General features: G+C 42.3%; 1 protein-coding gene and 1 non-coding gene across 2 annotated transcripts; both read right to left on the bottom strand.

The window, feature by feature from the left end:
- Positions 1-22614: 22614 nt before the first annotated feature.
- Positions 22615-61372, bottom strand: LOC124795182 (glucose dehydrogenase [FAD, quinone]-like). The gene is made up of 8 exons (XM_047259082.1): positions 61230-61372; positions 53264-53651; positions 46901-47090; positions 43566-43788; positions 38178-38649; positions 29501-29844; positions 26303-26723; positions 22615-22760 (listed from the first exon to the last, which is right to left on the bottom strand). Exons 2-8 carry the CDS (start codon positions 53642-53644, stop codon positions 22707-22709), a joined length of 2085 nt encoding a protein of 694 aa, XP_047115038.1. The 5' UTR covers positions 53645-53651; positions 61230-61372; the 3' UTR covers positions 22615-22706.
- On the bottom strand, positions 25763-25837 carry Trnas-cga. Its single transcript has one exon. It is a non-coding gene; the product is annotated as a tRNA-Ser (tRNA).
- Positions 61373-72089: the final 10717 nt, after the last annotated feature.

Here is a 72089-nt window from a genome sequence, read left to right as displayed (position 1 = left end):
TAATTGAGCATGTCTCGAAACCTACCAGAAATTACAGTCCCGGTATTCCGTGTATGATTGTGCCTCAGAACCTTCCAGAAATTACAAATGATTAATCCAGAAGAAGGGAACTGCTGATCTGGCTCGGTGTCAAATACTTATTAGTGGTGTAAAATTTGAAAATTTCCTGGCGAATCAACTGTTCAAAAAGATTTCGGGCTTGCAGCCGGTCGTCGTAAACTTCATTGCACGATATTTCGGCTGGACAACTGGAGATACGTCGATGATACTTTCATAGTGTGGCCCCACGGAGAAGAAAAGTTAATGGAGTTTCTTCATCATCTTAACTCCATCCATGAGAATATTCGATTTACTATAGAACTAGAGAAAAATGGCTGCCTTCTATTCCTGGATGTTTTAGTTAAACGGAAGAGAGACTGCTTTGTAGGACATTCTGTTTATCGTAAGCCCACTCACACTGACTTTTAATTGCATTCTTCAAGTTGCCATCACCCATCCCAGACCATTTGTGTACTTAAAACCCTTGTGCACAGGGCACATACGATGTCGGATGCAGAGAATCTGCCAAAGGAACTTGAACATTTAAGAACGGTGTTCAGAGACAATGGATAATCGACCCGGAAAATTAACAGGGCCTTCTCAACTAGAGCCAGGAACCGGGAAGTGGACAAAGAGGAGAACGCGCCAGCAAAGTCCCTAGCTTTTCTTCCCTTCGTTGGAAATATCTCCTTCAAGATTGTGAGGATTCTTAATAATTTTCATGCGAAAGTGGTTTTTCGTCCGCCTTCTAAGATTTCGGATTTGCTGGGATCGGTGAAGATTGATTTGTTACTGAGGAAGGCGGGAATTTACAAAATACCGTGTCAATGTGGTATGGCCTGTATAGGAGAGACAACGCGTACAGTCGAAGAGCGTTGTACAGAACATCAACGTTGCTCTCGCCTACTGCAACCCAGTAGGTCTGCAGGTGCGGAACATTGTATTTCCAACGGACATTCAATGGAGTACGCCAAAACTTTGATTTTGGCCACAGCAACAACTTTTTGGGACTCCATTCTCAAAGAATCCGTTGAAACACGCATTGCGGGAAATTTAATGAACCGTGACAGTGGTTACCAATTGAATAACGCATGGAATCCCGTCATCTCCGAAATTTGCTCGAGACGAAGACGCCAGAAGACTTCGACAGCTGCCGCCAGCGATAATACCGACGGCAGCTGAGTACTGCAGTTCCACCAGCGAGGGCGCTGTCGCTGGACAGTGTGGCCCTTCTGTCTCCGCGACTATAACGCATGCGCGACAGTACTATGAAAACACTGTATAAGACGGAGCGGAGAATGTCTTCGTCAGTCCTTGTACGGCTCACCTGAATATGGCTGGCAGATGTCCAGCCGAAATATGGCGCAATGAAGTTTACGACGACCGGCTACAAGCCCGAAATCTTTTTGAACACCTATTAGTAGTTTCACCAAGGCGATCAACGGGCGGACTCCATGCTGTGCTCGGAAGGGTAGGGGGAATAGCCACAGTTTGTTACTTTTCCCACTTCCACTCCTTCAAATATAACTAGCAGTCTCTACCTCGATTAACCAGCACCTCAAGGCCATAATAAGACATTCTGAAAAAAATTATGTAAAGTATTTGAATATTTAGTGTCCCTGCCACCGGTGTGGAAGGGCACGATTTCGGTTCCTGATACTTCAGATTTTTTTCTCGGGTAGGGAGGTCTGTAACGGGATCCAGTCAGCTCGTGGGATCGAATGAGGAGCTGCTTGAACAAAGGGCGTGCATCATCAGGATTGATCTACTGGTAGAAATGGCTGGAGAAATTGGTGAGATGCTGGTAACGTCTCTCACAACCAGAGATCGCTCTTCGTACTGCCATGTAGCCAGTAGTCAGCCAGTTGGAACAGGCCTAAGGCCTAATCGATAAGCGGTATTCACGTTATTATCATTTTATCATATCAGAACATTACCATAAATTGCAAGAAACTACAGTTCCGAAAAATACACAATTTGAAACGAATTCGTTTAAAAATTGGTGATTTACGTGTCTCACCAAGTTGGTTTAATAATTGTAACACCACCAAAGTCTCATAATTTTAACAACGTCATAATATGTTAATCTGATGGAAGTACATTTTCCTGGAGACACATAAGAATCAACTTTATCTTCGGTAAGGATAGAAGCTGAAGTAATGAATTAAAATTTGTACCAATGCCAGGACTTAAATCTAGCTCTCCCACTTCTTAGGGAAATGTGCTAACCATTTATTTTCTTATTTTAAATCTCACTGGTTCGTTATTGCGCTTTGCATTCGTTCGAGGCGGACGTCCCATGATAACCATTCAAGTTCATCGTTGATCCGTTCACTCAATTTTTTTTTTTTTTATTACAGATGGGAACTAACCCTCACTGGTTCATTGCATTCGTTCGAGGCGCACGTCCCATGATAACCATTCAAGTTCATCGTTGATCCGTTCACTCAATTTTTTTTATTACAGGGGGAACCAACCCTCACTGGTTCATTGCATTCGTTCAAGGCACACGTCCCATGATAACCGTTCAAGATGGGAACTAACCCTCACTGGTTCATTGCATTCGTTCAAGGTGCACGTCCCATGATAACCGTTCAAGATGGGAACTAACCCTGACTGGTTCTTTGCATTCGTTCAAGGCGCACGTCCCACGATAACCATTCAAGATGGGAAATAACCCTCACTGGTTCATTGCATTCGTTCGAGGAGGACGTCCCATGATAACCATTCAAGTTCATCGTTGATCCATTCACTCAATTTTTTTTATTACAGAGGGGAACTAACCCTCACTGGTTCGTTGCATTTGTTAGAGGCGGACGTTCCATGATAACCATTCAAGTTCATCGTTGATCCATTCACTCAGTTTTTTTTATTACCGATGGGAACTAACCCTCACTGGTTCATTGCATTCGTTTGAGGCGCACGTCCCATGATAACCATTCAAGTTCATCGTTGATCCGTTCACTCAATTTTTTTTTATTACAGGGGGGAACCAACCCTCACTGGTTCATTGCATTCGTTCAAGGCGCACTCCCATGATAACCGTTCAAGATAGGAACTAACCCTCACTGGTTCATTGCATTCATTCAAGGCGCACGTCCCATGATAACCGTTCAAGATGGGAACTAACCCTCACTGGTTCATTGCATTCGTTCAAGGCGCACGTCCCATGATAACCGTTCAAGATGGGAAATAACCCTCCCTGGTTCATTGAATTCGTTCGAGGCGGACGTCCCATGATAACCATTCAAGTTCATCGTTGATCCATTCACTCAATTTTTTTTTTATTACAGAGGGGAACTAAGCCTCACTGGTTTGTTGCATTTGTTCGAGGCGGACGTTCCATGATAACCATTCAAGTTCATCGTTGATCCATTCACTCAGTTTTTTTTATTAGAGATGGGAACTAACCCTCACTGGTTCATTGCATTCGTTCGAGGCGCATGTCCCATGATAACCATTCAAGTTCATCATTGATCCGTTCACTCAATTTTTTTTTATTACAGAGGGGAACCAACCCTCACTGGTTCATTGCATTTGTTCAAGGCGCATGACCCATGATAACCGTTCAAGATGGGAACCAACACTCACTGGTTCATTGCATTCGTTCAAGGCACACGTTCCATGATAACCATTCAAGTTCATCGTTGATCCATTCCCTCAGTTTTTTTTTATTACAGATGGGAACTAACCTTCACTGGTTCATTGCATTCGTTCGAGGCGCATGTCCCATGATAACCATTCAAGTTCATCGTTGATCCGTTCACTCAATTTTTTTTTATTACAGAGGGGAACCAACCCTCACTGGTTCATTGCATTCGTTCAAGGCGCACGTCCCATGATAACCGTTCAAGATGGGAACTAACCCTCACTGGTTCGTTGCATTTGTTCGAGGCGGACATTCCATGACAACCATTCAAGTTCATTGTTGATCCATTCACTCAGTTTTTTTTTATTACAGATGGGAACTAACCCTCACTGGTTCATTGCATTCGTTCGAGGTGCACGTCCCATGATAACCATTCAAGTTCATCGTTGATCCGTTGACTCAATTTTTTTTTATTACAGGGGGGAACCAACCCTCACTGGTTCATTGCATTCATTCAAGGCACACGTCCCATGATAACCGTTCAAGATGGGAACTAACCCTCACTGGTTCATTTGCATTCGTTCAAGGCACACGTCCCATGATATCCGTTCAAGATGGGAACTAACCCTCACTGGTTCATTGCATTCGTTTGAGGTGGACGTCCCATGATAACCATTCAAGTTCATCGTTGATCCGTTCACTCAATTTTTTTTTATTACAGAGGGGAACTAACCCTCACTGGTTCGTTGCATTTGTTCGAGTCGGACGTTCCATGATAACTTTTCAAGTTCATCGTTTATCCGTTCACTCAGTTTTTTTTATTACAGATGGGAACTAACCCTCACTGGTTCAATGCATTCGTTCGAGGCGCACGTCCCATGATAACCATTCAAGTTCATCGTTCATCTGTTCACTCAATTTTTTTTATTACAGGGGGGAACCTACCCTCACTGGTTCATTGCATTCGTTCAAGGCGCACGTCCCATGATAACCGTTCAAGATGGGAACTAACCCTCACTGGTTCATTGCATTCGTTCAAGGCGCACATCCCATGACAACCGTTCAAGATGCGAACTAACCCTCACTGGTTCATTGCATTCGTTCAAGGCACACGTCCCATGATAACCGTTCAAGATGGGAACTAACCCTCACTGGTTCGTTGCATTTCTTCAAGGCGGACGTCCCATGATAACCATTCAAGTTCATCGTTGATCCGTTCACTCAATTTTTTTTTATTACAGAGGGGAACTAACCCTCACTGGTTCATTGCATTCGTTCGAGGCGGACGTCCCATGATAACCGTTCAAGTTCATTGTTGATCCATTCACTCAGTTTTTTATTACAGAAGGGGACTAACCCTCACTGGTTCATTGCATTTGTTTGAGGGGGACGTCCCATGATAACCGTTCAAGTTTATCGTTGATCCGTTTGTAATATCTCTTTATATTCGATGAATTATTCTGTTACAATTCTACCCTTGAATGACACTTACAAATTTTCTATCTTCATACTCACAGAATCCATGCGCAAAATAGTTTCATACAATGGCTATGCCATGAGCGCATAATTATTCTTTGTAGTACTCTCTCTGGTGGTTGTTAAAAAAAAAAAAAGGAAAATAACTTCCGAGATTGTCTTCGTGCCGATTAGCCTGAGCTTGGTTTGGAGGAACTGATTATTGAGATCTATCACAGAAGATAACTGATACGAACTGTACGATTAAAAAGGAAATATATATAGATTGCTCCTTCATACAAAAGGTGTGTATTTGACATTTGAGAATTGATGATATTTATTGATATATTGCGTAGTTGTTAATCAGAAAGGAACTTCCGAAAGACTGGATACGAACCTGCATTTAATAATCCAAGAGCTCCATTACTTCTTCGGAAGGTTAAATTTCATCAAAGTCAAATATCCGCTTGATCTGAGGTTTCCCGACTGATTATACAACGCTCCCAAAATTACGAGGCATTTTATTTGTACAGATTAGCAGACTGCCGCAAAGCACGAGCCTGCAGAGAAGAAGAATCATCGCCTGATTTCATTCTAACAAGCAAAATTTCAGAATCATTTTGAGTGACTGAGCTATGACTGTGATTCCTATTATGAATTATTGATTGCTCGAACGAATTGAGAGCTACAGAATTACGTAGATAGGAGGAAAAATTACAGTGGCGCCAGTGTGACAGGATTCTCTTGGATTGTTATATTATATATGTATTTTTTGTTTCATGAAAACCAACGAGAACGAGAGGTAACTAATCTGAAGAGAGATTCGGTGCCCATAGTAAAAGATTGCTGATACCAAGAAACGATTTCAACTATTGGACAACACCGAGACAACAGAACAAGGCCAGAGAAATCTAATTTTTTTATCCTGTAGTTAAAATAGTTTGAAATCAATTTAGAAAGAACTTTTTTCCAGATATTAGTTAGATTGCAGAACTGTATATTGTGTGATTTTCGTATCTGGACATTGAACTTTATACCATCTGTGAAGTAATTTGAAAGGTAAGTGTGTCTACGACAGTAAATTTGAAACTGTATTTAGTGATTAGAAAGATATTGACAGTTATTTAATGGTATTGACTAGAGCGGCATTTAAAATGTCATTGAATCAGCAAGGAGAAGTGGAACAGCCTTCAGCTGTTTGCGCAGGAGCAGAGGCCACGGATAGCAATTCTGAGACTGTTGTGGCTAGCGGTAGCAATATAAATAATCCCGCTGGTTCAGAAAACATTCATACAACAGCTGATCAGACTGTTGTTGACACATTAGTTGTTATTATGCAACAGTTGTCTCTATTAGCCGAAGGCCAAGCGGAGATAAAACGAGACTTATCCGTTATACAAAATGAACTCCAAAATCAATTAGCCGACAATCAAACAGAATTACAAAATCAATTAAGAGAAACCTTTACCGAATTAGATCAGAGATTAAATACCCAGACAGGAAATAAAAGAACAGGCAGAAAGGACCGAACAGAATCTTATTGCTCAAATTGAGCAGGTCCGCCAACAATGCCAAGAAAACAATAATAAATTAAAAGCGGAACTAATCGAATATTTATCCGTCAAAATTGACACGATACAAAAACAAGCCGAACTGTTTCCTCAAGCAATACAAGCACAAGAGGACATACAGTGTTCCATAGCTATGATACCAGAAATTATAGAATCCCAAGATAATATAAAGAAGCAATTTGACGAAGTGAAGGAAAAACAGGAGACAGTGGAACATAGAATGAATGTACTTGCGGGAAAGTTTTCAGAAATGACATTAGAGCGGCAAAATTTTCCTTCGGAAACCGTAGAAGAAACTGTGAAAGCAGCTTTACAGTCAATTTCAGCGAGTTCCGAGGAGAATTTTTTCAACAAAGGGTTAAAGGAAGTTCGTGAACAACTTGGCGAAGAATTCTCGCGTTGGAAAGAAAATATCGAAAGATCACTAAATCTCTCGCAGGAGGATTTAGAAACACCGAGAAGTAGGAAACAAAACTCTCAATCTGTGCGTGACATTTCGTCCACGTCAAGATCCGATGTAGACAGAACTGGAACGTCACAAGTTAGATTCGATATAACGGATAGCCACAAGGAAAAGTACGAACAGGATGATTTTTGAAATCGTAGTACCGTTGAGGAGAAGATGATTAAACAGAGACAATTTCAAATCTTTAACCCTGACAAAAAGAATGTTCATCCTGTAGTCTTTATTCGAAGTTTCAGAGGTCTATTTCCACGATCTTGGACAGAATGGCAAAAGATTAGTTTTGTATCTGAATATATACAAGGATCAGGAGCATTGTGGGCATCCGAACAAACATCTTCTTGTAAATGTTACAAAGAATTTGTGCAGGCATGTCTAGCAAAATATTGGTCTGCTGGAATACAAGAAAGACTTAGGCAGGAAGTATTATATCCTGAGCCTTTCTCATTTTCTAGAGGATCTCTAAAGAGATATGTTGAGAAATACATTAATAAATCTTTGTATTGGGATGTACCGATTCCTTTGCCGGATATACTTAGAATACTCAAGTCCAGACTACTCACCAGTATAAGGAATCAGCTGTTACATATAAATGATAAGGATATAGACTCATTTATGACTACGCTTGAACGTATTGATATAATTGAGGAGGACAATAAAAGGGCAAGAGAAATGTCATATCAAAGATGAGCAATAGAAGCGAATCCGAGCTGCAACTCGAGTGGGAATGGCAGTAATGGTAGCAGTAACAATAATCATAACCAACTACACTCTCCGAGGAGACTTAGCAATGGACAAAATGCAAACAATAATTATTTCCATAATGGAAACTTTAGTAATGGTGCAGCGAGGGGCTATTTTAAGAACAGTAGGAATTTTAATCGATAAAATCCAATGCATGGCAACACAGGACAGTTCTATCAACACCAGCAGAATAACAACAATAATTACACGAATCAAGCAAGACAACATAGACAGAATTCACCACAACAACTGATAATCACTGAAGTAGCTGAAGAGACAAATACCAATCGGACCAACAATCAGTCAAACTAAACATGACCGCATCGTGCCCCGGAGGAGCGGTCGGGGGATCTGTTAGGGGCGAAACAGTAAAATTACAATTGTTAAGATATAATGATGGTGAGCTGTTGACTGAAGAGTTAACAAAGGATTTAATAACGTGTCATAATGACAGATCGAGTGTTACGGTATCGGAAGTATTTGTTGAAATAGAGGAAGTTCCAACGAATGTGATATTAGACACCGCCGCTTCCGCCAATGTCATTTCAGGCACTCTTTTTCGGAGAATTATTAGGAAGAAGAAGGTACCAATTTTTCCAGTACAGAACTGCAAAATCATCGGAGCTGTTGGAGCACGCTCTCCCAATGTCAAAATACAAACACAATTAAAGATGAAAATGGGAAATGTAGCGGTAAAATGCACGTTCCTTGTAGTGGAGAAGTTATTAGTGGACTGTATTCTTGGTATTGGGAGTATGCAGGAGTACAATTGTCAGATTGATTTTTTGGAAGGAATAGTTAAATTTAGATTAAATGGAGAAGAGATAGCACTGGATTTAAACAGAAAGGAAACGGTGCATGAGAAATATTGTCGCGGTGCCATAATTCAATTAATTGACACTACAAACGGTCGTTGCAAGGAGCTTTCAAAGGATTTGATACAACAGGAGGACTTTAACCAAACAACAATGATAAAAGCTAGTGAATCAAATCAGCTTACCGGAGAACAAAGGCAGCAGCTTCATTATTTGTTAGAGGCACATGAAGAGATTTTTGATGAGAAACCAGGAATTATTAAAGGGTATATTTGTCACCTACAAGTGAAGCCACATCAGACTTATTGTTACACGCACTATCCGATCCCCTGGCGTTTAAAACAATCCGTTCAAAGGGAGATAAATAGAATGTTAGAATGGAACTTGATTGAGCCATCAACTAGTCCATATTGTTCTCCGCTCTTAGTCGTCCCATAACCTGGAGGTAACGTTAGATTAGTTCTGGATGCGAGAGAGATTAATAAAATAATAGTACCTGTAAGAACTCATCCGGAAAATATAGATGAATTAATTCAAAATTTCCAGGATGTTTCGTACTTAACTAGTGTTGATTTGAGAAGTTCGCACTGGCAGGTCCAAATGGATGAAGAATCTAGGAAATATACCGCATTTATCTATGCTGGGAGAAGTTACCAATTTAGAGTTGTCCCGTTCGGACTTAATATTAGTGCCGGAATATTTATTTCAGCGTTGGATTACGTTCTTGGACCAGAATTGCGTAGTCGTATAACTGTGTTTGTTGACGACTTATTAATAGTCACGAAAACATGGGAAGAGCATTTGCATATTTTGGAAAGGATTTTTGCTGTTTTCAAGAAAACCGGAATTACAGTAAACTTACAAAAGTCTCATTTTGCTTTACCACAAATTAAGTTCTTAGGACATGATAGATGCGAAAGGTATCCTGCCTACCGAGAAGAAGATAAGTGCAATTCGAAATTTTCCATCACCACGGAATAAAAGACAGCTGAAGGGATTTATAGATATGGCATCGTTCTTCCGTCACTTTATAAAGACTCAAGCCATGAATTCTGAGGCATTAAACCGGCTTCTACGGAAGGATGTGCCATGGCAATGGACTGAAGAATGTGAACTAGCTTTTCGAGACATTAAAGACCAACTCGTTAACGCATCCTTATTATATCACCCTGATATGAATTGTGAGTTCTGTCTGTCCACGGATTCATCGGATGTTGGATTAGGTGCTTGTCTCTTCCAAATAAGGAAAATAAAAGGGGTACCAACATTCTGTCCGATAGCATTTGCTAGTCGAGTGTTATCGCCCTGTAAAGAGCCTATACGACCACAGAACTTGAAGCACTTGCGGTTATTTGGGCATTCAAGAAGTTTAACTATTATTTATATGGTTCGAAAACGATTGTGTATTGTGACCATCAATCACTAACCTTCTTGCAAACATGTAAATTATTACATCCTAGACTGTCACGTTGGACAATGACACTACAACAGTACCAATTTAAAATTGTTCATGTGTCTGGCAAAGAAAATATTATTGCGGATGCACTGTCAAGATCCCCAGAAGGTTTAACGCCGGAAATAGAATCAGGAAATACTTCGTATTTTCCAGTATTACTGTTGCAGGACAATATCTACAAGACTTATTATGTACATCTTTGTAGAGATATGGGAAATTTACAACGAAAAGACCCTCGATGGAAGAAGATAATTCAGCTAAAGGAACAACAAAATTCAAGGGCTAGTTTAGATCGTTATAAATTAGTAAATGGAGTATTATTCTTCAGATGTGGGAAGGACAACAATCCATGGTGGTGTGTATGTATCCCGAAGGAATATGAGAAAAAATTAATTTGGTTTACCCACTTATCATGGGGACATTTTGGTGTAATTAAATGTGCCAATAAAATAGGAGCATACTGTTATTTTCCGGATATTCGGAGAAAAGTGCACCAAACAATACAAAACTGTTTACTCTGTCAAAAGGCAAAACCGGATAATAGAGGTAGTAAGCATGTTCTGCATTCAATTATTCCACGAGAGCCAAGGGCGTTAATTTCGTGTGATATCTGCGGCCCTCTCCCACGATCAAGAGGAGGAGTCAAATTCATTGTTGGATTCTTTGACGTGTTTACAAAATATGTAAAACTATCTCCATTAAAGTGTGATACTGCCAGAGCTGTTGTAGTGAGATCGGTGCGTGACTATCTTCCGCATGTAGGTTTACCGAAATCCATAATTACAGATAATGCCAGAATTTTTACCGGATTTAAATGGAAGCAAACATTAAGACAGCTTGGTATTCTACAAATTTTGACATCATGTTACCATCCACAAGGTAGCCCAATAGAACGAGTTTTCCGAGAATTAAACCGATTTATGCGTACATACTGTCACAGTAAACAAACATCATGGGCTGATTATTTGTCAGAATTTGAACAAATATTTAATAATCTGACACATACCTCAACTAACTTTACTCCAACAGAGCTCACGTTTAGTCAGATTGAAAAGAACTTCTGGATAAACCATTTGCCAAAGTATGAAGACCAGAATTTAAAATGGGAGGAAAAGATTCGACTCACACTTGTCAATTTAACTAAAAAGGCAATACAACGGAAATTGACATATGATGAACGGATTCACCGGATTCAGACGTTTCATCTTGGAGAAAAGGTTTTATTGAGGCGACACATCCATTCTTCGAAACTGATGAAGAACATAAAGAAATGGAATCTTATTTATACCGGACCATATGCTATTGTAAATATACCAAATCCTGGATCATACTTGTTGGCATATCCCGAATCGAAAAGAATAAAGGGATTATTCCCGCATAATGACATTAAGAAATTTTTTGAAGGATCGTAGATCTGTGATACCAAATATGGAGAAAAATTTAGTGTGGAATTTGACTATGAGTCGAATGTGTATATAAATATCAAGAAGTTTATGTTGTCTAGAGGTTAAGAGACAGTGAGATTACTCCTGTGATAGATTAAGAGACAGTGAGATTGCTCCTGTGATAGGTTAAGAGACAGTGAGATTACTCCTGTGATAGGCTAAGAGGCAGTGAGATTACTCCTATGATAGTTTAGCACAAAAATTTTAAGATAGGTAGAAGAATTTGTTAATTACTAGTGTTTGTAAGTGTGGACTATGAGCAGAAGCCACAGTGATATACAATGAAATTGCATCTACATTTCCTCAAGACACGGCACTTATGTGAGAATTGCGTGTGAAACTTGAACAGTATGGGATATGTAGGTAAATACGTTGTGTGTATGATGTACGCTGTTCGCGCAAGAAAACAAATGAACTGTGAAATGAAGCAACACTCGATAATGTCACTGTTGCAAACAACTGAAGAAACTCTCTGGTTGCGCGAGAGAAAATTATTATAATTTTTAGATTTTTCATTATGCCTTCTTTACCAGGAGAATGAATTCAAGAATTTTAACTAACATTTTAAGAATAGCAGTTTGTGTGTTTCATATTATGGACATAATTGTTGAAATATATTTCCATAAATGTTCATGAGAGGATGGAGAAGAGTCTGCGAGTGGATGATTTGTTAAATGAACATATGCCATCATTAATGATATTTATTTGCAAGTGGATCTATAAATCAATTAATTATAAGATTAATGAAAATTTTTCAAATTATTCCTTTTGTGGAGTCAGTGTCATATGCCTATGTTTAAAACTTTTCATCAGGTGTAAACTTAAATTTTATCCATAATTTCGTAATTGAAAGCAAACCTCGGACAGATTCAATGCTCTACTTCCACCTGCACTATAACAAAACGAAAATTAGATTAAAAAATTTTTTGATAGGAATACATTCGATATGAGCTATAACAAAATTTAAATGCCCACAGTCTATTTGGCAATGTTTTGGACAATCAGCAGTTGTAATGCAAAACAACTTTGGTATTGAGGACTACAAAAAAATTCGCGATTGTCAGGACTGATGGATGTTCCAGTCTAGTACAGATGGAAGAATATAAGAATCCACTCCGATTTTGAGTTCAACGATGAAATATGGACTTCGTTGCCTTAATCCACTCTCTTCCAGGGATTTATTCAGTCAGAACCTTTTCTTATTCCACTTTAAACCTGTTTCATGTTCACGTCCCTGACCATCTGTTCCTGAGATCATCTTCCTGTTTCTACGGCACATTACCAGTTTCTATCCTGTACCATAAGCCATCGCCTGTCCTCCGTGCCGCCTCCACCAAACGCTGTACGTCGCCTACCCGGTGTCCGTACTCAGTGTTCCTGTTCCATCGACTTCACAACGAGATCGCCGGCTACATCGTCGAAAGAAGAATTTTGAAAATTTTTTTGAACAATATTGTAAAATTTTTTTTGGCTATGAGGCACTTTTCCTTCGATCTAATCTATGGAGCTTCTATATATTTCAAAATTACTGGATTTAGGCTTTCCTATCTTCTTTAATACCTGAGCTGGGGTCTATTCTTCCGGGTTTTCCAGGGTTTCCCTGTGAAGGCCAGTTCCCAAATGGGTAGACCTTTTTCGTAATTACGTCAATCTACATCTTCCCTGGTTATGTACTCGGGATGCGGGTATACCCCGGTACATGTAAAAGCTGCAGCTTAGGTATTCTCGTAACTTACTGTCTTAACATGTTACCCATACTCTCTATAGTAAAATTCTACTAATTCAAAATATTCCTCTTTTGAATAAACAACCCAACAAATTTTTTCTGTTAGCTCGCAAAGTGTATTATCATTAACTTTGCTCGCTGCGAGGGGCAATTGTAATATCTCTTTATATTCGATGAATTATTCTGATACAATTCTACCCTTGAATGACGTTTACAAATTTTCTATCTTCATACTCGCAGAATCCATGCGCAAAATAGTTTCATACAATAGCTATGCCATGAGCGCATAAGTATTCTTTGTAGTACTCTCTCTGGTGGTTGTTAAAAAAAAAGGAAAAAAAAGCTTCCGAGATTGTCTTCCTGCCGATTAGCCTGAGCTTGGTTTGGAAGAACTGTAATCTGATTATTGAGATTTATCACAGAAGATAACTGATACGAACTGTACGATTAAAAAGGAAATATATATAGATTGCTCCTTCATACAAAAGGTGTGTATTTGACATTTGAGAATTGATGATATTTATCGATATATTGCGTAGTTGTTAATCAGAAGGGAACTTCCGAAAGACTGGATACGAACCTGCATTTAATAATCCAAGAGCTCCATTACTTCTTCGGAAGGTTAAACTTCATCAAAGCCAAATATCCGCTTGATCTGAGGTTTCCCGACTGATTGTACAACGCTCCCAAAATTACGAGGCATTTTATTTGTACAGATTAGCAGACTGCCGCAAAGCACGAGCCTGCAGAGAAGAAGAATCATCGCCTGATTTCATTCTAACAAGTAAAATTTCAGAATCATTTTGAGTGACTGAGCTATGACTGTGTTTCCTATCATGAATGATTGATTGCTCGAACGAATTGAGAGCTACAGAATTACGTAGATAGGAGGAAAAATTACACGTTCACTCAGTTTTTTTTATTAGAGATGGGAACTAACCCTCACTGGTTCATTGCATTCCTTCGAGGTGCACGTCCCATGATAACCGTTCAAGTTCATCGTTGATCCATTCACTCAGTTTTTTTATTACAGAGGGGAACTAACCGTATGAGCAAACACACTGAGCTACCGTGCCGGCATCCACTAGACCACCATTTTATTATGGCCACAGCAGCTGCGCGGACTGCCCTAGTCCCGCGCTCTCCCCAACACTCATAATTTGCTAATTTGCACTGTACAAAATCGGTATGTGCACACGGCATCATCAGTTTTGTTTACCACCGTGATTATGAGCCCAGTTCTGCAGCATACAATGGCTACACCAGCATGTGAATGAGGCGAATGCTATCTTTTCTTTTTTTTGTTTTTAGTCGTTTCCACCATCCTGTGTTTTTGTTGGTGGAGTCTCGTTTCCCCTCTGTATTGCCTTATTCATCTTTATGGTGTCTGCCGGTTCGACGAATGCACTCATGAGCAATGCCAGATTTGTTGTTCAGCACCTGGGTGGAAAGTTTTCTGCGTACTGTCATGCCTCGAACCGATTCATGAGCAAGGAGAGCAACTACAAAGTATCCACTGTCCAAAGAAGTTAGCAAAATGTTATTTGGAAGGCATCATGATACCCACGACCCCTTCTACTTCGATCCCCGCCATCGGTGATCGTCGTACAGCAGGTATCGAAACGTAACTGAAGAATCTAATTCAGCTGGTCTTTTGGATCAATCAAAAATATACTTCAGAATAAACTGAAACCTTTTAAGTACTGCCTGCTGCAAATTGATGGGAGAAATTAAGAGTGTCCCCAACAGCCGCTTATCGATTGTTCTGTATTCCGTTCATGTTACTGATGCTGTGTGTATCCTGATAATATGAATGACACACATAAATGAGTAGACAGAACTTTGACGTTAATGTTAACTGTCGCAGGTGATAATTGGTGCTACAAAAGGGCTGAGCCCATCTCGTAGCTCTCATTGCTTCAGTATTATGTGCACTGCAGAAGTGAGCTATGCTGCGCAGCACGGGCAGTGAGGGGCACGTTGCAGCAAAACAGTTTTTAATTTTTATTATTATTTTTTATTTTAAACTGGTTAAACCTGAAAATGATATTGAGAAATTGCATAATTTTACAAACAGAAATCACAATTAAAATGTCCGATTCAATCATTAGAATGGCTACAATAAAATATAGAAGAGAGGTTGACATGTGTTTCGATTTACCCCACGAACAGAGATTGTTGCAACATACAAAAATTTCACTGAACATAACCTACCCATTTCGAAATGCCTGACATGTCCGAAGCGCGTTCATTGTTTGAGGGTATTTTTGTTCTGTCGTTGCAACTACAAAAATGTGTGACTTTTACACCAGACGTGTTTCGCTTTATTGAGGTAAAGCATTGTCAGTGGTCTGTAATTAAGTTTTTACATTTTGATTTGATTTTAGATCGAAAAACAGTTCATTAAGAAAATGTTGATTTGTACTTACGGCGATCTTCGCTTGATTTCTCGCTTGGATCGGGAAATGCCGTCTGCTACCACATCGTTGTTTTTCTGCGTTAGAAACCGATAATTTTGGTCTAATTGTTAGTTATTCTGTAGCACTATGAATTGCATATGTTTTTCTTACGTTTTTTCCCACTTTCCCACAGCCTCTTCCCCCGCCCCCCTCATAGTTTCATTTCACTTCTTGCTCCTCACCTTCTCCTCTAAATCACACTCCATCACACTGCTATACCTTTATATCCATCCATCATGGTTTCTCCCTCCACAACATCGAAAAAATTCCCTCCATAACTATGCCCTCCCTATTCTTCCACAGTATAAAAATACTCAGAAACATAATGAAATAGAATTACACACATACAATAATTTAATAACAAAAAATAAAAGGTTTTAGCTCAAAGATAAAGCAGTGGAAAGATTATGTTGGCAACACTACAAAACACAAGCCGCACCACACCATTAAAAGTACTAAAACAAACAGAATACAGTGGTGTGCACAAAATTGTGTTGTGAAAAACATAAGAAATCCATAGTGTTGCAAAACAACTAAAAATTAGATTAAAATTAGCAGTGCCTAACGCAGAAAAACAACGATGTGCTAGCAGACGGCATTTCCCGATGTAATCGAGAAATCAAGCGAAAATCGCCGTAAGTACAAATATTCTTAACGAAATGTTTTTCGAACTAAAATCAAATCAAAATGTAAAAACTTAATTACAGATCACTGATGATGCTTTATTCAATAAATAGAAACGTGTCTGGTGGAAAAATCACGCATTTTTGTAGTTGCAACGACGGACCAAAAATACCCTCAAGAATTGTAAAGCAACTACGGCCACTATGACCACACAAATTAAGAATTTACTGTTAGTCGTCATTGTGCCCACAGTCTGCACACACGTATAACGGATCATTATTAGCAGATGACCAATGAGACCATAATTTGCATTTAGCAAACTGCGCCCATTCCCCTCCCTTTCTATAAACATCCCCGCAGATCAAACAATAATTTTACTCTTCTTCTTTATAAGATGAATGGATTTCAATTTCCTTTTGCTGCTAGTTGTGTCTCCCTTCTTTCCTTATCTTCCTTTGCATTCTTATCATTTCTCTCCACGCTTTCTTTTTCTAGAGCCTGTAAGATAGCACACGTCCTCTTCTTTTTTTCCACAGCTGCTCTCTTTTCTTGGTCCAGCTTTAGGGAGAGGGTGTATGTGTTCAGGCGAAAAATGTTTATTTGATGAAGTTTCTGGAACAGCGTTAACTGCATTCGCCACATTCTCGGACTTAACCAAAGGATCTGAAAGTGTTTCTTCTGGAACGGGTCCATCAGTCACAAAAGGTGTAGAAACATTACTTTCTTGAAATTTGTCAGGGTGAAGTGGGAATAAACCTGTTGCATTTTTATCTGAAAGTAAAAACTGAGACTGAGTAAATGCAAAAGACAAGAAGAAGGAAAATAAAAGCATCACATTATCCAACATGCACTGCGTAAAGTCAGTGCCGGCATGCCAGTCGGGAACGACAGAGAAGAGATGGACGTGAAAAGAGGTCAGCCAATCGCACACTGACCGACCTCCTTCCAGGACGACAACGCGACAGCAGCGGCACCTCGGTGAAGGCAACATAAGCGCCGCGCCCGACTGGTGGAGCCCACTTCGATAGCAGCTTCAACGTTAGCCACTTCGTTAGCTGACGCATTGTAGCCTCTTCATTAGAAATCTCGACGTAGCTCAGAGATCAGCAATCACTGCAGTACAGTTGACAGACTGTTGTTAGTGGCGGTCGCTAGGACCAGAAGTGTTACTTGCGTTTGTCTATACTGAAGAAGACTGATTATTTTGTATGTCGTCCTTTGTTTGCGCCACATCTGTGTAATTGCACTTGTATAAATGTATAAATGGTTCAAATGGCTCTGAGCACTATGGGACTTAACTGCAGTGGTCATTAGTCCCCTAGAACTTAGAACTACTTAAACCTAACTAACCTAAGGACATCACACACATCCATTCCCGAGGCAGGATTCGAACCTGCGACCGTAGCGGTCGCGCGCTTCCATACTGTAGCGCCTAGAACCGCTCGGCCACCCCGACCGGCGATCATGTATAAAGGAGTACAAGAAATCTCAGATTAAAGTTAAGTATTGGTATTTGTTTTGTCGTAATAAAACTCATTAATACGAGTTGTTGGATTGTTTGTCTAGCGTAACGAGTATGCAGGATTCCTAGACACAACAAAATGTACAAATAACATAGTGCCGATGACATAGTAGCAATAACATATTGACAACCTGTTAACAGTTCGAATCCAGAGCACAGATTGTCTCTGTTTTGTTTTGTGGGCACCATAATACTATCTTGTCTTTCTTTGCAGGGGTGTGTTTACATGTTTTAACAGTGGGTCTTATAATGTTTTTTCTACTCAGTTTTTTCAGGTGGGCGTTGCAGAAATTTTCTTTGCTTGCATGCTTCTTTTTCTCGCTTGCATTGTCTGTTTATTTCATTTGCTTATTCCAAAACGAGCAACTCACCTCTCCTACCCTCCGCTCAGGGGCCTCAGCTGCCAGCGATAGATGCAACGCAGCTCACACAGATGTTTCAGTTTAAGACACAGTAGACTGCAACCCTTCTAATCACGGTACAGCAGTTACTGACTAACCAAGTAACAAATGCAGTGCGACCACCCTACCAACACGCAACAACTGTAGTTCCAACTGCTGTGCCGCCTTTTCGCCAGTTTAACAAAAAAGAAGAGGAATGGCTTGAGTGATTGCAACAGTATTAACCCCACATCGTTGCTCACAAACTACCAGGTACTGTGAAACTACATTACTTTTTGTCAATTGTAGGAAGTGCATTCTTTTGCCTTATTCAGAAACTGTTCCCAAACGCCTCTTTGTGTGTAGTTTCCTGTGATCAGGTTGTATGTTCTCTAACTACCGCTACGGTCGCAGGTTCGAATCCTGCCTCGTGCATGGATGTGTGTGATATCCTTAGGTTAGTTAGATTTAAGTAGCTCTGAGTTCTAGGGGACTGATGACCTCAGATGTTAAGTCCCGTAGTGCTCAGAGCCATTTGAACCATCTAACTAACAATTATGACCAACAACTGAATGTGGTGGCAATTAGGTACCAATTCTTTCATTGCAAGTAAAGATCAAAACAAACTTATCGCGAGTGGGTAACAGATTTGCAGGGTATGGCCAAGAAATGCAAATTCAAATGTGCTTGTGGTGCTTTATATTCAGATGTTATGTTGCGTGATGCAATCGTGTACAATGTAACTGATGTCAAACTTAGAGAACGGATTTTTAAATAGTCAGATCCATCATTTCATTACATAGTGCAAATTCTATATCAGTATGATTTAGGTGCCGTAGCGGCCGATACATTTGAGCAGCCACCAGTTTGTCTGGTTGAATCGTCCCTTGCTCTCACACGACCCAGTGAGCAGCACCAAGCCGCATAAACAGTTCTCTAAACAGGCGGCTACATCAGTGAACAGAATTAAGACACGCCCTCAGTGTTATTCACGGCACAAACACCAAGATCGTCCAGACAAGCACAGTGTTACGCTTGTGGCAAGAAAGGTGGCGTACAATCCGTATATTTGCAACGGATCAAACTTAAGAATTCCACCCTCACAAAAATCTAGTCACAAGGCCCATGTAATGACAGGCAGTGTACTCTGAGCCTGCTGCAGGCATTAGCAAAACTAGCAAGCAAACAGTTTCTTCAGTGCTACGCCAGTCCAACAAACTTTTTGTTCATTTGCATCTTGGTGGAAAACGTGTGAAATTTCAGTAGGACACGGGTGCCTCTGTTACATTGCTTAATCGTATGAACTGTTAGGCTCCCTATTCCTGTCTAAAACTAGAACGCACCTGACGGCTTGTAATGGCCAAGACATTCCCATTCTCGGAAAATGTACTTTGCCTATCATGTATCGCTCACATACTAGAACTGTGACTTTCACTGTGCTACAATCATGCGATTGTGAGAACATATTTCGCCTTGATTCGTTTGATTTGTTTGGCTTTCAAATTCAGGACAATGTGTTATCAGTGACTGCATTCAATACAAAAGACAATGTAGGTAGCTTGCTGAAATAATTCCCTGAATTCTTTTCTGAAGGTTAAGGCAGACACAATTTTGTTGCACATATTATTATGGAAGACAATGCTCAGCCGAAATTTTGCTGGGCCAGAACTCTTCCCATTGCATTATAGGACAATGTGGCTGCTGAACTTAAAGAATCGCAATATAGCGGAGCTATTGCTCCCATACAAGCCAGTCAATGGACAATTCCACTGGTTTTGATCCCCAAACCTTCAGGTCGCAGTCGCCTCTGTGTTCACTTTACGTTTACAGTCAACCCACAAACTGTGATTGATACTTATCCATTGCCACGCGCAGAGTATCTCGTGGATAGATTAGGCGCTGGTCGCAACTTTTCAAAAACTGATTTCCACGACGTGTATCTTCTGATACTACTGGATGAAGAATCTCGAACCGTGTGTGTTGTGAACACTCATTTGGGCTTCTTTAAATATTTGTATTTGCCTTTTGACAACCCTTCTCCACCTGCCATTTTCCAACGGTATATGGAACAGCTGACTGCTCAAGTACCAAACTCTTCAAACTATTTGGACGATATCGTCATTAGCAGATCGTACACCTGAAGAATACATTGCAAATTTGCGTGCTTTTTCTCGCGTTTTATTTGATGCATGACTAAAGTGTAAACTCGACAAGTGCGATTTTCTTTTAACCTGAAAAAAATTCAAATGGCTCTGAGCACTATGGGACTCAACTGCTGAGGTCATTAGTCCCCTACAACTTAGAACTAGTTAAACCTAACTAACCTAAGGACATCACAAACATCCATGCCCGAGGCAGGATTCGAACCTGCGACCGTAGCGGTCTTGCGGTTCCAGACTGCAGCGCCTTTAACCGCACGGCCACTTCGGCCGGCTTTTAACCTGAGTTGCAGTACGTTGGTCATGTCATAAACAGTCAAGGTGTACATCCTCTTCAGTCACATTTGTTAGCCATAGGTGACCTTGCAGTGCCTCGCAATGTCACAGAATTGCAGTCAGTCTTAGGGAAAATGAACTATTATATTCAGATCATGTCGAATGCTGCAAAAATCGCAGCTCGACTGTATCGCTTGCGTCGCAAGAACGTCCCCTTTGTTTGGACATACGAGTGCCAAGAAGCTTTTCAAAAACTTGCTCAGTGACCGATGCTTCGTTCACTTTGATCCTGACAAACCAGTTGTGTCGCAAGTTGACGCTTCCTCTTACGGAATCGCACAGATTTGTTGATAAAGGAAGGCCTATTGGTGTCGCATCAAAAGTGTTGTCCAAAGCTCAGTGTAACTATTCGCAAATAGAGAAAGAGGCATTGGCTATTGTGTATGGTGTCAGCAAATTCCACCACTATTTGTATGGCATAAAATTCTACTTACTGAAGGATCACAAGCCACTGCAGTCCTTGTTTCGTCCGATGACGCCTGTTCCTGTACGGACTGCCCAAAATTGCAATAAATGGACTTTGTTGTTGTCTCAATACCAGTACGAGATTGTGTATCGTTCGACAGCTCAACATGGTAACGCGGACTCACTTTCACGTCTTCCGATTGGCCCTGATGCAGACTTTGACGCTTCTGCTGCATCTTATTGTCACATCGATGCTCACGTTCTCAGTTGCTTCAATCCTTTCCTCTGAACTATAGGAAAATAGCACAGGCCACGGCAGCTGATTCATATTTGAATATTTTGCTAAGATACATTCGCACATCTTGGTTTTGTTCATTACATAGCATACAGAACTCCGTAGTGCGCCGATACTTTGCACTTTGGCTTAGCCTCGCTATACAGCAATGAGTGATTCCTGTTCATACTGACAGAGGACAGTCACGTGCGTTGATCCCCAAAGCTTTCCAAAAAGAAGTGTTGCAGTTACTTCACCAAGGACACTGGGGGACTGTTCGAACGAAACAGTTAGCGCATCGACACTGTACTTGGCAGGGTATGGACACCCAAATAAAACAGATGACGTCACAGTGTCACGCATGTACGGAAAATCAGTCCGCTCCACCACAAAAATTTTCTTCTTGGTTTAAGTCGCAATCGCCATGGCAACGTGTGGACATAGACTTTGCGTTTCCTTTTTGGAACAACCGTTGGCTGATTGTGGTACACTCTTTTAGGAAATTTCCTTTTACTGTGCCAATGAACCCGACAACGTCATGTAGCACAGTTCAGGTGTTGTCCTCTATTATTGCCTCGAAGGTGTGCCTGAAGTCATAGTGTAGGACAATGGCCCTAAGTTCACGTCAAATGTATTGATCTCACTGTTTAGAGGCACAAAACGCGTGGGTGTTTTCAGCTCGTTACTAAATGCAAATAAGTAGGAGGCCGAGTTGATAGGAGCTGAAGGAGTCCAGGTTTCAATAATATGCTGTACGGCACACTGTTAGAGAGAAGGATTATCATTCAAGAAACACATGAAATTACTTATCTTCAGTAGTTTGTAGGACTGCAGCTGCGGCTATGAACTGACAGTCTCGTAACATGGAATAATGAACCCCGCCGTAGGGAAATGCTTCCAATCTGGCAGTAAGACATGTTCATTTCGTATGTAATTTCACGATGTCGTGATATGAATACAAATTTTGTTACTCGTCCGCTTGCAAACCTGAAACTGATCCTCACTGAGTCACACGCTGAGTCAACAAAAGTAAAATATTTTTCTTAACACTTACATCTTTCTTTTATATACCATAGAATCAAGGCCCGAAGTGGATAAAGGATGTTGTTTGCTTGCGAAAGTGAGGTTGAAGGAATAAACAAAACATGTCCGTATTTTCATAATATTTAGCTTTTATTTAAACTTGTATAGCTTCGAGTTACAGTACGGTAGCAAGCCTAGTGTTGAGCTATTGCTGTGCTGTATCATCCCCAGACGATGCCGGCACTGCTGTGAGACGGCCACAAGTGATGTGCATCCTGTGGAAAAAGGAAGGCAGAATTATTAACCATAACGTGGAACAAAACGCCAACACGTGTGAACGTGAAGTTCATGTGGAGCTGTCGTTGCAGAAGGCTTCGGAAATTATCACTGCATGATGGATAGTACATTGTGGATGAAAAACATCTCAAAACTATGGAATACGCCAAGACAACTTGTGAATGAAATAACGGGGTATAATTATTTTGCGGAAGACTTCGAGTTTCTAAGGCTCATTTGTAAGTAAATGATAACAATACGGAGACCCTTTCCAGTACCGTGGTATGTGAATGTCCTCATTAAATATGGATGAAACTTTAATAAACTCTAACATGTCGTCTAATCCATTGATTTTTATGTTTAAAAGCTTCAAAGGACGACGGGCAAATTCACCGAAAAATGTCTATAGGTTTCTGCATGACCGTTAACCTCTTTTGTAGTGACCTGAGACCTGAAAAACATTCTATCACTGTCTGTCTAAATACAGCTTTGAAGTAACTGCGTTGTCTTAAGAGCTTTCCCTGGTCATCTGTGTTATATTGTTATATTTATTTTCAATTTCTTGTTGCAACGATAAATGCTTTGGTACCTAGTCAATAATTGGCAAACTCGTTCGTTGCACGGCTGTTCCTCAAAGACAGGATTAACTTTAATGAACAGAATCTATGTACTGTCCATTAATTGTGCAGCTGTAATGTCTTCAAATGAGCGAACTGTCAAAATATAGAAGTATTTGTACTCAAACTCTCGATACGACTGAGAGAACGAAAGAATTGTAGATACCGTCATATTGGCGTCTAACATAATAGTTATACATAATGCACCTCATCTCCACCGACATTTCGGAGGCTGTTCAGAGATATTTTATGAGCATTTTAATAGAAGGGACTCGTGGTCTCTGGTGGCTCATTACACAGTAATTGCGTTTTCTTTTATTTCTTACGCCCATTTATCTTTGTATCTGTATTATACTGAAAATATCTGCACAACAGTATAAGTATGGACAGTATGTGCTGTTTGTGTCGTTTAGAAACAACCTTTTCCCATTCGCTCATGGTACTTTCTGCTGACCACAGAAATACCCACTTTACTCTTCGCCCTCAAGCTTCTATTCAGTACTGCTCGATTCTGTATCGGTTTCCTTTTTGCGGCAGTGTTAGTTGTATGTTAACAATGATATACAGCAATATGAAGAGTTGGTCGTTATGCACCTCTTGTGTGGATTCACTGAATGCAATGGTACATCAGCTAAACGATGCTGTTCTGAGAAGTTCCCGCAGAAATGGCAACTACATCACAGTGATTTGGCATCTGTCAAAGCGTCGACTGAAGTTCTCAGCTAGATTTCCTTCTGCAACTTAACCAATCTGAGCATTTGCTCTTCCTTTACAGGCCAATAAATACTAATCTTTCTTCATTCAAACAGTTATTACGAAGACACCGTGAAACATAACTTGACCGCTTCGGACATAACATCCTAAGAAAGAGAGCAGTGGTAACTAGATGCATTTAAGTTTTACGCTTTCGAAAACGTTTTAATTAAGTACTACAGCGACACCTGCCGAAGAAAATCCGTGTTCATTCAATATACTGGGTGTTTCAAAAATCTACAACATATCTTCAAGAATGGATTCCTCATGTAAAAACAAGAAAAAGCTATCGAGTAAACATGGGCTCTAAAATGCACACCTTAAAAACTACGAACACGTGTTCTATATAAGAGATGTGTTTCACAGCAGCGAAAATCAGCAAGAGCTCATAGCTCTTAAAGTATGCATTTTAGAGCCTATGTTTATTCGATTCTTTTTTCTTGATCTGGTCCATACTCTCTCCCCCGAAAATATGGAGGGCAATAAGCTAACGGTAGAGGAGATTTGTTTCACGCTATCGAAGATGAAGAAGTGCTCATGTCACTTGACACATGCATATTAGGACCCATGTTTATCAGACTTTTTTTCTTCTTGTTATATAAGGAAGACATTCCTGAAGTTTTACCGCTGGTTTTTGTAACACCCTGTTTACACCGGGTTGCGCCTATATAAACACATCCCTTCATCTAGGACACCTATCATAAAGTTATTTCGGTACCGGCGGAGGTTCGAGTTCTCCCTCGGGCATGAGTGTGTGTGTTTGTCCTTAAGATAATTTAGGTTAAGTAGTGTGTAAGCTTAGGGACTGATGACCTTATCAGCTAAGTCCCATAAGATTTCACACACATTTGACCATTTTTTGAAAAAGTTATTTCGGATGAGCCCCACGTGGAAGTGTAATAAGCCGCTACTGTTCAGAATGATATACAATCTTGGATATAAAGTGATAGACTTACTACTGTTTCTTTTAGTAATTTTGATAACGCAACAGAAACGGTTTGCAGCACGTGCACTAGCCGAAAGATTACCGCTGAATCGTAGAAAGTGGTTACAGTATTGCGAAATGCTCGTGTGATTGCGACAAAATAAAAAGTAAAATAACTTACGTACAAATTAAATACCATAGAGTTAGCGGGTAGTGGCAGTTATAATCTTACACTTTTCGGAAACGACAAGGTTCTGTACGAAGAAAGTGTTATCTGCTAAAATTTACTGTACTGTCTAGTTAGATTTTGACGAAATATTAGTCTTACACAAAGATTGACTGGCCTTTATGTAAAAAGCTCGAAATTGTGCACTTCACGAAATGCGTGTTCTGTACTGGAATGCTGCTCAAAATTGCGAAATTCATTTCATGTACACTTTGCTAAATATTCCGGGCTGTTACTCCGTTACCGAATGAATTTTTGGGAAGTTCCCACCGTGACGTCACTGCTATGCACGGGAGCACGCGGAAATGAAATTTTACTTCAATCAGTAGCCAGTGTGTATATCGGACCCGCAAAGAAACTGCAACCCCCTTGAAGACGTCCACCGCAGATGGGTACGAAACATTGGGTTTCCAGAGGAAATGTATTAGACCACGGTATAACAGATCGGAATATTGAAACTTAGTGGCAGATTAAAACTGTGTGCCGGACCGAGACTCGAACTCGGGACCTTTGCCTTTCGCGGGCAAGTGCTCTACCAACTGAGCTATCCAAGCACGACGCACGACCCGTCCTCACAGCTTCAATTCTGCCAGTACCTAGTCTCGTACCTCCCAAACTCCACATAAGCTCTTCTGCGAACCTTTCAGAACTAGCACTCCTGGAAGAAAGGAGAGCTTCTGTAAAGTTTGGAAGGTAGGAGACGAGGTACTAGCAGAAGTAAAGCTGTGAGGACGGGGCGTGAGTCGTGCTTCGGTAGCTCAGTTGGTAGAGCACTTGCCCGCGAAAGGCAAAGGTCCCGAGTTCTAGTCTCGGTCCGGCACACAGTTTTAATCTGCCACTAAGTTTCATATCAGCGCACACTCCGCTGCAGAGTGAAAATCTCATTCTAGATCGGAATATTCTTATAATCGTGAAATGTGCAAAGCAGTTTTCGAGATCTGAGGAGAATGAGTGTAGGTGTAGGAAGAGTCAGAATCTGCTATTCTCACTGTGGAAATTAGTACGTAGTCTGGCTCTCACCCAGGGCTTGTCGTGATGAGCGTCATGTGCCGAGTGGTGGGGGGCTTCACCGTGGTGGCTGCCTGAGCTGCCGCCCCAGTTGCTGCCCGAGCCGCCATAACCGTCGCTGACGCCGGGCCAGACGGGCTGGCTGGAGCCGTTGGAGCCGTTGGAGCCGCTGGAGCTGGAGCCACTGGTGTCCGCGTTGTCCTCCTTGATCATGTCGGCCAGCTTCTCTGCGGCCATCACGATGGCGGCCGTAGGGTTGCTGTTGGGCACGCGCGGGAAGATGGACGCGTCGACGACGCGCAGGCTGGAGACGCCGTGCACCCGCAGGCGCTCGTCTACCACGGCCAGCGGGTCGGACGCGGGGCCCATCTTGCAGGTGCCCGCCTGGTGGTTCTCGGCACCCGTCGCCCGCTTCACCACGCACGCCCAGTAGCTGTCAAAACCAAGCTTTTTGTCATTACGCGATGCCTCATGCTCAGGACTGAGTTCATCGACTACATGTTTGGCAAGCACCCCAGAGAAGCCCCTTGAAAGAACACACTGGTCCCTTTGGAGCACTGTAATTGCTGTACAACTACCAGGCGTTCGTGTAACCGTGTACTGCTAACTCAAAGATAGAAGTGGTATGTACGTGCTAGTTGGTTGTATGGAATCCGCGCAGCAAGATGGATGTGGAATAATGACAGGAATTATCGTCTTTGAACGTGACCGTGACCACACACTCAGCGCAGCCGCCCGACTTGTTCGTGTATCACCGCGGGCCGAACAATATGTTTACAAGAAATGGTCTCTCATTCACACATATATAACGCGGTGGTAGTAAAAAAATGGTAACCGACAGTTAGCGGGCACGAGTGTCACGCATCGTCAATGATCGTCGGGTTTAAACCAAACAAACTCAACAAATATAAAATTTGCAAAAATGAGTTACACACTTATTTCTAAACTTCTAAATGAGATAAATCTATTGCAGTACACGGATTTTGTTAGAACTTACTATTCATCTGTTTCATCTTCCACACAAAACTGTGAAATTGTTTTAAACTCGGTACCTGTAAAAACTAGTTTTGCCAAATGTGATCTACTGCTTATGGCAGACGTTTATTGTTAGTTTTCGACAAGGTATCTCACTACCCTCTTCCCCAATCAGTGGTAATTTGTGTCCACAGCAAGAATATTTGATACCATAAAAAAAGGAATTGAGAAAAGTTAAAACCATAACATTTCCATCACACTATCATGAGCAACCGTAGTACCCGTATGGTTCTGGGTGAGAAGTGGCCTGTGTACGATTTAAAGACCACTTAACAGTTTAATAAAAGAGAAGCTACAATTGTAATTCTTATATATTTAAAAGAAAAAAACGCAGTGTCATATGCAAAGTTGAAACAACGAACTTTTCCTCTCCGATCATTGCTGGAAGTTCAGAAAATAACGTGGTTTGAAGGACGTCGATCAATCTCCTTTCATAAAATCTTGAAAGCATGTGAATGTCAAAAAAGCTGACGATGTAAAGAAACTAAAGGGATTGTTTGATATATTGTTAGGAGAAGCCCGACAGTTCTATAGTAATGCTCTAGAATGTCGCGATGAACACGACAATGAAAATAATGAAGTACAGTACCTTAATGAAAAAATGCAGGTAAATTACTATTTGTGAAGAAGGTTGAAATAAAATAGAACATTAGTGCTACAAAATAATTAATTTGTATGTTTCAGTTTTGGAAAAAGTCCGTGATTTTTACATATTTTTTTATTTTCAACTGAAAGCTCATAGAAATGTTTTTCCACCGTTGTACTATGTATCTAGAGTCTATCTGTGAAATATAATTTTGTAAAGCATAAGCAATGTGCAGTGTTCAAGAAGTTCAATAAAATGAGTTTCCTCAAATTTCTGTTTTTTGTAAATGTTGACTTTTATGTAAAAGGACCTCATAATTGCTGTTATCAACGAATTCAGGGCCATCACAACCAGTTTTCGAACGAACATTGCGAAGGGAATTGTATGCAAAGAAAACATTAATTCGAGTTCCTCTCAAAAGGCAAACTTCGAGGTTTGCCGACGACATTGTATTTCTACCAGAGACAACAATAGACTTGGAGGAGCAGTTGAACGAAGTGTACAGTGTTTTAAAAGGAAAATATAAGATGAACATCAACAAAAAGCAAAAAAAAAAAAATTAGTTTAACGTAGTAGAATTACCTCAGGTGATGCTGAGGGAATTGTATTAGGAAACGAGACAGTTAAAGTAGTAGATGAGTTTTGCTATCTGGGCTGCAATATTACTGTTTATGGCCGAAGTGGAGAGGATATAAAACGTAGATTGGCAATGGCGGGAAAAGCGTTTGTGAAGAAGAAAAATTTGTTAACATCGAATACAGATTTAAGGGTTAGGAAGTCTCCTCTAAGAGTATTTGTACGGAGAGTAGCCATGTATGGTAGTGAAACACGTACGCTAAACAGTTGACAAGAAAAGGATAGTCTTTTGACACGTGGTGCTACAGAAGAATGCTGAAGATTAGATGTCTTGAACACATAACTAATGATGAGGTACTGAATAGAACTGAGCAGAAAAGAAATTTGTGCACAACCTTACTAAGAGATCGGTGGTAGGACACTTTCTGAGACATCAAGGGATCACCAGTTTAGTATTGAACGAAAACGTGGTCACGTAGGGGGCAGGAGTAAAAATATTAGAGGGAGACAGGAGATGAATACAGCAAGCAGATTCAGAAGGAGTTGCAGGAGTTGTTCGGCGATGAAGATGCTTGCACAGAATAGAGTAGCATGGAGACTTGTATCAAATCAGTCTTCAGACTGACGACCACAACAACAACAATGTTGGTACAAGACAGGAACACACGGTAATGACCAAAATAGGCGTGAAACTGAATACTTAAAAGAGAAAGATGCTCGACACACAGTCGATAAATACTTTTAGATGGGTTATTCTCTACCTTTCCACTGTCAAGACATGGATTAAACTAAAGACAAATTAGCCACAACAGGAACTCAAAATAACTGCCCAAGAAATTCTGTTTCTCTCATTGAAACGTCTGAAGTAATCTAGCAAGGACTAATATAACACTCTGTTCTCGCAGGTGTTAGCTGCCAGACCAGCCTGCAGAAGTCGAGAGTTGCTTCGGTTCTAACAATCTGGATATAGTTGTCAAGCATCACAAAAGCTGTTGTTGTGATACCACTGTTACCTGTCAGAACCGAATTCGAGGTCCTCGCAGCCGTCGACGGGCAGATCGTTGATCTGGAATCCCCACTGCTGGAGGGCTTCAGTCTCGGTCATCCTGATGACGATCTTGATGCCATCGACGAGCACCTGGACGTCCTGGTCCTCCTGCAGGTAGTTGGGCTGCAGGATGGGGTAGTCGAGTGGGTTGGACGAGTTGAGGCGCAGGTAGCCGCGGCTGAGCGGGATCACGTTGGTTGGCCGCGCGCTGATGTAGCGCTTGCCGCAGTCGTCTGCGATCTCTCCGGATGTGCACTCCAAGGGGTTGCCGGTGGCCGAGCAACGCGCGCTGTAGCCGTCGAAGAACACCTGCGGACACGTGTTCCTCGTGAATTTTCCACGTCAAAGTGGGAACCGAGAGATAGGGAGACAAAAAGGTCCTAGTGGAATCCCAGACGTTACAAGGTGAACTCGAACTTCACCGATGAAATTTCGGAGGTTGCTTAGGAACATTTTACTCACCAGTAGGTTATGTCTAGAACTACTAACATCTTAGCATACTATTTATTTAACAGTTGCTGCGCTACCGGCCTTATGATGGTGGTCCACAATTTGAACAATACACGTAAGAGAACAGTTCTACACTTATCGTTTACTATACTGCACACTGGCAAAACATTTGTAACACACTGTGAAAAAGGTGTACATGTTACGTCTGAGGGTTGCTGCATTACTTCTTGTTTTGTGTAGTACATTTTGCCTTGCCGCAGTGGCTACAGCGGTTCCCGTGAGATCACCGAAGTTAAGCGCTGTAGGGCGTGGTCGGCACTTGGATGGGTGACCATCCAGGCCACCATGCGCTGTTGCCATTTTTCGGGATGCACTCAGCCTCGTGATGCCAATTGAGGAGCTACTCGACCGAATAGTAGCGGCTTCGGTCAAGAATACCATCATAACGACCGGGAGAGCGGTGTGCTGACCCTAAGCCCCTCCTATTCGCATCCTCCGCTGAGGATGACACGGCTGTCGGATGGTCCCTGTAGGCCACTCGCGGCCTGAAGACGGAATGAGTAGTACATTTTGGATGTAATACAAGGTGATTGAGCTGCCCTTACCTCTGTGTCTTATGAAGCCCGCAACTCCTTCAAAAACCATGTGTGAGATTTTGATATCCTCTCACTCACCTTGCATAACCTATTAGTCCTACTGAAAAAATGAACATTTTTTCTATGGGGCTAACAGTTTGCATGTAGTGAGTGAGAGAATATGAAAATTTGTACGTGGTATTTGAAAGTGTTGTGGGTAGCTTAACACCCAGCGGTAGGGGCAGCTGAATCCTCCTGTATATCGGAAGAGCAGCTGAACAGAATGGACATCGCCACGAAAGGAGGATATGAGATGAACATTGACAACATTGACGGAAGCATAACAAGTGCAATGGGATGTAATCGAATGCTGACGGAATTAGATTATGAAACGAGGGACTAAAGGTAGTAGATGAGTTTTTCTGTATGGGAGTAAAATAACTGATAATGGCTGAACTACAGAGAATACGAAATGTAGCTAAGCAATGGCAAGAAAAGCTTTTCTGAAGAAGAGAAACTTGTTAACGGCGGATGCAAATTTAAGTGCTGGTAAGTTTTTTCTGAAGCCATTTATCTGATGTGTAATCATGAACAGAAGTGAAACGTAAACGATAAGATTTCAGACGAGAAAAGAGTAGAAGCTTTTTAAATGTTGTGCTACAAAAGAATGTTGAAGATTAGATGGGTAGAGAGCGTAACTAATGTTTTGAACAGAAAAGAAATTTTTGGCATAACTTGACAAAAAGAAATCATCGGTTGACAAGTCACATTCTGAGACATCAAGGAATCGTCAGTTCAGTATTGGAGGGAAGTGTACGGGAGTGAAAACTGCAGAGGGGACGAAGAGACGAGTACAGTAAACAGGTTCAAATAGATGTGGGTTGTAGCAGTCATTCCAAGATTTAAGAGGTTTGCACAGGATAGAGTAGCGTGGAGAGCTTGATAAAGCCGGTCTTCGGGCTGAGGACCACAACAACAACAATTTCTTTCTCACTACTATGAGGGTATTTTCTCAGTACCAAAAGTCATTGGTTTGGCAAACCGAATACGTCATTATTCCACTATTACTCTGTAGTGAACCACTTATACCAAACTACTCACAAAATATCCACGAAAAGTCTCCGAAATACGGTTGTTGGTATTCGGTTCACCATAGTTTTCTACCGAGAGAGCAAGAAATGCACCTACGTGGCCATTTTTAACGATAATTTTGCAAAATTCTATCTTCAAGTACGTTATTATAACTACAGCACTGTCAGAGTCCCTGGAAAGCATTTTGAATAGCATCCATAGCATATTTTGATCTAATTTATCTCTGTGGCTTAGACAAGTAAAAAGTATTGAAATCACAACATTCAAAACATTGGGTTTCAACCGGGTGATGAAGAAAGACTGGCTTTGGAACAGGATGCAGCGCAGTGTGTCATCACTAAGAAGGGAACGCCATTAAAGAATGGAGTAATTAGCTCGAATGAACGCTTTGACTCGGTTTCAATAAAACTTGTGCCAACACCTCTTCAGGAACTACGACTTGATAGAGCTATAATAGCACGAAACTTAACAGGGACACTGATAAATTCAAAACTGAACGAAAATATTTAGCATGAACAAAACTGTTATGATTATTCCGGTTAAACTGTATTCCGGTTAAACTGGAAAAACGAAAAAGGGCTGCTTGTTAATTGAACATATGTAAAAAAACCGTCGTTTCGTTGACGACATTGTTCCTTTTGCTTCTAGTAAAGCAATCTTGAAAGAAGACTTGAAAATCAGTTAAAGCAAGAGAAAAATAATGTACAATGGACTTACCGAAAATAAAATAGTAGAAATTAACGTGAAGTCTTTGAACAAACATATGATTTTTTAGGGCAGTTGAAGACAACGGCTGGATGGACAGGAAAAAGAAGTAAACTGAAGAGCTAACGTGGACTGGAGTGCTTTTGGTAAAGCAAAAAAGGTTCCCTGCTATATTCCAAGAGATGAAAAAACCGTGACGACGGCCTAATTGGTGGATGCCTTCAGAAAACATGCACAAGCAACATGGCTACATTTCATTTACAACCGTAATCTATAGAATAGTTCTGAAAAGACCTTTATCCAGCAGTGAACGTCAAATCACTGTAGTGAATATATAATGGAATGAAGAGTCGTAGTAGGGTCTGTGGAAGTCGTAGATGAAGCAGATAGTCTACTGTAAGGAGACGTGCATAGAAATGAAGTAACAATAAGACCGCGATTACTTCGACACTCACAGTGAGCGTGGACAACTGGCGAGTGTTGTTGGCTGGCTGGACTGAAGAATGTGTCAGCTGCTGTAGGAAAACTGCCCTGAAGCGGACATGCGCTGGTTAAACACAGTAACTGCCAGAAATGCATACACTGTGCTATATTGAATGGAAGCAAAAATTTGGAGGTACATTCGGTGATAATCAACTAGATTACACAACGCAATGTGCCATCACTGGAATTCTGCATTTCCCTTGCTTTCATCCATATTCATCCACAACAAAGAAACAAAACTACGACTGAAAGATAATCATCACAGTCACGTGATATAAACATATACTTGGCGCGACGTTAAGGGTATAAAAGGAAAACGACCTAGCATTTCAATATGTTCCAGGAACATTTGTTAAAATATATCGCAACACTGGTGATCATAGTAATGACTAGGACGTGTTTACATCAACCAAAGTTTCCACTGCATCCAAAAACAGTGAGCCTTATAGTCGAATGGTGAATGCTGCGTAGAAAGTTAAAATGTTTATAAAATTGACAAAGTAATATGTTACGGAATTTCAGACTAGCTGTGTGCCTGGACTGAAGAGTTTCTAGCAAACATTACTTTTCACAATATACAGAAATCACCAATCGGAAAACATCAGGAGCTTCGTAACGCTTTTGACAGATGATGTTATTTTATACAGAGAAGTTACAACACCAGATAATTACATCGAAGTACAAGAAGACCCGCACAGGATTGATACTTAGAGCAAGCATTGTCAGCTAAACAAATGTGAAATGCTGCACACAGCACGGCAGGAGGACCAATCATATATCTACATCTACATCTACGTGATTACTCTGCTATTCACAATAAAGTGCCTGGCAGAGGGTTCAATGAACCATCTTCATGCTGTCTCTCTACCGTTCCACTCTCGAACGGCACGCGGGAAAAACGAGCACTTAAATTTTTCTGTGCGAGCCCTGATTTCTCTTATTTTATCGTGATGATCATTTCCCCCTATGTAGGTGGGTGCCAACAGAATGTTTTCGCAATCGGAGGAGAAAAGATCCCGTCGCAACGAAAAACGCCTTTGTTTTAATGATTGCCACTCCAATTCACGCATCATGTCTGTGACACTATCTCCCCTATTTCGCGATAATACGAAACGAGCTGCCCTCCTTTGTACTTTTTAGAAGTCATCCGTCAGTCCCACCTGATGCGGATCCCACACCGCACAGCAATACTCCAGACTAGGGCGGACAAGCGTGGTGTAAGCAGTCTCTTTGGTAGACCTGTTGCACCTTCTAAATTTTCTGCCAATGAATCGCAGTCTTTGGTTTGCTCTGCCCACAATATTATCTATGTGATCGTTCCAATTTAGGTTATTTGTAATTGTAATCCCTCAGTATTTAGTTGAATTTACAGCCCTCAGACTTGTGTGACTTATCACGTAATCGAAATTTATCTGATTTCTTTTAGTACTCATGTGAATAACTTCACACTTTTCTCTATTCAGGGTCAACTGCCACTTTTCGCACCATACACATATCTTACGTAAATCATTTTGCAAGTCGTTTTGATCATCTGATGACTTTCCTTCATAATGTTCGAATACAGTATATGTTCTAAAACCCTACTGCAAATCGACGTTAGTGATATATATGATTACACTATTGCAGAACAACCACTGCAAGCAGTCATATTTTTAATATACCTAGAAATAAGGGTACGGATCAGTTTAAAGTGGGGCGATCACATAAAACTAATCGCAGGTAAGGCAGTTGCAACACTGAGATTCATTGGAAGAATGCACAAGAACTCTAGTCCACCCACGAAGGAGGTACCGTAGCTTACAAAATCTTCGTTCGACCAATACTCGAATATTGCTCGTCAGTCTGGGATGCGTACCAGTTAGGATTGATAAAGGAAATAGTGAACATCCAAAGAAGAGCAGCACGTTTCGTTACAGGCTTGTTTAGTAAGCGCGAAAGCGTCACAAAGATCCTCAGCCAACCCCAGTGAAAGACGCTGAAGAGAAGCGAACTCCATCACGATGTGGTTTACTGTTAAAATTCCGAGAGCGTACGTTCGTAGAAAAGTCAAGGGTGAGTCAAATGAAAACCTTAAATCTGTAATAACAAATCGAAATTTCGCGCCGTTATGCTGTAAGTTGGTAAGCGTGCTACAAACAGCGTGTAGAATGGCCTGTAGGTGGCAGCATAGTGCAGATAAACACACACCGTCTCAGAGTCAGTATAAAGTGGCTGCCCCACTTGCGACTTGCACCAGGGAAGAACAGTGTTCTGTTCTTCGGTTTTTGCGTAGTGAAGATGTGAAACCTATTGAAATTCATCGACGAATGAAGGTTCAGTACGGTGATGCATGTTTGTCACTGCAGCAAGTCTACGAATGGAGCGGGAAGTTCACAAATCTTCAGTGGAAGATGCACCTCGTCCAGGTCAGGCACAATGAGTTGTGACTCCACGGAACATTGCAGCAGTTGAAGCCATGGTGAAGGAAAACCGCCGAGTGACACTGAATGACACTGCAGCATGTTTACAGATTAATCATGGGTCAGCACACCACCCTGTGCATAATGTGCTCCAGTTTCACAAAGTGTCTGAAGATGGGTGCCACGGCAGCTGACTCCTGAAATGAGAGAACGACGTGTTGATGCTCGTGAAGAACTTCTTCGGCACTTTGAACGAGAAGGTGATGGCTTCCTTGCAAGAATCGTTACTGAGGACGAAACCTAGTTTCAGCTCCACGAGCCGGAAACGAAGAGAGCGAGCAAAGAATGACGCCATTCCTCATCACCAAAACCAAAGAAGTTTCGAACAGAACCATCAGCAGGGAAGGTCATGCTGACTCTCTTTTGGGACGAAAAAGGCGTCATTTTGGAGCATTACCTGCCTAGAGGGACCACTGCCACCAGTGCATCATACACAGATCTCCTAAAAAATCATCTGCGGCCTGCAATCAAATCAAAGTGACGTGGATTGCTGTCAGCTGGTATCCCTTTGCAACATGACAATGCGAGGCCCATACTGCCCGTACAACAGTAGCAACAATCACAGACCTGCATTTTGAGTGTCTTCCTCATCCACAATACTCACCAGACCTTGCCCCAAGTGATTTCCATATGTCTGGACCACTCAAAGACGCATTGGGAGGAAAGAAGTTCCGTTCTGATGAAGAGGTACGCCACGCGGTTCATGAGTGGTTTTTTCTAAAGGAATGTATGCACTTTGTAAGCGCTGGAAGACTTACATTGAGCGTGGAGGAGATTATGTTGAAAAGTGATACAACTTTGTATCACTTCTGCACAATAAATAACATTTAAAAAAATATTTAATGTTTTCATTTGACTCACCCTCGTACTGCTTGCTCCTATGTATATCTCGAGAAAAGACCATTAATGTAAAGGTAAAAGTAACAATTGTGAAGAAAGTACTTTCCGCCACACACTGTAACGTCGCCTGCGGAGTGTAGACGAAGATTTTCATATAGCGACAAATATATCGTTGGAAAAATCCCCAGCATTTACTGTTGATTTATACAGGTTGTTATAAAAAGTTACGGCCAAACTTTCAGGAAACATTCCTTGCACACAAAGAAAGAAAATATGTTATGTGGACATGTGTCCGGAAACGCTTACTTTCCATGTCAGAGCACATTTTATTACTTCTCTTCAAATCACATTAATCATGGAATGGAAACACACAGCAACAGAACGTACCAGCGTGACTCCAAACACTTTGTTACAGGAAATGTTCAAAATGTCCTCCGTTAGCGAGGATACATGCATCCACCCTCCGTCGCATGGAATCCCTCATGCGCTGATGCAGCCCTGGAGAATGGCGTATTGTATCACAGCCGTCCACAATACGAGCACGAAGAGTCTCTACATTTGGTACCGGGGTTGCGTAGACAAGAGCTTTCAAATGCCCCTATAAATGAAAGTCAAGAGGGTTGAGGTGAGGAGAGCGTGGAGGCCATGGAATTGGTCCGCCTCTCCAATCCATCGGTCACCGAATCTGTTGTTGAGAAGCGTACGAACACTTCTACTGAAATGTGCAGGAGCTCCATCGTGCATGAACCACATGTTGTGTCGTACTTGTAAAGGCACATGTTCTAACAGCACAGGTAGAGTATCCAGTATGAAATCATGATAACGTGCTCCATTGAGCGTAGGTGGAAGAACATGGGGCCCAATCAAGACATCACCAACAATGCCTGCCCAAACGTTCACAGAAAATCTGTGTTGATGACGTGATTGCACAATTGCGTGCGGATTCTCGTCAGCCCACACATGTTGATAGAGAAAATTTACAATTTGATCACGTTGGAATGAAGCCTCATCCGTAAAGAGAACATTTGCACTGAAATGAGGATTGACACATTGTTGGATGAGCCATTCGCAGAAGTGTACCCGTGGAGGCCAATCAGCTGCTGATAGTGCCTGCACACGCTGTACATGCTACGGAAACAACTGGTTCTCCCGTAGCACTCTCCATACAGTGACGTGGTCAGCGTTACCTTGTACAGCAGCAACTTCTCTGACGCTGACATTAGGGATAACCCTAATGCACGAAGAATTGCCTCGTCCATTGCAGGTGTCCTCGTCGTTCTAGGTCTTCCCCAGTCGCGAGTCATGGGCTGGAATGTTCCGTGCTCCCTAAGACGCCGATCAATTGCTTCGAACGTCTTCCTGTCGGGACACCTTCGTTCTGGAAATCTGTCTCGATACAAACGTACCGCGCCACGGCTATTGCCCCGTGCTAATCCATACGTCAAATGGGTATCTGCCAACTCCGCATTTGTAAACATTGCACTGACTGCAAAACCACGTTCGTGATGAACACTAACCTGTTGATGCTACGTTCTAATGTGCTTGATGTTAAAACTGTAGAGCAATGAGTCGCATGTCAACACAAGCACCGAAGTCAACATTACCTTCCTTCAGTTGGGTCAACTGGCGGTGAACCGAGGACGTACAGTACATACTGACGAAACTAAAATGAGCTCTAACATGGAAATTAAGCGTTTCCGGACGCATGTCCACATAACATCTTTTCTTTACTTGTGTGTGAGGAATGTTTCCTGAAAGTTTGGCCGTACCTTTTTGTAACACCCTGTATAAATACCTATGAGGCCTGGATATACCAGAGAGCCGGCCGGGGTGGCCGAGCGGTTCTAGGCGCTTCAGTCTGGAACGACGCGACTGCTACGGTGGCAGGTTCGAATCCTGCCTCGGGCATGGATGTGTGTGATGTCCTTAGGTTAGTTATGTTTAAGTAGTTCTAAGTTCTAGGGGACTGATGACCTCAGCAGTTAAGTCCCATAGTGCTCAGAGTCATTTGAAGCATATACCAGTGAACTGGAAGTACCTGCAGGTCGGGAACTCCGTTGGTGGCGTAGGAAGAGAGGAAGAAGCCGGTGGTCTGTGTGAGCCCGGTGCTGGACATGGGTCCGTCGCGGTTGGTGAGGAACTCGGCGATGGAGTAGTTGGTGAGCACCTCAGTGGAAGAGTCGTTGATGTAGAAGCCGACGCCCACGGAGACGTGGTTGTGCAGGTTCTGGCCGACGCCGGGCAGGTCGTGCACCAGATCGACGCCGACGCTGGCCAGGTGGTCGGCGGGGCCCACGCCGGACAGAAGCAGCAGCTGCGGGGAGCCGATGGCGCCCGCCGACAGCACCACCTCGCGGCGCGCCTGCACCGTGTGCTGCGTGCCGTTCGAGTCCAGGTACTGCACGCCGTACGCCTTCTTGGTCGCGGGGTCGATCAGCACCTTGGTCACGTGCGCGTTGATGCCCACCTCGATGTTGTCGCGGCTGTCCGCCGCCGGCCTCAGGTACGACCTGCAAGTGAGCGCGGGATCAGCTACCGGGCGTGTGCGTCAGAGCACAGCAGGCACCACGGTGTCCACGAAGGCGTTACAGTTAATGTCTCATTCTATAATAGCACGAATATACGCAAATCTTCTTTAAGGAAGGGCTTTCAACAAATAATGTATCGCAGTTTTTCTCGAACAATTTCGGTTGCAAAAATGCGGACTTTAGTGAGGGACATAGGACAATATTCCTGCTTCAGCTCCTACAGCTCCATGGAGTTCCGGTAGATGGCGGCGCTATATGTAGCCTTGAAAATGGCGTCTGTAACGGAGGTGCCTTCCAAGCAGAGAGCTGTCTTCGAGTTTCTTTAGACGGAAAACAAGAGCATCGCAAATATCGATAGGCGCTTGTAGAATTTCTACTGAGAACTCGCAGTGTACAAAAGCACGGTGAGTCTGTGGGCGAGACTTCTGTCATCACCGCAGCAAGACCGCGCAAACCTGTCCGATCTCCCGCGTGCCGACCGGCTGTGACTCCTGCAATGTTGTAACGTGCGAACCTCTCATTCGAGGTGATCGACGGATCGCAATCAGACACCTCGCTGGTCAATTGGACGGCTTTGTTGGTAGTGCTGACACACTCGTCCACTAGTTGGGGTGCTCAAAGGTGTGTGCATGCTAGCTTCCTCGCCGCGTAACAGAAGGCTATAAAGAGCAACAAAGGACCATCCGCGCGGATCGTGACAATTTTTTGTCGAACTTCGTCACGGGAACGAAACATGGTTTCATCACTTCGAACAGGAAGCAAAACGACTATCCGTGGAGTTACGCCACACAATTTCTCCTTCAAAGAAAAATTTCAAAGCTACACACTCAGCTGGAAAAGTCATGGCGAAGGTGTTCTGGGGGTCTGAATGGTTTATTCTGTTTGATGACCTCCGTCATGGGGCAACGATCAACTCCAAAGTGTATCATGCTATCCTCAGAAAATGGAAGACACGACTTCACAAAAGACACGACTTCACAAAGTGCAAACGACCTTTGTTAACTTCTCCACGACAATAAATGGCCTCACACAGTCTGACCACCCTAGAGGAGCACACAAAGTTGCACTGGATTGTTCTTCCTCATCCACCTTACAACTCGAATCCCGCACCTTCCGATTTCCATCTGTTTGACCCAATGAAGAATGCACTTCGCGGGAAGTAGTGCATAGCCAATGGGAAGGTTATTGATGCAACAAGACGGTAACTCCACGTCGACCAATAGCGTGGTACCATCAGGTATACAGTCCCTCGCAGTAATGTGGCATAAGGTCGTCGCATAGAACGGAGATTATGTTGAAAAATGGGGTGTCGTAGCCAAAAGAATGGGAGATAATATGATGTATTGGAATCCTGAATGCAATCAATGTGCTTTCAGGAAAAGATGTGGTGCATTACTTACTGAACGCCCCTCGTACAGTCTATTTCCTTATGACGATATTGATAATCTACTAACAAGTCTTGCTCATTAGATGGTTCTGCAAGTATCTTCATATGTGTATAACTACTGCACCCTAAATCCTGTTGAACATTTTTGCTGTTGTCATGCCCTGGACTCCCTCTTCAACCTGTACACATCACATTTACCGCCATTGTCATATTTACTATTTCATAGGGATTCGGGATATATCTTCTCAGCCTCTCCCTTCTGTTACTCTTGTTGTACCACAAATTAATTGACTTTCCATATCGATACAGAACCTCTTTATTACTCAATCTGTCGAACAGATACAACCTTCATAACTCTTGAAGTTATTTTGTATGCTAAGTGCTTTTTTTTTCAGAAAACTTGTTCCCAGTCTACATTTTACACTCTCATTATATCTGCCTTTTTAAATGACTCATCGCCTTATTTCAATGCCTCATTTCCTAATTTAGTTCATACAACACCACTTGATTTAATTCGACTACACTCCATTATCCCTCTTTCACTTTTGTTGCTTTTCATCTTACATCTTCTTTTCAGGACATTAATCATTCCGTTAGACATTACTTCAAAGTCCTCTCCTGTGTCTGACAGAAACATTGTGTGATCGGCAAACCTTTTATTTCTCTTTTCTGAACTTTAACTCGCTTTCCAGATCCCTCTTTGCTTTCCTTTACTGTTTGCTCAGTGTACAGATCGAATAACATCTGAAATCTCTTACAACCCCTCTCATTCCATTCTCAACTAGTGCATCCTTTTCATGTCCCTCGACTCTGGTTTCCATATAAGTTGTAAATAACCATTCACCCGATGTATTTAATCCTACATAGCTTCAGAATTTCCATTCAACGTTATTAACTGTTTTGCTAAATCTAGGAGAGCTATAAATTTCAGTTTTCCTCTCTGTCTTTTAAGACAAGTCGTAGGGTAACATTACTTTAAGTGTCTATACACATCTCCGGAACTAAAACTGATTTTACCCCATGTCGACGTCTACCAGCCTTTCGTTCTTCTGTAGATTATTCGTGTCGGTTTACTTTAACTCGGTTAGGTAATGTCGTGAAAGCTCCTACCCATTAGATACCTCATAAAAATTGTGAAATTCTCTGTACTGAGTAACAGTAACTAGAATCAGTACGCTGAATAATATTTTCAGCGTGTGTAAAAAGCTGCCGGCCGATGTGGCCGAGCGGTTCTAGGCGCTTCAGTCTGGAACCGCGTGACCGCTACGGTCGTAAGTTCGAATCCTGCCTTGGGCATGGATGTGTGTGACGTCCTTATGTTAGGTTTAAGTAGTTCTAAGTCCATGGGACTTATGACTTCAGATATTAAGTCCCATACTGCTTAGAGCCATTTCTTAAACTCAAAAAACCATTAAATGGGAATCTTGCACACAAAACACGTTGAATGGTTGAGACGAAACGGAAAGATAGTCCAATCTTGGACTGACTTATATACTTTGATTCCCCATGCTTCACGAGAGTGACCCAACAGCGAGCTGATAGTCTGCACCTGGTCTATGAGGACACGGCTGCAGTGTACAAGAAGACATCTACATCTCTCCCATGACCCGATAAGGAAAATTGTACAAACAGAACTGTGTCTGCTCTGTTGCCTTATCAGCGTACACTGTCCCTCATATCTCTCCTCGACCTTAACGTTCTTGTCTGAACAACGAAGCAGAAACACCCTTTCCCATCAGAGGAAAATCTTTTTTGTCCCTCGTCATCACTCAGCCGCTTTCTCAAAGTCCTATAAAGTAGCACGAACCTGACTGGAATGACCTCGCTCATTATAACAGAAAACTGATTAAAATCTCCAGCTTCAAGACATAATTAATGACATATCTACAGAAGCAACAATTATGTCTACGTTGTCCTTGTACAAAGTTCCTTCCAAACCGATATTCCTCATTTTAAAACAGTGCTCTTAAATGATGCAGCTTATCAAAGTTTGTTTCCCTCGGAACTCGCTATGTCAGAAAATATCGCTTTTGCACGTACATTTGTTTCTTTCACTATCACTATTATCATTATTATTATTATTACCAGTGGTATTAGCAGCAGTAATAGTACCGATACTAATAGTGTAAAATTTATTAGCTCTTAGTCAATACAGAGTCTCTACATGCATTCAAATCATTTTTATTCTATGAACACTATTTTATTACTGTTTTTCTTATCGAAATAGTAGTTGTTTTTTAAGATGAGTATTATGTAGAAACTACGATAAGTATGAAAGCTGATTAGGTTAACCCTTTCGTGAGCCGTGGGAAACATGCTTCCCACTACAATGAACTCGCTCCTAGTCCCGTGGGATTCACAGTTCCCACCTCTGTATGGTGCCACTACCTAGTGAACAGTATAGGGTACTACTTCCAGTCGGAAGTTCCCGCCGTTTTTGCTGTACCTTCACGCAGAGACATTGTATAGCTGAGTGTTGCTCTGTAGAGGAACCGTTCAGTGCCGTTTGGGTGACATTTTGTGATTTTTTACTCAAAGCTATAGTATAAGGGAAGTACTACTGATTTACCCAAATTTATGAAGGAAAAGGTAATATTGGAACGAGTGGAATTCCAGTTTGAAACAAAAGGAGCCATTTCTGCAGTAAAATGGGTGGATAACCGTCCAGTCACTTTCCTGTCCTCAATTCATGACCCATGTGAAACAGCCACAGTGAAAAGGAAAAGCAAGGATGGTACTAGTACAGAGGTTTCTTGTCCTGAAGTTGTGGCAGAATACAACAAAATAATGGGAGGTGTCGATAAGTTTGATCAATTACGAGAAAGGTATGCTATTGGCAGACGTTCTGTAAAATGGTGGCACAGAATATTTTATTTCCTGGTGGACGCTGCTGCAGTGAACAGTTTTATCCTGTGGAAAATAAGTAAAAGAGAAAGTGGTCAGCACGATCAGCACACATACAGGATCCATCTAGCCAGACAATTGATCGCTGGCTTCTCATCCCAAAAAAGGCGTGGACAAAAACCTGTCTTTCTGGCAAAAAGGGGTTAAGTACCTGAAGATTTTCGTCATGTGGCTGTAGGGGAGCATCAACGCAGTTTAGGAGAAACCCACTGGACGTGCCGTCATTGTAGTACCAAAGCTGCGGAAAAGAGCACTCGCTGTGTTCGTACATATTGTCAAATACCACTTTGCATAGACTCATGTTTCAGAAAATTTCATGGCAAGTAATTATGAACAATCATTGTAACAAGAGGAGTAAATTTATCAAATAAATATGAGATACATTGAAAAAGTTGTTTTTGTCATTTAACTCCAAGGAAGGGCAGTGGCAAGAATACTTCCCACCTTGTTGTGTGACCTCACTTTCACAATTGGAGCAAATTTGATATTCTGTATGATAAATATACCTATCTGTTAACTATTATCTGCTCTCCATTCATTAAACAAAACTGCTCAATAATTTTGCCCACGAAAGGGTTAAATAAACATATGAGTAGAATGTGGTTACCTGCTGGGCTCGTGTCGGAGCCCCTGGTAGACCATGGCTTGCGCCCTGTTGATGCCCGTCTGGTTCTGGCCGTTGAGGTCGCCTCTGCGGTAGCCGATGGCCTCTCCGGCGGCGATGACGTACTCGGTGAGCGGCGGCGCGTACGGGAAGTGCTGTACCACCATGGGGCCACCCGTGCCGTGGAAGCCCTCGTCCACCTCCTCCGGGTTCAGGTTGTGCTCACCTGCCGGAGGCGAACTACATCAGCAACGGCCATGGAGTACAGACGAGAAATCGAGGAACTAAAGAGCTGGTTGGAACGCCCCAAGGAGCTATGCAGCACCCCGCCAGCAGTTGCTACATTACTTCCTGTGCGCTGCACATTTTTCCGTCGCTTAGCGTGAATGTGTTATTGAAAGTGTGCCGGTTTCGTGTCAGGGGCTGTAATGAGCTCATGTAGTGAGTCGCGTTCGTGTTGTTGACGACAGTGACAGTGACAAAGAAGGCGGATCGGGAAATCAAGTGTCAGCACATAGCCTATTATTGTGGCTCTTGTGAAATATAATGTTAAACTTTTAGCATGGAGAATTCTCAGTCAAATCAATGAGAAGAATTAAGTGAAACTGCTGCCCTATCTGTTACTGCTTCCCTATCTCCAGATAAAAGCTATCTCACTTGAAAGTCCGAGATCGAACATACAGGAGATGTTTCACTCACTTGAAATGAAAGAAAATGGTATGGGGGAAGTCCACAAGCACGAAACCGAAAGCAGTGAATCAATGGAATAATTATATGCATGTTCTGTTTAAAACACAATAGAATGTGAGGTAGGCTTTTACAGCATGGGATGACACCAATCAGCAGTTCTGGATAACTTGTTGTATAGCCAGGCTCCCAAAGAAATTATAAGCTACAAGAGGTAAACAATCAGACAAGGAATTAAATGCTCATTCGGCCCCAAGAGAGTCCTAACTGGTTCAAATGGTTCAAATGGCTCTGAGCACTATGGGACTAAACATCTGAGATCATCAGTCCCCTAGACTTAGAACTGCTTAAACCTAACTAACCTAAGGACATCACACACATCCATGTCCGAGGCAGGATTTGAACCTGCGACCGTAGCAGTCACGCGGTTCCGGACTGAAGTGCCTAGAACGGCACGGCCACCGCGGCCGGCGCTACACAGTCGCTGAGGTATGGGAAAATCTCAGGTTTACGCTACAGTTAAGAGTATAACGCTTGCAATCATAAATATTCAAGAAACATTTGGTGTCACGCTGCTCATTTGAAAGTCCGCTCTTCCAGTAAAATATTTTATTATATAATTTTACTCCCTACTGTACGTCACCTCTTTTTTTTTTAACTCTACTTCTAAATGTCTACTTTCCGACATAATTGATGACATAGTTCGTTGAAACCGGTAATGTAACCCGTTCTTTTTAAACAAAACAAAATTATGTACTGTGACTATGGCTTCACTATTGTAATGTCAAACAAGCATTTACATTTATAAAATACTTCTACTTGATTGGATGACAGACCAGCTAACTGCAATTTAAAAATGTATGACGAACGTAGGTTTTGACTGTAGCCCAAACATACTCATACCACTTATACGGGTTGTGTCATATAAGTTCTCTTTTATTCAACTGCATTTCATTTTTTATTCTGTCGACTAAAGAAACGATGGCTGTTTTATATTTGTATTTCAACTATGTTTCATTTTGAGCAGACACTAGGAAATGGCTACACAGGCCAGGCGACTGTGACCGAAAGTCTGAAAAGTATGGCAATGGGTATGAAAATGAGCCAAATAGTGTGCCTTTCAATTGTTTCCACGTACTTTTTATCTCTTAATGGAGGGTCTTTTCCCTTCTGTTTTCACTTACTCCATCTTCTGTGGCTTGCCTGTTCTGAAAGTGGACTTACGAACGATTTCGGATTTGTTGTTGGTAGCAGGTACAACCATCCTGAGAATATGCGACTTTACCTGACTTGAACGGTACCGATCAGATGCTAAGCCATTCACATGGGCAGGCGCCCATACAAGAATATGAAAAGAGCCTTGGATTAAACGCAGCTTGATCCTTGTAGAATTCCTTGCCATTTTCGACTCTCCTACTCTTCATGCTACTTTATTCTCCGAAATTTCGCTGTGAGATTTGGAAATTGACGCATGTACAAATATTTAAATGAGTTATTTTTTGGAGGGCCATGTCCCCAGCCGTTGGATAAGAGTCAGAGTCACACCGAAACTGTTCAGTTATGAAAAGGACAAAATAAGAGGCTATTGCAATCCACCTTATGATAGCCTGTGAAGTTCAGAACTCAAATATGTTCCTCCCAAAGCATTTTGAAGCAACTCTCACAAATACTCAATAAAATCGACTTTGATGTTTTCCGGTCATTTTGAATATGCTAAACAAAGGTGGTGTTCTTTCGACAAGCAGAGTGGCTATGTGGGAGATTGCTTGGCTCACACACGGGACGCCTGGGTTCGAATAGTGGCGGAAACAAGCTTTCAAACAAATGTGCATGTTCTAAGAGCATTTACGTGAAGTGTAAAATAAAAGAGATAGAATAAATTAATTTTTAATTTGTTTAATTATACAGTCCTGATTAACGAACTTTTATCAAAGATTGGTAATTAATAATTTTGTGTGTAACGAAAACTGTATTTTTGTGTGCAATGACAACAATTAAAAATAAGATGACGTGCATTTTTCATAAAATGATAATTAGATGTGTTAATTAGGATATATTTGATGAATGTTATATTTAAATTCCGTAAGTATTTGAACTGAACAGAAAAGAAAGAATAAAATATTGACCGAAATGACAGTCGATCTAGCGATTACCAGTTTCGTGCGCTTTATGTACTGTACGCTTCACAGAAACGCTCGTAGAAGCACTTTCGTTCGAAGTTTGATTCCATTTGTAAACAAATACCCCCACCACCACCACCACCACCGGCCCCCGTCGTACCCCCCCCCCCCCACCCCCCACCCCGCCACTCCCCACAATCTAGCGAGCACACTACGACATAGCCATACTGCTAGTCGAAAAACAAGTACTTTATATTAGCGATTTAAACATAGTTGGAAAACTTCAAAGTCTATTTCATCCACTATCTTTCAGAGTTGCATTGAACTACCCCAGAAGAGGTATATTTGAGTTCTGAATTTCACGTACCATAAATACAGAAAATTACAAAAATCCGGTTTGCCGTATGATTCTGTATTAAGTGCTCTTAGCAGGAGTTAGACGACCTCGCACTGTGGCAAATCGGGAAGTACTTACGTGATTTTGGCTGAATGCATTAAAGAAAAGAAAGCGCCGAGGCAGGAAGCACTCACTCTTGATGAAGTAGGGTAGCACGTCGTCGTAGCCCCAGCCAGAGTTGCCGTTGCTCGCCCACTCGTCGAAGATGGAGCGGTGGCCACGCGTGTACATCATGCCGTTCAGGGACCCGGAACCGCCCACCATCTTGCCCCTCGGCCAGCTGCACAGGCCGCCCTGCCCCAGGCAAGCGTTCTCCTGGGCTACCTGAGGACAAAACAACCAGACCGCCTCAGATCCCACACCTAGAGGCAGCAGTGTGTTCATCACTGTGGTACTGAAGTGGCCTCTAAATCTCAACACAGGACAAACTAAACTAAACCGTGCGGCGTTGATGTACTCCGACTTCGCCCCGCTAAACAAACGCTACTTCCATTCTCCCCTGAAGCACTACCCACCTCCTAAGCCGAGGCCCCTAATGCATACCTACACGATGCCATTCGACTTGGTGATACGCCAGTTTGAATCCTGATGGTAGATGAAAATTTCACTGCCACTATTTGGCCAGCAAGGGGAAGGTACGTGGCTGCTTAAAGTTCTTGATTACCTGACTTCGTGCCAGTATACTGGACTACATTCCAAACCTCTCCGCAGTGTTCCAAGAAGTCATGTGACTCTGTTAATGGTGTTCCGTCCTTCGGAAGAGGACGTTAAGCCCGGCAGCCCTCTTGGTGTCATTCGAAAGGTGTAGACTATATGCTGGCACTGGGTTTCACCCCCTCCCTTCTCTCAACATCGTCACACAAAACAAACGTAATACCGTATTATGCACACACCAGTTACATTTTCCTACACTCAGTAAATACACACAAGATACAGTTGTCACATTCCCACAAAGAATGGGGCCGTGGTGCGCGACAGAAGAAAACTCTTTCCGACTAAGCGGCCCAAACCATTTCTCAGGGTATCTCCACACAGTAAATGTATCTATAGAATGAGCATAGCCTACTGCGCATGTTCTCAACATGAAACAGGGATAGTCATGTGGTTTTGGGACGATGTTACTTGTCTACAGTCTGCTATAACAGCGAAACTTTAAAATTACACGTATTCTCCTTGTTTTTATACGTTCCTGCACGTTTGAGTTTTAGTACCAGCTGTAGTGCAGTATCGTCGTTGCTGCATATGTAAGGAGAAGTATGTGTAAGGACGACCAGTTACTTTCCATAAGTATGTACAACAAATGTATAGTTGTATACTAATATGAGCCACTTAATATGTTGAAAAATATCGAGGCGCAACATTATAAGGTTCATTGTAGAGATAATTTCTACGATTATGGCTATGTGTTTAGCAGGCAAGAGCTGGATAAATCTGCAAATATGTTCGAGTAAACTGCCACGCACTGTATATATATCATGTGCAGGTAAAATTTATACATGACAATTTGATTAATTTCCTCCGATTTTTGCAGGCTCTCGAACTCTTGAGTGTAATTAATTATTTCTACATGAGACAGTTCCCTATACAGTGTCACTGTAACGTAATTAATTAGCACAGAAATTAGACAGCATGAATAAGTACAATATGAAACGTAAGAAAATATTGTTGGCTGTCAATTCTTTTCCTGTTACAGAAAAAACGTAAATAAAGTGGAATCTGGGCTACGATACTGTGACGAAAAACCACAATACCATTGCTCTTTACCTCTTTAAGCCAACTTCAGTTCCCGGTATTTGATTGTTAAAATTTGAGTAAAACGCGTATACAAAGTTTCACGGCACTTCTGAATGTGAGCTATCTGCAGTAGCGAAGTAATAGCACTCGAAGTACGCAAAGCGTTATACGGGGCGCTGTCCCAAACTCACGTGACTTGAGCTGCAGGAGCTGTTGTGACGGAATTCTCGTTCTGCGCATCCTAATGCTCACTCCATACATATTTATACTCTACGGGTATCCCAGCCAACCATGGCATGCGGATTTGCTATTTTTATTAAAACACTCCTTTCTTCCAGCCATTAATGTCGGCTTTTAAAACTGGAGCTGACATTTTTTCTTTCAAGGAGCTCGTGCTCGTGAAGAAGTTTATTCCGGTGGTACTAATGTAGATCGGTACACCTAAGTAAGAAACCCACCATGGACATATCTATCCTTCTAATTAAAAAAAATAAAAGACGGTTTTTCATGTCATTGTGAAATGGAAACGCGAGGAAACAAAACAGCTAAACTAAGACAAATCAGGTCTGATGTAATGACGCACAAGGACCATCGTACAATGCAGAGGGTACCTGTAATAAATCGCATGAAATCACCGTAATGAATCGTTCGTGAGTTCCAAAGTGCTGCCAACAGTCCAGCTAGGACAATGACTGGGCACAAAGAGCTAAAAAGCAACTCCTCCTAAACCAGATATTTCTGCAGTCAGAGCAAAATGACGATTGAGGTTGTGTAAAGACCGACGCAATCGGACAGTGGCCGACTGCAAAGTGTCATTTGGAGTGATGAATCACGCTATACCCGTAGAAATCCGATGGAAGGGTTTGGGTCTGACGAATAACTGGAGAACTTTCCCCTCTATTATGTGAAGGGTCGACAGTGAAATACAGAGAAGGTGGTATTACCAAATGGGTGTCTTGTCGTGGTTTTGGTATGATCCTCGTATTGCGCTTAAGAAAAAGCCAAATGCGGAAGGATCTGAATACATTTTATAGCATCGTGTACTGCCTACAGATATGACACAGTTCGGATAAATGATTGTTCGTATCAGTGTGACAACTCACCTTGTTATAAATCAGCATTTGTGAGTCAATGGTTTGCGCACAGTAACATTCCTGAAATGGACTGTCCCCACAAGAAACCCTATTTGAACCGAATGTAACACCTGTAGGATGAGTTGGAAAGTCGACTTCGCTCGAGACCCCATCGTCTGACGTCACTATGTTTCTTGTTTGGGCTCTTGAGGAAGAATCGGTTGCCATTCCTACACAGACATTCAGACAGCTCATGGAAAGTGCAACCAGCATATTTCAAGCTGTCATAAAGGAGAAGAGTGGTCACACACTATATTGATGTCTACCAGTAGGTGTCTCGACATTTTTAATCACATAGTGTAAGTATGAAGCATGGTTTTTGAGTTACTGTATGTAGTTATTGCATTCACGTAACGTCCAGTTTGTTTTGCTTTGATACAGATGACCTGAACATCTGAATTTGACCAGAATTGACAGACTAAATGAAATAAAAAGATTAGCTGTGTATTATAGTTTGCAGTTCCTAATAACCAAAAACCTCATGACAAAAGTTAATTTTTTCGGGTTGATAGAAGTTTATGTCTAAGTTAAAGTACACTCGTATAGTATGAATGGCTGAGAGACCAAGAAGGGCAGGTGTAGCTGCCTGAAGGTATTTTCTGTCCTTCGCAGCGATGGGCACCTTTCCTTCACGAAGCGCCAGCATTATGTGCTGTTGTGTTAAGTGCAGTTGACTGTAATGGATGTGTGCCTAGTGTGATGTCATGTGGCGCCGGCATAGAATACTCCTCCCAAACAGCACCAAGGGGTCCACCGAGTTGAACGTCCCCGTGCAACAGTATTGCATGCCCTCACTTCGTAAGAAATTTCAAATTTAATCCAGGACACTGGCGCAAAAACTGGTGATCAGGGCCATCACCTCTAATTTACCCCAGCCCCCAACCCCCGCCGTGAAGGTAAAGGGAAAGTTGTCAACAGTGCGCGGCCTAACCGGATGATCACCCATCCAAACAGTGGCCATGTCCGGCTGTGCTCAACATCCACCATCTTACGAGTCGTGTTTTTTAAGTAAGTAACGTTTTGAAATTAAAAAAAGACGTGCTAAGATATTTCAATAATTTTATTTTTACATGAAAGCCTGTACCTTAATCTACGCGCTGACACCATTACAGTCTGATTCTTCCTTGTTTACGTTGTGTACTGAATGTTTAAGATGCCTCCGATAATCGTGAGTCTCGCCGACTGTGAAGTACGGTCTGTTATAAGATTTCTTATTGCTAAAGGCCTAAAAGCGATCGATATTCATCGTGAGATCTGTGCAATTTACGGAGAAAACATTATGAGTGATGGAATGGTAAGAAAGTGTGTGAGAGCATTTAAAGATGGGCACATAAATGTGCATGATGAACAACGGAGTGGGCGTCCTTTGGTCGTTAAGGAAATTTGGTGCAGGAAGTGGACAATAAAGTGAGAGAAAACAGATGCTTTTCGATTTCCTCCTTGCGGGATGACTTTCCTAATGTTTCTCGTAGTGTTTTGTATGTCATAGGACCGAGCACTCCAATTACCGAAAATTGTGCACACGTTGGGTACCGAAAATGTTGACGGATGTGCACAAAACCAAACGTTTAGACAGTGCATTGACTATCCTTGAGCGGTATCACAACGACGGTGATGATTTCTTAAGCCAAATTGTTACGGGCGATGAAACATGGGTGACCTATGTCACACCAGAATCAAAGCAACAGTCCATGGAAGTTGAGCAAGGGCATCATTTTGCAACAAGACAATGCTCGTCCGCATGTGGTGAATCAGACCGAAGATCTCGTCACATCTTTTCCATGGGAAACTCTAAAGTCTAGACCATCCTCCGCACAGCCCCGATCTTGCGGCCATGCCAACAACTATGGATTCCGAAAAAATCGATCGTATGAAACCTAACTCGCGCTTTTCCCACGTGACATCGTGAAAGACACGGATCGAGGCAGTCAATCCGATTCAATATTTCTTGACTTCTAAAAGCAGTTGATGACTGTGCTCACTATGAAAGTACTGTCGTACAGTGTACCAAGCGAATTTTATCACTGACGACTCCTTGGTGAGGAGGACACAGCATGTTATCTTGGATGGAGAATTATCGACAGATCTAAATGTAACGGGGCGGTCAGCGTCTTCAAGACGATGACGAAGTCAAAACAGTGGCGTTGCACTGGTTAACAAGTCAGGCGGCAGACTTCTATGAGGACAGTATTCAAAAACTGGTACAACGTTATGAAAAGTGCGTCAATATTGGCAGAAATTATGTAGATAAGTAGATTAAGGTACAGGCTTTTATGAAAATATAAAATTATTGAGATATCTTAGCACGTCTTTTTTTAATTTGAAAACGGTGCTTACGTAAAAAAAATACGCCTCGTACATAAACCAATGTATCCACTGCGGGACGGCCATTTGCAGCTTATGAGCACGCCCTCCTTCGGTCTGCTGCAGTGTGAGTCTGGTCCCGTATTCCCGCCTGCGAGCAACACCGACTAAAAGGAAGGCCTCTGCGCTTGTTCGTGACGTCACGTCAGCTAGGCACGGCGAACGCCAGGTCTGTTGCAGGCAGAAACGCCTGGGCGTGCTTATCACTATAAATCTCTTATTTTTGGACAAAATGTTTGGTATTGTTTTGGATTCTGCAGTTTTATTTAGATGAAAGATTTTCTTACTATCGTAAAGCTACAAATGAAGATCGTAGTTCTGTATTACTGAATCCTGTCGAAACAAACATAGATCAATATGAGAAGATGCTTTGCCCCATTGCAAGCTTCGGAAATTTTACATTCAAGTAACTATATTTACTTGATCCATTTTGTTATCGAAACTTACCCCAACCCCCTTACAATGAACTCGTTTCTTTTATTTATTTATTTTCGTTTGACATCGTCACTGGAAGTGTGAACTAATTGACATGTGTAAATGTCCAAATGTGCCAGTCATTAGATTACAGTCGTTTTCAACGAAAGGAATTCTAAACAGGAAACAAAATAGCTTCATACATCGAAAATACTGCTGAGCTTAAACTTTTTTAAACATGCACATTAGAAAAGATAAATATTCCCCTCTTGCAACTGAAACGAGGAACTTTATAAGATAAAAAAATTTTATTTGATAAAACAAGTATCTCTCTTTTGCCTCTTCTTCTGTCTCCCACACCCTCACCCAACGTGTAGAATCGCAAGATATTTCATTAACATTCAGTGCTCCTCACCCCACAGTCAACCAAGATACCTAAAGAAGAGCACCAATATGTTCACAGTTTCTTGTAAAAGCAACCCAGTACAAACGTAACTTCCTCAGATTTACAAATAAGGCAAAGAAGCACGAATTCTGTTGCTGCTGGACCATGAAGTTGTTTTTGTATGTCAATCCTTAAAACAGGTGGAAATTTAAGTTCAGGAGTACACTATTTGTTAAGAAGTGTAATGAACTGCACAATTAATTGATTGCAGAAATCTCTCAGAACAATGTGTTTTGGTCAACAACCGCCAGCAGTTTCACATTTTCCTGTGTCAGAGAGGGATACACCACCATTATGAGTGTGCCTGCAACAGACCTGGCGTTCGCCGTGCCTAGCTCACGTGACGTCACGAACAAGCGCCGAGGCCTTCCTTTGAGTCGGTGTTGCTGCGAGCCGCGCCGGCTTACCGTGGTGTAGTTCCAGTCGACGACGGTGCCGACGCCGGACATGGCGTAGGTGGGTATCTCGGTGATGGTGGGTTCCTCGGGCCCGGCCTCGAGAAGCAGCACCGTGCTGGCCGCGTCCTCGCTGAGCCTGGCGGCGAGCGCGCTGCCCGCCGGCCCGGCGCCCACCACCACGTAGTCGTACACCGGCACGCCGCCGACGTCAGCGCCGGCCTGCAGCGAGGAGGCGTCGTGGCCGGCGCGCCGGCACGCGTCCGAGATGTCGCAGCGCGCCTGCAGCAGCGCCTGCAGCGCCGTCATGAACGCCACGAACGAGCTGCCGCACGCCTCGCCGATCACCGGAGCGTCGTAGAACGAGCACGAGCTGCACGTCACCGCCGACATTGCTGGCCTGCGCAAGGTGTCAGTGCCAGTGGCGTCGATAAACAGCTCAAACCGCTGAAACTTAACAGAGCTCAAGGGCCTGAAGGAATTCCTGTCGGATTGTCTACCGAATATGTGGCTAACTTTCAATTATTGTACTATCAAGACATTGGAGAAAATCTAGTAATGTTTAGCCTAAATGTTAAAATTCTAGATTATAGGAGAAAGTGAGACGAACACTTTGAAAGAATGGAGAGTGGCAGACTCCCCTTAGAGTCTAGAAATGACACTACTGGCTATTAAAATTGCTACACCATGAAGAAATGCAGATGATAAACGGGTATTCATTGGACAAATATATTATACTAGAACTGCAATGTGATTACATTTTCACGCAATTTGGGTGCATTGATCCTGAGAAATCAGTACCCAGAACAACCACCTCTGGCCGTAATAACGGCCTTGATACTCCTGGGCATTGAGTCAAACAGAGTTTGGATGGCGTGTACAGGTACAGCTGCCCATGCAGCTTCAACACCATACCACAGTTCATCAAGAGTAGCGATTGGCGTATTGTGACGAGCCACCATCGACCAGACGTTTTCAATTGGTGAGAGATCTGGAGAATGTGCTGGCCAGGGCAGCAGTCAAACATTTTCTGTATCCAGAAAGGCCCGCACAGGACCTACAACATGCGGTTGTGCATTATCCTGCTCAGACGAAGGGTTTCGCAGGGATCGAATGAAGGGTAGAGCCACGGGTAGTAACACATCTGAAATATAACGTCCACTGTTCAATGTGTCTTCAAGAGGTGACAGAAACGTGTAACCAAAGGCACCCCATACCATCACGCCGGATGATACGCCAGTATGGCGATGACGAATACACGCTTTCAATGTGCGTTCGCCGCAATGTCGCCAAACACGGATGCGACCATCGTGATGCTGTAAACAGAACCTGGATTCATCCGAAAAAATGACGTTTTGCCATTCGTGCACCCAGGTTCGTCGTTGAGTACACCATCGCAGGTGCTCCCGTCTGTGATGCTGCGTCAAGGGTAACCGCAGCCATGGTCTCCGAGCTGATAGTCCATGCTGCTGCAAACGTCGTCGAACTGTTCGTGCAGATGGTTGTTGTCCTGCAAACGTCCCCATCTGTCGACTCAGGGATCGAGACGTGGCTGCAGGATCCGTTACAGCCATGCGGATAAGATGCCTGTCATCTCGACTGCTAGTGATATGAGGCCGTTGGGATCCATCACGGCGTTCCGTATTTCCCTCCTGAACCCACCGATTCCATATTCTGCTAACAGTCATTGGATCTCGACCAAGAGGCCGTTGGGATCCATCACGGCGTTCCGTATTTCCCTCCTGAACCCACCGATTCCATATTCTGCTAACAGTCATTGGATCTCGACCAACGCGAGCAGCGATGTCACAATACGATAAACAGCAATCGCGATAGGCTACAATCCTACCTTCATCAAAGTCGGAAACGTGATGGTACGCATTTCTCCTCCTTACACGAGGCATCGAAACAACGTTTCACCAGGCAACGCCGGTCAGCTGCTGTTTGTGTATGAGAAATCGGTTGGAAACTTTCCTCACGTCAGCACGTTGTAGGTGTCGCCACCGGCGCCAACCTTGTGTGAGTGCTCTGAAAAGCTGATCATTTGCACATCACAGCATCTTCTTCTGTCGGTTTAATTTCGCGTCTGTAGCACGTCATCTTCGTGGTGTAGCAATTTTAATGGCCAGTAGTGTACAAGTGCCAAGGAAGAGAAGATAGAAGAAGACCCCGGCAACTATGGGTAACGTAACAGGCAATTTCTCCTAATACCTGAAGAGAAGAAGAAGATGACACCGTAGATTCCTCGTACAAAATATCGTAACCAGTAGTTCGAAGAAACCACAGCTTACACACGTCTACAACAAGGCTAACAAAAGTGATCCACTAACTACTGCCCAACATCATTGACGTCCATTTGTTGCAGAACCTTAGAACATAGTCTGATCTTAAATGTGATGAGCTACCTCGAACTGTACGACCTCCTTCATGCCAACAACGATGGATTCCGAAAAAATTGATCGTATGAAACCTGACTCGCGCTTTTCCCACGTGACATCCTGAAAGCCACGTATCGAGGCAGCCATTAAGGTGCAATGTTTCTTGACTTCCAAAAGCCGTTGACAACTATGCTCACTATCGAAAGTACTGTCGTACAGTGTACCAAGCGAATTTATCACTGACGACTCCTTGGTGGGGAGAACACAGCATATTATCTTGGATGGTGAGTTATCCACAGATCTAAATGCAACTTCAGGTGTCCCACCGGGAAGAGTGTTGTGACCCTTGCTGTCCATGTTGTACATTGACATGGCAGATAATTCCTCAGAGTTTTTTCAGGCGGTGCGGTTATCTGCAGCAAAGTACTGCCTAAAAAAAGCTGCACTATTATTCAACCGGATCTTGATAAGATTTCAATGTGGTCTACAGATTAGAACTTGCTTTAAATGTTCAGAAATGTAAAATTTTGCAACGTTCGAAACGAAAAAAACTTAGTACCCTATGACACAATATCAGCGAGTCACAGTTCCAGTCGGTCAACTCATACGAAAAGCTGGCTGTCCCAGTCTGTAGTGATATGAAATTGAACGATCATACATGCTAAGTCACAGGTAAAGCAGGTGGAAGAAATCGCTTCATTGGTTGAGAACTAGAGAAATGCTATCGATCTACAAAGGAGATTCCACTCATGCGGTCCGTCCTGGTATATTGCTCAAGTGCGTGGGATCCGCATCAGATAGGACTAACAGGGGATGTAGAATGTATACAAAAAGAAGGCTGCACGAATGGTCCGCAAGTTTGTTTGATGCGTGGGAGAGTATCAAAGAGACTGAAGAAACTGACCTGGCAGCTGCTTGAAGATGACCCTAGAAAGTTCCAATAGTCAGCGTTGGGTAATGAATCTAGGAACCCCCTAAGTATCGATCCTGCAGAGATCGCGAGGGCGAGGTTTGACAGCGCGAAAATACCTACTTAAATATTTTTCCCACGCTGTACACGTGCATGAAATGTGAAGGAGTTCGAACAGCCGTTATAATGGGAAGCACCCTCTGCCATGCACTTTATAATGATTTTCAGAGTATGGTTATAGATATAGATGAAATACTGCATACTCTACTCCATTATCTGCGGCTCACATTTTAATTGCCTTGTAAATAAGCATTGCCAAACGCACATCTCCTCCGCGTAGATACCACACCATCTGAATTAAACTCCTTCGCTTGCTTTGTCGTCTAACAAAAAGCAAAAGCATATAACGCGTGGCACGGAGACTGTGAAGAAACAGGACGGCACAGAAGCCATTGTTACTAATATCTACATCCCCATCTCCATCTATTCTCCAAAGTCACCTTATGGTGTGTTGCGGATATACTTGGTGTAGCACTGCGTCATTCCCCCTTCCCTGTACCAATCGTAAATGGCGCGCAGGTAGAGCGACTGATGAAAAGTCTGAGTACGATCTCGATACCCTCTAATTTCACCCTTATTGTTTTTTCACCAGATATCTGTACAGAGACAGACTGCAATTACAAGAGTCGAAGGTCGTGAAAGAGAATCAGTAGTTGGGAAGGACTTGAGACAGTGTTATAACCTGTCCTCGCTGTTACTCAGCCTGTACATTGAGGAAGATGTGAACGAAAACGAGGAAAAATTTGGAATGGGAATTAAAGTTCATGGAGGACAAATAAAAACTGTGATGTTCGCCGATGACATTGTGATACTGTCAGAGGCGGAAAAGTACTTGGAAGAGAAATTGAATGAAATGGATATTGTCTTGAGAAAAGGTTATAAGATCGACATTAGTAAAATAGTAAAAGTAAAATAATGGTAATGGACTGTAGTCGAATTAAATGAGGTTAAGCTGAAGAAATTAGATTACGAAATGAGACACTAAAATTGTTACAGGTTTCACTGTTTGGGAAGTAAAGCTGCCTAAGAGATGATACTAAATGCTGACTGTCAGTAGCAAGAAAAATCTTTCTCAAAAAAGAAAAATCTGTTGAAACCAAACAATTTTAAACGTTGGGAAGTCTTTCCTGAGAGTACTTGTCTGAAGTGTTGCCTTCCATGGAAGTAAAACGTGGACTATGAGCACTTCAGGCAAGAAGAGAATAGAAACTTTTAAAACGTTGTGTTACAGATGAATACTGAAGATTAGATGGGTAGATTGTGTAGCCAAACAAGAGATGCTGAACTGGATTGGGGAAAAAGATATTTGTGGCATACTCTAAGTAAAAGAAGGGATCGGCTGGTAGGGCATATCCTGAAGCAAAAAGGCAACACCAATTTGATAATGGAGGAAAAATGTGGGTGGATGAAAACTGTGGGGGAAGACAAAGACTCGACGACACTAAGCAGGTTTCAGTGCGTGGTGGTTGCAGTAGTTAGCAATGGATGAAGAGGATAGAGTACTGAGGAGAGTTGCTACTAACCAATATCCAGACTGAAAACCACAACGACGACAACGACAATAACAATAACAACAACATGTGCGAACGAACCATTGTATTAGCTGACTATTCCACTAAAGTACGATCCTGGAATTTTGATAGCAAGCTACACATTGATGCATAACGCCTCTCTTGTGGCGTCAGCCACTGAAGCTGGATTACCATCCCATCTCCGTAACACTTTCGCGCCTATTGAACGAAGCCGTGATAACACATAAAGTGCTTGTTTGGATCTTCTCTATTTCCCCTATCGACCTTGTTGGGTGATTAGCTCACACTGAGAAGTACACTCAGCGAGGGTTTTGAAAGCTACCTCCTTCGTAGGTGGACTACTGAGGATTCTTCCAGTGAATCTCCATCTGGCATCTGCAATTCGTTTGACGTAGACGTTCCGTGCACATACCCCTGGGTATGTAATGAATATAATTGTTTCCAGGCATTTCTCGGCAATAGATTAATCAAACAATAATAGATCTCCTCACGTACTTATACGTAGTACGTTCGTCACACCTAGGTACGTGAGGGTCGATTAACAAACCCTGCACCAAACGTCGATCTGATACAGGTCTTCGTGCACTTCGCTGCAATTTTCTAGTGTTAACGACATCTCTGTATACAACAGCATCATTTGTAAAATGTGCCAAGGAATTACCAACATTATTCACTAGGTCTTTGCAAGCTAGCAGCTACTTTCACATGTGAATATTTCTCTGAGTTAAGAACGACATGTAGTGTTCTATTACTTTCCCTCGAGCAGGTACCAATGTCCCACAAAATTACTGAAAGTAGATCATTTACGCCATCGACTCAATTATTTTTCATTTTCCATTTCTGGTTAATTTTGGCTATTTTGGCATTTTTTCACGGTAGTCGACCTTCATGAGGATATGCCACAGAGCCATCCTGCCACCGGCCTATGGAAGGCAAACATAAAAATTACAAGTAATCAGGCGAAAACTTGCCTTAAGGAACAGTTTAAAAGCAGCTGCAGAAGCGAAGAGTCCGCCCGGTGCTAGTCATCTGTAATAATATAAATTTTCGTAGCCGCTGGCAATCGTCAGACAGGCAGTAAGTGCACTTTGGGGCGTTGATCCCGTTCGTGTCAACGCAAAAACTGCCATTACAAAGGCGACTCACAGATCGCAACAAAATTTGAAAATCGAAAAAATTAAAGTGTGTTCTTCTCGTTTCAATAAATCCCGTTAAACATTAGTCACCTATCATGGGAGTATTTACAGCACGAAGTAATAAGGAACACTTTCAAAAAATGTCCAAATGTGAGTGAAATCTTAAGGGACTTAACTGCTAAAGCTTACACAATACTTAACCTAAATTATCCTAAGGACAAACACACACACCCATGCCCGAGGGAGGACTCGAACCTCCGCCGGGATCTGCGGCACAGTCCATGAGTGCAGCGCCTTAGACCGCTCGGCTAATCCCGCGCGGCAAGGAACACTTTACTATGCATGCGCATCTCCTTACAGAAAGTAACAAAAGCAGACAATCAAACGTGTCACAAAATTTGTGAGAGCTGTCTCCTCTTCGTTCAGTTATTTTTTCTTTCGCTTATTGCGAATCTGTTGCCTTACGTCATCGAACTTATTGATATATTCTGCAACAATTCTCTATTAAGAAAACTCATTTCCTCCACCTACTTGCGAATTATGTAAATATTGGTGTGTAAAAGGCTCATATGTGAGGTGAACACATAATTTTCCAGACATACCGTAGTTACATGCAGAAAAGCGCCTTGGTCCCGCTGATAGCAGTTACACGGTAGGATACCAAGTGAGTAACACATGTTCCCGGTTATCTGACGGACGGTAAGTTAACTATAGGGGAGAGCAGTCGCTAGCTGCCACACGTAACCTGCGGATATGAGGCATAACTGAAAATTATTCGGAGTGTTTAGAGAAGGATATTAACAGCAGACCTCCAAAACAAGCAGCACTTCGTATTGGAAAATGACTGTACCTAATCATGTGACCCAAGTTAGCGTATTGGAAAATGACTGTACCTAATCATGCGACCCAAGTTAGTTCCAGCTACTGCCGGGAAATCAATTCGCCTTGGCCGGCCGGGGTGGCCGAGCGGTTCTAGGCGCTACAGTCTCGAAGCTAGCGACCGCTACGGCCGCAGGTTCGAATCCTGCCTCGGGCATGGATGTGTGTGATGTCCTTAGGTTAGTTAGGTTTAAGTAGTTCTAAGTTCTAGGGGACAGATGACCTCAGAAGTTAAGTCCCATAGTGCACAGAGCCATTTGAACCAATTCGCCTTGCCGCCTGATATGTTACTTGTGTTTTTGTGCTACAGGCGCTCAACAAAACTGTTATCCGCGACCGTTTAAACGGGAAAAGCAGACACGAATTTCGTAGACCAAATTCACAGCAAGAGCTTCATGAGTCCGTCTTTATCAAGTGTCGTTCTCCTTGGACTATGTGGTGCCAAATAACGGATCTAAAATGTGTCCATATTTTGCATAATGAATCTACTTTTCATCCCCATCGACGCGCAGGTCGCCGAAGTGGCGTCAAGTCGAAAGACCTGCACCAGGCGAACGGTCTACCCGACGGGCGCCCTTAGCCACGGGACATTTCATTTCATAATGAATCTACTGAATTTGGCTGCCATCCAAAAACTTGGTTAGGTAGCTCAACAAGTACTTCGCTGCACCGTAAAACAGCGGGCTGAATCAGACACAGGTTGAATTGCCACATTGCATTAATGACTGTAGATCTGTTGAAATCGTCTCTCTGAGTGTAAATTTAGGTGGTTTGCCACTATAATCTATCTCAACACTGGGCTCTTGTTCGCTATCTCGACCTTAGAACATTCTAACATATGGAACAAAATGTGCATATTTCTCTGAATAAAATTGTGTGTGAGATCTTCCTCTCCATCCAGGTTAAAAAGACGACGGAGTGACGAACGGTTTGCGAGTGCGCACCGTGCGACGATGCCGAAACAGGAAAGACGCCACGGAAAGGGCGCTCCGAGGACGTCGTGCCACCACGAAGAAAGCATACTGCACTAGAAAGATAAAGACTACTTGAGAACTCTATAGTCAGCTACCAGCTTGTGCGTACCTGTCAGAGAAGGCTGCTCAGACGACGGATGCTGTACTGAGAGTGTCGCTCTGTTCCCGGCGTCAGCTTCTTATAGCGAGCACAGGTAGGCGACGTCGAGGAGGTTGCGTGACGCACGCTGACTCGCAGGACCTTCCACGCAGCTCAGTTTCTGTTAATAGATTGTATGTACACAAGTTGTATTCAGCAGAATCATTTCACCACAGCTGTCGGTGTACTCCGATCGCTCGCGATGACGCGCGTAGGAGCACTTGTCCAAATACTCTCTGGCTGCCGGTGATCGATTGCTAGTCCGAACCGGCGCGAGACAACACCTGTCTCCACTGCGCCTGGTGCGAATCGCTATTGTTCCGCCGGCGTACACACGGGCGGCTTTGCTTGCGCTGCAAATACACATAGAGAGTAACGTGAGCGACCGATAGTGTTGGGACATGTCGACACCAAGATTTGTGTTCTAGTGTGTAATGTTACGCGGCGTTCTGGACTACTCACACGTACGCCTTCCTTCCGGAGACTGATGCCACTCACAGAATCAATCCGTTACTTTTTTTTTTCGAAATATCCGCTCTGCTGAAATTTCGTGACAACCTGAAATTGAGAGCCGCACAGGGATTTGAACCGGATAGCCTGGCTTTGAAGGACAGTAAACCTACTCTTCTGATTGAAATCGAATAGAAGGGCAGTGCTTAGGAAACGCAAGGTATCAGATTCGAGTACAGACATACCGACGAAAGTTTTTACGTAGTCAAAACACATGGAGCTGGTGTGTACTATCAGATAAAGTGTAAACTAACTATGAAATAACTTCCAATGTTAATCTCCAGCAATTTCAGTCAGAAATGAAATTACCACTGATTATTGCGGACGAGCATTTGATAAACATCGTCTTTTAGCGATGTATGTAATACGTAAGTGTAAATGCTGTAGTTCTAAGCGATCATTTGCGTGAGACACTGAAAGCACACGATTGGAAAATTCAGTTTAGAATCAGTCTCCATGTGGTTCAATGTACGCTACATAATCAGGATACACAATATAACCAATACGGAAAAATAACGAAAAGTGTAGGAGATACGAGTAACTCACAAATTAGTGAAAACAGAGTTCAAAGAGAAGCGTCATAGAAAAAGTTTACTATGTAGCATGTGGTAAATGAGCGTTTAAATTTGGAGTAACTATGTGCTGCGGGAGCCAAACGGGGAAAGTCTGACTCATGTATCAGGTACAATACGAGCTAGCCACCCAGCCAGTCAAATATGCAACGAAGTTGTTGGCTCATCGTAAGTTTAAGTAATTAATACTTAAGGTATTACCAAACTAAATGGTCTTTCGTGTGAATCAGTTTACTATCTGCTCGTTATACATATCCACATTTTGCAAAATGAATACTCGGGTACGAAAAATATCAAGATTCAGTTTCATAGGATATTTTACAATTCACACTTTTCACTGTACTTATAAATGACTACCACTACCATTTGAAGTTATAGTATTTAAAGTGAATACCTTCCACACTACCGAGAGGGACCGATATGTTTAGAGTCCGTCACATCTCGTCCACCTCTTGTGAAGTGCACCAATTATGGAATCCTTGGTGATGTTAGTTGTAGGGGCATTAGGCCGCTGTCTGACGCATGCTTCTGTGACTAATATTTTGTGTCATAATCCTAGAAGAGACATCATCAGAGGCTACAAACTCGGATACCAATCCCTCTCACACGGATAGATACATTCACAAAAAGCTGGCCGCTGTGGCCCTGCGGTTCTAGGCGCTTCAGTCCGGAACCGCACGACTGCTACGGTCGCAGGTTCGAATCCTGCCTCGGGCATGGATGTGTGTGATGTCCGTAGGTTAGTCAGGTTTAAGTAGTTCTAAGTCTAGGGGACTGATGACCTCAGATGTTAAGTCCCATAGTGCCATTTGAACCATTTTTCTTTCACAAAAATTCCAAACTCCAGCTCAAGCAGAAAAGATACGTTATTAATACATTGGAGAACCGGTCTCAAGGAATCAGTGAGCTACAGTACTTGGAGGAAGAGCTCATCATTTAGAACTACTTTCAGAAGAAATTGCTACCCTGACAAAAAGATAAGTAGGGCATTACATTCACGGATCTAGCGAAAAAGAACCATCTAAATGGGAAGTTTTACTCGGATTCATATAAACGGCCACAGATCGCTTCGGTAGCGGGATAAAAAGATGCAAAGTTGGCACATTGTTCAAACCGACAAGAAAGGTGCAGGGACATTTGAAGAGTGGAAAGTACCTATGCCCTACGCTTTCAGCAGCATAGTTACACAAAATCCCTTGTGCACGTGCTCAAGTGTACATTCGAACTACTTAAGAAACATTAACTAATTGCAACTGTTGCCTGGGAAACACGACTAAATCGACATTAGCAGATCATGCTTTGGGAGTATGAAAGCCACCAAATTCGTTGCTCTGTTACTGTAGTTTTATCAAGGTCCAGTCATTAGAACGTTAGGATGAACGCAGGAGCCACAGTAATTCTAAAAGCACAAAAACAACTTTGGAAGAAAAGGAGGAAGACTGAAATTAGACAAGTTGTGATACTCAGTGCTAAACAGAGCAAATAGCTCCGTAACTAACGTCGGCGCAACTCCATGATGTCAGGAAGATGTATGATGACGTCATGGCCCGAATGTTGGGGGAACGGGAGCATGATCCACGCCTCCGTAACCGAGCAGTCTTAGCAAGTAACAGGAGCCATGGCTCCCGAACTACTTTATCAGCGTGGGTTCATGTTTGAGTCTACGGCGGATCTTTTCGAAATGAACATATCCACCGACGCTGTTGCAGTTATTGTGAGTAGAATGGGAAGGAAAATGCTACATCGGAAAGATTACGCTTTCAGATTCGAATAATTGTCAAAAAGTGAATGGCTGTGCAACATTAAGAAATGCAAAAGCTTTAGTAAAACTGCCTCCCTTGAATACACAACTGTGCTCGACAGTCAAGAAGACCCAATTACAAAGAAATAGCTGATGACAAAATTCAGAGGTAGAAAATAGTTTGTGACCTAAAGAGGAAAGCTACAGTAGATATGTGTTAGAGACCATGAAAACTTAAATACAATCAACTGACAGGAGAACACACGGAAGATAAAACCATTGAAGATGTCGACAGCTTTCGTAAATCCATTTACAGAGCTTGGCGAAAGATTCTGCCGAAATTAGCTATAAGTATTCAGGAGGTTCATGGTATTCCGAACACATTAACTGCGGAAACGACAAATGGGGCGGATTTGTTGCTTCATAATGACACTGGAAAGAACACTGTAATATTCTGTGAAGTTCAAAACCTCAAAATGCTTAGTCAGTGTGACACAATGTACATTGATGGGTCTTTCGAGTAAAGCACAAAGTTTTTCTGTCAGCTATTTATGATCCACGGGTTTGTTAATGGACATTACTTTCCAATGATTTTATCTTTGTTGGGCGACAAGGAAACTTTATTTTATATGCATGTCTTTCCAATAGTTGTTGATAAATGTGATAATCTAGATCTGAAATTGCCTCCATCAAAGATGTTTTCAGACCTTGAAGAAAGCATTATGAAAGTTCGAAGTGAAGTGTGGACTGATGTAACAGTCGAAGGATGTAAATTTCATCTACTACAGAGTTCGTAGTGAAAGATATAAACGTTGGGACCTACACATGACCGCAATTCCAGAAATGAAATCCGGAAGTTTCTGTTTTTTATATAACTGGTTTACTAATGATGAATCGTAACATGCTGGTAACGGTTTTGCTGAAGGCTTAGTGTCACTTGTGTCTGAATAACTACAAATCCTTTACTACTACAGACGAAAAGGCCCTCTTTCCTCTAGCCATGTGGGCAGAACTAAGTTGCAATAGACAGAGAACCACCAATGTGTTTGTTCCACTCTTGCAGCACAGATATGCACAGTTTTATTGAGGTGCTGAAGCAAATTCATCTCAACTCCAAAATTACAACAAACTCAACTCAACTCCAAAATTACAACAGATTTCACAAAAAAAACAAGAAAAAAGAAAGGTCTTGTCCGGATTTGAAATTCATGAAGCACTAGGTAGCGAACTTCAAATGTGGAAGAACTACAAGAATCCAATATATGATATTAGTTCCCTAGAAAGTAAAACCTGGAATATACAGACTAAAATCAAAAATATTGCTAATTTCAAATATGGCCGTACATTGTAGTTTAGTATGATAATAAATTTTCCGATACACTAAAACTACAAAGAAATGTAAATTTGTAAATCACTAATTCGTATTTATGCATTACAGGCTCAATTTCTTTTGATCTCAAAGTGCAGGCTAATGAGAGCCCTTTTTCCTTATTACTTACAAAAGAAAAGTGTTTCACAACTTCGACTGGAGGTATGTATGCTGCAACCTGCCTTGAATGGGAGGACAGGGTGACCGCAGGAGGTGTGGTCCTGTACCAGCATGGATACCAATAAACAATTCGGCTTCCTGGGCTTGTTTAAGTCTGGAACTATTATCTAAGACTTCATAGCTTCTGATTATGTCTCCAGCATTAGGAGATTAACCGAGCCTTAGATCGCGGCCTAATGCCTATAAAACAAAATCACCACAGATGCAAATACCGAGCGTGAAAGTTTGCGTTTTATGATCAATTACGACATTGTTCCAGTTGTTCAGAATTATTTTCTTTCGAAAACATTTCGCAAACAATTTGTCGATTTTTTACTGTATGGTGTTCTCTCTACCTGTAGCCATTTGTAATGAAACGCTGTCACTCCGAGTGCCTTCCCTGGCCTCTTACTTTAATCTGTCTAGCATCCCCCCCCCGTGTAACTGGAACATTACTTCCGAAATCGTATTTCTATGTCTTCATGAATCATCCTTGAAATTCTACAGACTACATAAAATCACCTTCGTTGGCCGTTATCAAAGCTCTCTATGGCTAAGAAATGTTTCCAACATGCAGCTCCGAAAAGATGCGATAATTTACTCAACAACTAACATATCTAATAAGTAGCAAAGAAAACATTAAACCTAACCTTAAATATCTGTCTGAACAACTGTTCATATTCGACAGGTGAACATAAAAAAAACTTTGGCCGCATGTATGTGTAGTGCAATCGAAAAAATAGGTTTAGTTTGCTATCAAATTGTGTTTTACCTGTAACATGTGTAGTGACAAAGAGTTATTTAATATTCTATAATGGTCAGCATACAGTCACACAAAGAAACAAATTAGGTGAAAATATCCCGTAAACTGTCACATTCCACATCATTCCTGCGAAAGTTTTGTAAATGGTCTATGGAACACATAACTAACTAACTATTGTTAATGTTTCCGAGTCAGTGACTGCCATAAACGTCGGTATTGAAATAAATAGCATCAAAACATGGAGGAGTTAGAGATCCATGCCGCTGGGTCGTCGTTCTGCTGTTGAGGGTGCCCAAGCTGCCACACAACTTCCGGAGGAAAGGGACTTCTATGCAACGTACGGCTGATGGGTTGGTTTTTCCGTAATCCATCTAAAGTGTTTTTTAACAGGAGCCAACTTGACTGGCTTAAAGGCTGGTAGCTTTCCCCTGGAGAGAGGAATTTTCTAATGCTTGCTGGAAACAAACTCGCAAAAAGCCCTGACGAAGAGAAATACTCTGCACCGAGGAGAGTCGTTGGTGGGTGCAGGAGATCACCGATGGAAGTGCCTGCACCATGTCCTGAGAGTGACTTGCTGAAAGGCCTGAATATTGCAACAAGTTTTGCTTGGAGCTCGCAAAATCGCGAGTCAGGCAACAGCCCCCCAGGGTGTAGGTGGCACATCCTCGGCCCCATAAAGCAGAGGTGATATCTTGCGTGTAGCCTGTATCACGTAGTGAGCACAGAGTGAGGTGGCGCAGTGGTTAGCACACTGGACTCGCATTTGGGATGACGACAGTAGTTCAGGTCCTCTCTCGGTCATCCAGATTTAGGTTCTCTGTTGTTTCCCTGAATCACCTGAGGCAAATATCTAGACGGCAGACTCAATGTGAGTAGTTGCATTGGCTTTATTGAGCTGCGTTTTGGCTTCCCATACTTCGTAGTACCTCTTGCGGTCGGTACGTTTGTGTTTACGATTCTGGGGAAAACCAAATGTGTATGAGATAGCCGCACTGGCACTTTATAGACAAATATTGTCATTTACTAATTTATGCTTTACATTTCATACAGTTAGAGGTATACTGAGTGTCTGCTTTTCCCATTTGTTTATTACGTTTCCGTATTATATTTCTGTGTTTCCGTTTTCCATTCCTTGTCTCGTCTGCTAGAGACAGTGTGTGAAAGTGTATGTGTGGAGTTTCTACGTACTTTTGTTCTTGGGCTGGGATTTTTGAGTAGTAGTGGCAGTTTAGTCAACTTTCGTGGAGAGATAGAGCAGTCTTCTACTGGGCCAATAAAGCATTAGAAGAGACTGGTCAGCAGCTATTGTGTAAATTGGCACAGGCAGCCAGTACGTATTTTCTCTGCCCATTTCCGCTACTACTTGGCGACCTCGATCCGATAGCGTGGAACAGGACTGTTCGCTGGGTCGTCGGAAGGTGAGGTTGTCTGTTCTGGTCATCTCTTATAATGTAAGTTAGGTAGTTGGAATCAGCAAGGATTTTGTTGAGATTGAGATGCTAATACGGTTCCTAGAAGTATAATAATCGTGGTATATCACACCAGAGTATCTATTTCAATAAGAAAGTGCAACGATGCTTATTAATATTTCAATTAATTAACGCGATTCCTTGTCCCACCCCTACTTAGTCATGGGGAAAGAGCTTCGTTCAACCTGTGTCTTGTTTCAGTTAGTGTGAATCTCAAAGTGTGAATGCGTTGTGTGTGTGTGTTATTTGTTTGTCATGTTAGAATTCTTTTTCCATGTCTCACTTTTAAATTCAATCCGCGAACTCGGTGTTTCTTTGTGTTGGCTAGCTAAACTAGACCACGTGCTTTTCCACCACGTGGAGAGCATTCAGCTCAACCTTCCTATTCATTCAAGGGTGCTATTGAATTGAATTTTGGATCGATTGAGAGTTTGCTGTCATCGTGTATATTTTCTGCATGTTTTGTACCTCGGAGTTGAGGAATTTCTACGCAAGGTATCGACCACGTGGTTGATAAGTAAATCTAACGTTTCTCTGCCCCATCGTGTTTCGGTCTGGTGTACAAATTTATATTTATGTTCTTTTCTTTTTGTGCGGGTGTTGTGGGGTAAATCTGCGTGTGCTTATAGATAAGACGAATCAACTCTTGTACCAAGCCGAGGCCCCTCCGACGTATTCAGAAATAGTTATTGAAATAGTTACTGTGCATACATACAGAATCGAGCATTCTTACCTTGATCTTTATTATGCGCAATTGATGTTCCTGTACGAATTGATTCTTGAAATAAATGTTAACTGGCTGTTAAATCGTGTTCACAACGTTAACTGTGCAACCGTCAAACTTCTGACTCTCTCAAAATCATCTGATCTAATTAATTAGGTCTTTTTTGATATTTCATTTGATGTTCATATGACTGTTTTACCCTGCATCTAATCCAATACTAGTCATGTAGGTAGCACTCCAGTGATTCAGGGAAAGCATAGTTGATTTAACTACCAATCAGTTCATAAATTGATAGACTGCGGCATACTCTATGCAAACGAGCATAATGCTCGCTTTCAGTCCGACCATTCGAAAAGCATATGTAGTTGTAGCACGAGTAGGTGTCATTCAAGATTTCCTTCTTCGTCTTTCTCCATCCTTCGCTAGTCCGAGGTTGTCCTCCGTCTCTAATGATCTCGTTGTCGACGGGACGTTAAACATAAATCTTCCTTCCTTCCTTCCTTCGAGGGTGAGTGATCTTCAGTGATCGTCAAAGTTGTTTTCCATTACAGAAAACTCAAAAAAGTTCGCAAGTGCATTCTTGCACGCAGTCCAAGACTCGAATCAGCCATTTTCGATTTCCATTGGAGTATTATGGCTTAGTGCGTGACAACGTGATTATGCGGAGGGGTTTGGTACCACATTCTGGACCATTCTAGTCGTCAGGGATAAAGGTATAGTCAAGAATTCCCCACGGAAGTGTGGTAAAACCGCTCTTGTTTTCCACATAAACAAGCGAACCGACGGGTAGATGAGCAAAAATCTGCGACTGTTTGCTGTAGTTTACTGAAACGTGTCGTTGTTGCGTGACTGTAAAAGGATACAAGATGACTTAAGTAGAATTCCTTTTTGACAGCTTGTTCTAAATGCAGAAAAGTTTAAATTATTGAAGATAGCAGGAAGAACAATCCTGTGGTGTTAACATATAATATCTGTGGTTTGCTGCTTGAAACAGTAACGTCGATCAAATATCTAGGCATAAGGTTGCAAAGTGATATGAAATGGAACGAGCACAGAAGTTCGGTAGTAGGGAAGGCAAATGGTCTACTTCTGTTTGTTGGGAGAATTCTAGGAAAGGGTAGCTCACCTATAAAGAATATCTCGTACAGAGTATTAGTGCGTCCCCTACCTAAGTGCTGTTGGACTGTTTGGGATGCGAACCAGGTCTGATTAAAGGAGGACATCGCGGAAATCAGAGGCGGTCTGCTAGATTTGTTGCCGGCAGCTTCGATCAACAAGCGGAAGTTACGAAGATGCTTCGTGAACTCACGCAGGACTCCCTGTATCTAAGATGCCGTTCTTTCCGCGGAACACTATTCGGGAAATGTAGAGAACCGGCATTTCAGGCTGGCTACTCAGAGGTCGTACTGACGCCAACGTACATTTCGCGTAAGAACCGTGAAGAGAAGAGGAGAGAAATCAGGGCTCTTAAGGAGGCTTGTAGACAGTCGTTTTTCCCTCGCTCCATTTGTGAGAAGAATAGGGAAAGGAGTGATCTCTCAGATTTTCTCGGCGCGATTGATTAATAGCGTGCTTCCGGGTTTTCTGCCGAGTAGTTGTTTCCAACAGGAAGCATACTGTTAAGGAAATGGAGTGACTAATAGTGCTACAAGGAACTCTCCACCATACACCGTATGGTGGCTCGAAGAGTTGTATGTAGTATATCTGGAAGTGGTGGTTAATGAAATATTTAATTAAAACTAAAAAAATAACACTTTTTCCGTGGAAACTGTATGTGGTGATTTGCGTGATATATCCTGTTCTGTCTCGGTGGAGATTGTAGTTACAAGTCGCTAGAAACCAGCAGAGAAGGTGTGTTGTGTATTAGTGGTGTGCGTTATCCAGACCGGTGGCGGATTCTCAGAATTTTTCTGAGTGCGGTTACGTAGCTAAGCATCATTGGCTATGGATCACTGACAAGCTTGCCCCTGTTCCGCGGGTCAAAGCAAGCCTGGCGACCTCGTATCGAGACATTTTCTAGACCTTCTTGTAAGTGTGGCAGTGCGTTAAATTGAGCCGGGCTCACCAATAAAAATTTTCCACTTAATGTCGAGGGTAATATGTCGCGTAATTTGTCTCTCCCGCGCCGAGAGCGCGTGGATTCCGGCCGCTGCTGTGAGGTTACGGAGGCTTGCAGAACAAGGCGAAGGAATACTTCAGTCGTAAAAGTTACACATAGCTTAAGTACGCTACTGCTTGTGTCACTTGTCCAACGTAAAGGCCACATTCGCTTCGGATAGATAAATCATTTCCCAAAAACGTATTTCTCTCTAGAAAAAAGTTTCATAAAGGTCCAAAAAATAAGCAACCTCTAACCCTTCTACATCTACTTTTCTTCTCATTATTTCCTCTCTCTCTCTCCTATTTCCAGAATCAAATTACTTACACTTTCTTGCTATAAGAGTTTCATGCCTCATTTCCGTTTTCACATTGTTCTTTTCGTTAAGCTACCTATACTACACTTGCGCCGTAGATTAATAATTCAAATGAGAGTTTCATTCAATAATTTGTAATTGCGAGAGAAAGGTGCTTAAATCAATCGGCAGAATTTGAAAATCTATGAAAGAATGAACAGGTATGGCTAAACAATGCGAGAAATCACGATTAGCACATCTGGATACAACGGGTCTGGTGTCCATCGAGACGAACATGTATGTCTGAATAAAATTGTGCGTTACACGTTACTCTGGGACAAAGATGAAATTTTTTGTGTCTTGGGTATGCCGTGTGCAACAGCTGATTGAGCTCCCTCTGTAGGCTTTCACAGCCGGTACTGTATTTATATCCTTCATGTTTTTTTTCTTTATTTGGACATTAGACCGTGTTCTAACACATTTTTCTGTGCTTAACGTTTCATATCCTAATGTTGGATACATCATCATTGTTAGTATATTCGACTCAAACAAGCTCAGCAGTCCTAACTGTTCGTACGTAACACGCAGCGATCAGATCGTGACGTCATCAGACGGCAGAATTCCACGGAGATACGTTGTTCGGAAGACTTCACGATGTTTGCTTTATTTATCAAGATGGCCCACAAGCTCTCTAATTTCAAAGCTTCTTTTCTGTTAGGGTCATTTTTGCGCTTTTTGAATTTATATGGCCTCTCTCTACATCCTAACATAGCAATTATTGGATCCTGAAGAAACTATAGAATCGGGAAACGAGTTTTGTGCTTCCCTAGTTCCAGTGCATGATCTGTTATTGCTGATCTACCCATTTCCCAGGTGACAATAACTCTTGTGCGCTTGATGCCAGGTGTTTGCGCTTCTCTTAGCTGACTGCTTGTACGCCAGATTTTGCATGACCCTGCTGTGACAAATGGCAGGCATAGCGCCTTTGCAGCACCTTTCTTGTCGCTTCGCCCACTGTGTAAATACCATATCTTTTCAACGCTCTGCTGATTCGATCTGTGACTGTTATAGCTCATGGGAGGATATACTTTCGTTTAGCTAGTTCTCTTTCGCAGGAAGATCCAGATATT

Source organism: Schistocerca piceifrons, chromosome 4, assembly GCF_021461385.2.
Source record: "Schistocerca piceifrons isolate TAMUIC-IGC-003096 chromosome 4, iqSchPice1.1, whole genome shotgun sequence".
Classification (NCBI taxonomy): Eukaryota; Metazoa; Arthropoda; class Insecta; order Orthoptera; family Acrididae; genus Schistocerca; species Schistocerca piceifrons.
Note: the sequence above shows the minus strand (reverse complement) of the source record. Positions and strands in the feature narration are given on the sequence as shown.

What these genes read in the sequence shown, in the direction of transcription:
- LOC124795182 (XM_047259082.1), bottom strand. Translation starts at nt 53,644, where the DNA reads ATGTCGGCGGTGACGTGCAGCTCGTGCTCGTTCTACGACGCTCCGGTG. An exon ending in CTCGAATTCGGTTCTGACAG is followed by an intron (nt 26,724 to 29,500) that starts GTAACAGTGGTA and finishes TGGTTTTGACAG; the next exon opens with CTACTGGGCGTGCGTGGTGA. An exon ending in CTCATCACGACAAGCCCTGG is followed by an intron (nt 22,761 to 26,302) that starts GTGAGAGCCAGA and finishes CTTTTTCCACAG; the next exon opens with GATGCACATCACTTGTGGCC.